We start from the raw sequence: 68,914 nt of genomic DNA, 5'->3' as shown, positions 1-68,914 counted from the left end.
AATTGAGAGTGCATAGGCTATACGCCAAATTCAGCAAGTGTGAGTTCTGGCTGGAGAAAGTAGCTTTCCTTGGTCATATTTTGACCGCAGAAGGAGTGGCGGTAGACCCCGAGAAGGTCGAAGCAGTATCCAACTGGCAGCAACCAACCAATGTCAGTGAGATCAGGAGTTTTCTCGGATTAGCTGGGTATTATCGGAGATTCATTGAGGGATTTTCTAAGATAGCCCGGCCCATGACGGAGCTGCTCAAGAAGGAGAAGAAATTCACCTGGACGGAATCGTGTGAAAGGAGCTTCCAGGAGTTGAAGAGGAAATTGACGACAGCCCCAGTGCTAACCCTGCCGGATATTCATCGGGATTTTGTCATCTATTGTGATGCGTCCCGACAAGGATTGGGTTGTGTATTGATGCAAGATGGGAAAGTCGTTGCATATGCTTCCCGTCAGCTCAGGACCCATGAGCAAAACTACCCGACCCATGATTTGGAACTTGCAGCCGTAGTGCACGCACTTAAGATTTGGAGGCATTATCTGATTAGAAATAAGTGCGAAATTTTTACCGACCATAAAAGTCTGAAGTATATCTTCACCCAGCCAGACTTGAACCTGAGACAAAGAAGATGGCTGGAATTAGTCAAGGATTATAATTTAGAAATTCATTATCACCCAGGCAAAGCAAATGTAGTAGCTGATGCCCTGAGTCGGAAGTCCTACGGGCCCAAGAATGACCATTTACGAGAGGAAATGGCACGACTAAATGTGCATATTGTCCCTCGAGGTTCCAGCCAAGTGCTGAACGTTCAATCCACCCTAGAAGAAAGAATCAGGAAAGCCCAAAGATCGGACAAGGGGCTGATGGAAATTCGGAGGCAGACCGGAGAAAATAAGGCACCAGACTTCAGGGTGGATAATAAGGGAACGCTGTGGTATAAAGATAGAATTTGTGTACCCCAGAAGGGAGATTTCAGGCAAATAATCATGGATGAAGCCCATAACTCGGCATACTCCATCCACCCAGGATCCACCAAAATGTATATGGACTTAAAACAGAAATATTGGTGGAATGGGATGAAGGCAGATATTGCATGATTCGTCGCCCATTGCGATACTTGCCAGAGAATCAAAGCTGAACACCAAAAACCGGCAGGATTGTTACAACCCCTACCCATTCTAGTCTGGAAATGGGATGAAGTAGGAATGGATTTTGTAGTGGGTTTGCCCAGAACTCAGAAAGGACATGATTCCATATGGGTAATAGTGGATCGCCTTACTAAATCAGCTCACTTCATACCCGTACGGACCAACTATGGCGGGGAGAAGTTAGCTAAACTCTATATAGAGAATATAGTGAAATTGCACGGTGTGCCCAGCCGAATCGTTTCAGATAGAGGGACCCAGTTCACCTCAAGATTTTGGAAGAGTTTGCATAAAGCCATGGGCACCAAGCTGGACTTTAGCTCCGCTTATCACCCACAGACAGATGGCCAGACAGAAAGGGTAAATCAGATTATGGAAGATATGTTGAGAGCGTGTGTCCTCACTTATGGCAAGGATTGGGAACAGAGTTTACCCTACGCCGAGTTCTCATACAACAACGGGTATCAAGCAAGCTTGGGCATGTCGCCGTTTGAAGCTCTCTACGGAAGGAAATGCAGAACCCCTCTGATGTGGTCAGAAGTTGGAGAATGTGCATTAGTCGGCCCCGCACTCATAAAGGAAGCAGAGGAAAGAGTCGCCGAGATTCGAGAAAAGCTAAAAGCAGCCCAGTCCCGACAGAAGAGCTATGCGGATAAGAAAAGACGGGAAATAAGTTTCAACCCAGGAGATTTCGCGTATCTCAAGGTATCACCCATTCGAGGAACCCGAAGATTTCAGGTACAAGGAAAGTTGGCCCCTCGGTATATTGGACCATACCGAGTTCTGAAGAAAGTTGGAGCAGTAGCATACCGTCTGGAGCTACCAGAAGAAATGTCGGATATACACCCAGTATTCCATGTCTCGCAGTTGACAAGGTGTTTGAGGATGCCCGAAGTGGAGCATGTGCCGGTTGAAACAATAGATTTGCAGCCAGACCTGCGATATCAGGAAATACCGGTCAAGATTCTAGACACCGTCACCAGGAGGACCAGAAACTCTGAGGTACGAATTTGCAGAGTCCAGTGGAGCAGACACGGAGTAAAAGAAGCTACGTGGGAACGCGAAGATGCTCTGAAGAAGGAATTTCCCCACCTATTTAGGAACCAGTCGAATCTCGAGGACGAGATTCATTTTAAGTGGGGTAGGTTTGTAACATCCAGAAAATTTACTAAAATAAATCATGCGCTAAAAATTTTGTTTCGTCGTTGAGCTCAATCCCCTTCTTGAATCATCTCCCGCCTGATTTCCTGATACCCCCGAGGAATCGAGCCGACATCCAAATCTCTCGCCGTCCCATCCCTGTTTCCCCCCCCCCCGACCCGCGCATCGCGCTCGCGCGCGCCCGGACGCCACGCGTGGCCGACCGCGGCGGCGCTCGGGCCGCTACCAGCCGCTCCCACGCACGCCGCCCGGCCAGCCCGTGCGCCCGCACGCGCGCACGCGCACGCGGCGCTCGGCGCACCAAGCTGCGACTCAAGCCGCTCGCACGCAGCCGTACCGAGCCAACCTCGCACGCTCGTGCCACGCCGCCGATCGTCGTTGACGCGGTACAGCGGCGACGACCCCCGCACAGCGCCACCGGCGACCGCCCGTCGAGTCCCATCCCGCTCGCCGGCCCTGCCTGCACCGCCACCGCCTTAAGTCGCCTATAAAAGGGCGCTCAGCGCCGCCCCTTCGCCCCCACGGCCACCACCGCCACCCCAGCCCTCCTATTCTAGCTTGCAGCGCAGCCGCTTGCCCTTGCCACCGCCGGCCACCGCGGAAGCCCCCTCCCCACTGCTCCACGGCCCGAATCAAGGTAGGGGATGGCACCCCTATGGCCTCCTGATGCTCCTTTCCCTTCCCCCATCCTCTATCGTGGCCCAGAGACACCGGCCAAGCACCGCCGCCGCCCGTTGCCGCCGGCCACCGTGGCTAGGCCACCTCAGGCCACCTCGGTCTGAGCCACGGCCGCGGGTCGAACCCTCCCAGCCCCCTCCTCCTTTTCCCCCTTCCTGAGGCCGCCGCCGAGCTCCAGGGCCGCCGGCCCAAGGCCGCCGGCGCCCAGAGCACCCCTCCCCTGTTCTGGTCGCAAGAAGGGGGAAGAAGAAGGGCGTTTATGCCCAGAACCCCCTCCCCTTCCTTATATTTCCTTAAGAGCCCTTCCACCTTTGGATACTTTTGCAATTAAAACCCCCCCTCTTTGTTATATTCCCAAAACAAACCCCCACCATATAAACTTAATTTCAAATAAAACCCTGACTCCTTTAAATTAACCCAAGTAATTTCTAAAATACAAACCAAGCCCCTGCCTACTTAATCTTAATTACAATTAGGTCCCTGGACCCCTGTTTCGGCCCTAAACACTCCTTTGACCTATCATTTTATGCGCCTAACGACCTCGGACCTACCCAAAATTTTACCACACCTCTCTTAACTCAGTTTTGGCCCTACCATTCAGAGACCATTCAAAAATAATACTCTATGCTCTATATTTCATGTGTTCCCGTTTCGAGCTCGACGACAAATCTTTATTTTCTGTGTTTTGATTGTGTGCCTGTTGTGTGCGCTGTAGACCACGGAGTGAACGAAGGAGAACCCGTTGATGAGCAGTGCTGTGAGCAGGTGAACGAGGACCCGTTCCGCGACCCTGAGCCCGAAGGTCAAGACTTCCCCGAAGGCTTTGAAGACGGCAAGTTCAATCCCATCCTTTGATGCATGTTTCTGTCCTAGTTTTTATAAACACAACCCAATGGCCTGTTTTATAAAGTTGCATATGTTTTACTTGCATGAAAACACGGTTGGATAGCCACCCCTTGATTTGTGATGACCATTCCTTGACCACCTAGATTAATGTCTGATTTTGCTTGGACGTTAATCAATATTAGAACGCTTAGGACTTTACTCTTAATATGATTTATTTGATAAAGAAAATGTGTGCGTGTGGGAAGGGATAAAATGTGGATTTTCGAAAGATGAGTATGGACGAGATGGATGGCATTTCTGTGTGATTTGCCGATTGGTGTGCTTGTGCCTGTGTGGCAGAGCAAGGAGGGAGATATCCATCTTGTCGTGTCTAAGGACCGAGTTGGTGTGTCATCTCACCTAACTCCATTATCGTGCAAACCACTCGACCGTTGAATGGGCAACGGCGTAGCATAAATCCCACTAGTTGGTGTGGTAGCCATCAGGAGAGCTGAGAGCAACGGGTAACTAAGGAAAAGGGATAAGCCCCGAGTGACTTATGCCCGGTTATACCTAAGTGAACGGTCAATGACCCCTTGGTGCATCCCGTGATGGCTAGTCAGGCTTAGCTATGGTGGGTAATGGCTATGTTGGGATCTACACCGACACGACGGTGTTCGAGTTGTGGTATCCTACTTGTGGGTAAAGTTGCACACCTCTGCAGAGTTAAGAATCTATTCGAATAGTCCGTGCCCACGGTATTGGGCGAGTTACGGTGTGGTCACATAACTAGTGTTTCTTTGGGATGGGCTGGTGTGAGTTGTTTTGGAATTATGTCCGGCAGTTGTGCCGTGTGCTACGACGGACGGGGAGTCCGGTAGCAGTTTTAAAACCTGAACTCTGTGTTCTACAAAAACTATTTAAAAAAAAAGGTTTTCTGTTAAATGAACCCCTGCATAAAATATCGTTTTTCTGCAAATTAAACCGTAACCTATTCCTTGAATTACCTATGCATATTATTCTGTTATAACACCCTCCGTGGGTGTGGTTGGACTTGCTGAGTACGTTTGTACTCACCCCACTCTTACTTTTTACAGAAGAAGACCCGGACTTCGTACCAGACGACGCCGAGTAGGGTTATCGTTCTACACCCAACCTTGCCTGTGGAACCGGCCCTGTCGAGATGCCTCCGCTGTCGCAGTACTCTGAGCCCATAGTAGACCCTATGTGGTTCGCGGTCTGGTGTTATGTCGTAGCCTGGTTAATTATTATTATCATCTGTATCGAGTGTCCTCCAAGGTTTGTACGATTTTGAACCATCTGATGTAATAAATGTGGCATCAGCCTCCTGGGACTGGTGCTTTGTATCACAGGGAGAGAGAGAGAGGGGGGGCGGCTCCCCTGCTCTGCCCCGGCCACGCACGGCGGCGCGCCCGCGCGAGCACGGTGGCCATGGGCCGGCCGGCCGGCGGGGTAGCGCGAGCGGGCCCACGCGCAGGGGCCAGCACGCCCGTGGCCCGTGCAGGGGTGCGCGTGGGGGCGGCCCTGGGCGCACGCGGCGGCGGCTGGTGCGGCGGCAGGACGGCAGCAGCTCCCGGCGGCGCGCAATGGCGGCGCTGTTCCGGTAGTGGCGGGGCAAGGCGGCCGTGGGGATGGGCGGCGCAGCACTCAGGGAGGCCAAGCGGTCCCAGGGCGCACGGCGGCGCTGCGGGAGCCCTCGCGGAGGTGGCCCGCGACGGCACAGGCGGCGGCAAGCGGCGGCGCACGGCGGCGGGGCGTGTTCCCGACGACGGTAGCGCACAAACTCAAAGGGAAAGGGGTCGGGGAGATAGAGTAGAGCGCGAGGAAGCTCACCGTGACCTTTAATCGGACGGAGGAATGCCGGGGAGGGGAGCTCGACGGCGAGGCAGAGCTTCGGCGCGGAGCAGCAATGGCGGCCGGTGGCGCAGGCACTGGTTCGGCCTAGGGTTGGCTCGAACGAGTTCGGGAACGGGTGGAGGAGATGGAGGGCGAGGTGGAGCAGCTTGGAACGCGAGGAATCGAGGCACGGCGGCGAGAGGTGGCCGGAATCGGCACCGGCGCGGCGAGCGGCGGGGCTAGGGTTGCTCGGCTCCGCTGTGTACTCCGTGCGACGCGAGGAAGGGAACGAGTAGGCAAAATTGAACTTGGCGAGGTGAACGGCAACGGAGAGCGTTTAAGCGGCGGTCGTGGTCGTCGTCGTGACGCGTGGCAACGCCAACGTCAAGGCCGGCGGTGAACTGAGCAAAACAGGGGAGTCAGTTGACCAAGATTGAGTGATTTTTAGCCGACTTTGACCATCCAAAGCTCCAAATTTTACATTGGAACATGAAATTTGGCCAAAATAGAAGTTGTAGAGAAATAGAAGGTCTACAACTTTTGTTTTGGGCGCAAGTTGATTCGATGCTCGGGTCATGGAGAAAAACGCGCTCGAACTCGGCTAAACCGATGTTTACCGCGCGAACTCGATTAACGCTAATGACCGTGATTAACCCTGATTAGCGATTAAGCACTATATTAACATCAAAACTAACACCGGGGTGTTACAGCCTTCCCCCCTTAAAGGAATCTCGTCCCGAGATTCACGCATGAGGAAAAAATATAAAAGGCGAGAAGGTTCGAAGATGTAGTACCTGGATGAGCGCTTAAAAAGTCCGGATACTTGGATCTCAGAAATTCCTCTTGCTCCCAAGTAGCTTCATCTTCAGAGTGATTACTCCATTGAACTTTGTAAAATCGGTTGGTTGTGCGACGAGTAATTCGATCTTTGCGATCAATAATCTTGATAGGTTGCTCAGGATAAGTGAGATCAGATCCTAACTGAATGGTGTCACTGTCAATAGCTTCAATTGGAACTCTCAGACATTTCTTTAATTGGGACACATGGAAGATGTTATGAATTGCCGATAATTTTGCAGGAAGGTTCAACCGGTAAGCTACAGGACCACATCTCTCCACAATTGGGTATGGACCAATGTAGCGGGGAGCTAACTTTCCTTTTACTCCAAATCTTTGTACGCCTTTCCAAGGTGATACTTTTAAGTATACATGGTCACCGACTTCAAAGACGAGTGGATCTCTCCTTCTGTCAGCATAGCTCTTCTGCCGAGACTGCGCAATTTTCAAATTTTCTTGAATAAGGCGGACTTGTTCTTCAGCTTCTTGAACCATATCGGGTCCAAAGATAGTTCTTTCCCCCGCTTCAGACCAATTCAGAGGCGTACGGCATCGACGACCATATAAGGCTTCAAATGGTGCCATTTTGATGCTTTCTTGATAGCTATTGTTATAAGAAAATTCCGCTAATGGTAAACATTGATCCCATTTCTGTGGATAGGCTAATACACATGCGCGGAGCATATCTTCTAAAATCTAATTAATTCTCTCCGTTTGGCCATCTATTTGAGGATGATAGGCTGAGCTGCGGATCAATCGAGTTCCTAAACAAGTATGCAATTGTTCCCAAAAGCGAGCAACAAACTGGGTTCCTCGATCTGGTATGATAGTCTTTGGCACACCATGTAAACATAGGATGCGATCCATGTACAACTCAGCATATTTCCTTGCCCGATAGATTGTTTTAACTGGAAGAAAATGTGCGGATTTGGTCAGATGGTCTACAATAACCCAGACCGAATCATAACCCTTTTGAGTTCGGGTAAACCGACAATAAAATCTATGCTAATGTCTTCCCATTTCCATTCAGGAATACTCAAGGGTTGCAACATTCCAGCTGGCCTGAGATGACTAGCTTTGACCCTACGACAGATGTCACATTCCGAAACATACTTGGCAATCTCTCTTTTCATCCGAGTCCACAAAAACTGTTGTTTCAGGTCTTGATACATCTTGTTGCTACCAGGATGAATTGATAGTCGAGAGGTATGAGCTTCATCAAGAATTTGCTTTCTGAGCGCAAAATCCTTAGACACCACTAATTGGTTCTTAAACCATAACACATTCTCACTATCTTGGTGGAAACAACTTACTTTCAAATCTCCTTCTGATAATCTCCTCTGAATTTCCTTTATTTCTTTATCTTTCTTTTGTGCTATGATGATTAGATCACGAAGAGTAAGAGTGAGTTCTAGATGGGCCAGTGTGCCATGCGGTACAATGCTCAAGTTCGGCTTTTCCATTTCAAAGCAAAGAGACTCGCTTACTGGTATAGCTGAGATGCAATGACATTGAGCTTTGCGACTTAGCACATCTGCAACTACATTCGCTTTACCAGGATGATAATGCACTTCAAGTTCATAATCCTTGATCAGTTCCAACCATCGCCTTTGGCGCATGCTCAAATCAGGTTGAGTAAAAAGATACTTAAGACTCTTGTGGTCAGTGTAGATGCGACAAGGACTACCCAAGAGATAATGCCGCCATATCTTCAGAGCATGAACTACAGCAGCTAATTCCAAATCATGAGTTGGGTAATTTTCCTCGTGGCGTTTGAGTGACCTAGACGCATATGCAATCACTTGGTTCTCCTGCATCAAGACACAACCAATACCAGTACCAGATGCATCACAGTATATGTCAAATGGTTTTGATGTATCGGGTTGAGCCAGGATAGGTGCGGAAGTTAAAACCTTTTTCAGAGTATGGAAAGCCTCTTCACATTTGTCATTCCAATGAAATTTGACACCTTTCTTGAGTAGCTCAGTTATAGGCTTAGCAATTTTTGAAAACTCTAGGATGAATCGACGATAATACCCAGCTAATCCTAGAAAGCTGCGAATTTCCTTAACTGATATCGGAGCCTCCCAATCCAATACATCTTGAACTTTTCCGGGATCAACGAAAATATCCTCTGCAGATAACTAGATATGACATGGCATAAGAAAGGAACTTCTTTAAGCCAAAATTCACATTTGCTAAATTTTGCATACAGCTTGTGCTCTCGTAGACATTGAAGAACAATATGAAGGTGCTTGGCGTGCTCTTCTTCATTCTTGGAGTATATCAGGATGTCATCAATGAATACCACAATAAACTTGTCCAACTCAGGCATGAAAATCGAATTCATAAGATACATGAAGTAAGCTGGAGCATTAGTCAATCCAAAAGACATGACTAGGTACTCAAATAAACCATAGCGAGTGGAGAAAGCAGTCTTTGGAATGTCCTGAGGTCTGATCTTTATTTGGTGATAACCGGATCGAAGATCTATCTTAGAAAATACCTTAGCTCTGGCTAACTGATCAAAGAGAATGTCAATGCGAGGCAATGGGTATTTATTCTTGATGGTAACCGCATTTAGAGGCCGGTAATCAACACATAACCTCAAACTTTGGTCTTTCTTTTTCACAAATAAAGCTGGGCATCCCCACGGTGATGAGCTTGGACGAATGAAACCCTTATTCAGTAGGTCTTGCAATTGTATCTTCAGTTCTGCCAATTCATTTGGTAGCATCCGATATGGCCTTCTAGAGATAGGTGCTGTACCCGGTTGGAGTTCAATAACAAACTCAACATCCCGATCTGGTGGCAGTCCAGGTAAATCCTCTGGAAAGACATCTGAATAATCGCACACCACATGTATCTCCTCTAAGCTTTTACCCTCCAATTTATTTATGGTTGTATTGTGTGCCTTGTACTTGGTCAAAGATAACACCGTAGAACCATGTGCGCGTGAATTGATATGAACAGCTTGCGCCCGAGTATCCAACACAACTCCATGTGCCTTCATCCAATTCATACCCAATATGATATCAATCCCTTGATGTGGGAGAATGATAAAATTGGTCGGAAAGATTCCCCCAGCCAAGTTGATTGGTACCTTTCTTGCCATTTGGTTTGTGATTATTTGACCACCTGGGGATTGAATTTTATATGAAGTATTCATGCACTCAATTTTCAGTCCGTGCCTATCTGCACAAGCCTTACTAAGAAATGTATGCGAAGCACCAGAGTCGAATAGAACCCTAATTGGATGATCATTGAGGGAAAATATATCCGCCATCACATTTTCCCCTTCTGGCACGTCCTCACAAGTGGTGTAACTCACACAACCATCCTTAATATACGACACCTTCTTTTTCTTATTTGTATTGCTAGAGCCTTTTCTCGGCTTGGGTGGAGTGTAACAGATATTCCCTGAGTGATGGCAACCCTCGGCTAGGTGATGCTTGCACGGATCAGAGTGGGAGTGAAAAACATGTTGCAATACGGTTTTCTTTTGCTCCAACTGTGGAGGAGCCACAAGTTCAGGCATCCCCTGTTGTATTTGATATTGAGTTTGGGAAAAACTAGTGGACCCCAGGCGTAGGCGTTGCACAACATTCCCCGAAGACCCAATAGGTGATTTCTTCCTCTTTTTCGCCTTTTCGTGCTTCAGCATCGCATCTTCCTGGAGGATAGCTTTGCTGACCAAGTCACTGTAGCTGGTAAATGTTCTCGCTGCTAAACGCATGAGTAACTCGGTATTTAACCCTTTCTGGAAACAATCTTACTTCTTTTTATCGGTATCTACGTGATGTGCAGCATATTGTGCAAGATGATTGAAAATGTTGGCATATTCCATCACTGATTTGTCCTCTTGTTTCAGATTTAGAAACTCCTCCACTTTCACTTTTATGAAACCTTCTGGAATATAATGTGCCCTAAAAATCTCTCTAAATTCTGACCAGAGAATCTGTCTCTCTGTTGGTTGCATAGCTAAATAATTGGCCCACCATATCTTTGCCGGGCCTCTTAGCTGTTGCGCGGCAAAGGCAGCCTTGTCCACTTCTGTGCAATTAAGAATGCCAAACTTGTCCTCCATGGTGCGAATCCAAGCATTTGCCTCAAGGGGATCATCGGCCTTGTGAAACAGAGGTGGTTGAGTAGCAAGAAAACCGACGTAGTCAGTTTCTGCTGGTGGTGCTTGTCGACCTCTGCCGGCATTGCTTTGCACCAGTTGCCTCAACAATTCGGTCTGCTCATTGCGGTCGGCGATAAGAGCCGCAATAGCCTGAGTCAAGGAGGGAGACGGTGGTGGCTGTGCTCCTTGACCCTCATTTCCATGGTTAGCAGCGTTGTTATTGCCCATCTGCAAAAGCACCATCCCTTGGTTAGCCATTCCGCTATCGGGACGAATCCATGCAAGTAAAGAATGTGCATAATTAATATGAACACACAGCATGAATCGTTCCCTTCGCGATATGGTTCACCTAGAGAACAAAATGGTTTGCTTCAGTTGAAACCACGTCTAATCGGGTTGAACAGTAGGTTGGTAACTCGGCTAGCTATAACGTTGCAGTCTTAAGGTTGCACAACTATTAACTATGAAGCGACCAACCAACTCGAGTATGCAAGATGCATGCACGTTCTATCATTCTCACCCAAACAATTACCAATTATGGTATACGAAGACGACCAGTGGCACAATTACGTACTCTCCCTATATATACTAGCCGTTCCTACGATCAAGGATTCATAGCATGCTTACGTAGTTAGTGTTCCTGCAAACAAACCAAGACAACAAGAGAGAGATATAAAATATCCATTTCTGGACCCTTCGTGCCAGCACACACGACGGCCCCCATGTGTCCTACGTCACACGGGTAACGCATATGCAGTTTCCCACATATTCACACATACATTACCATCCGCTATAGAGATGGCACCCAAACGTTCGACGCTGAATGGGCAGCGCTGCATACGTTACCGAAGCAACGTATTCACTTCCCGTACAAATCGCCTTACGGGACACCCAAGGGTACATGTGTCCCAAGGTACACGGTTATGACCAACTGCATAACGAGTCTTCACCTCGTAATATTGCCTTACGAGATGGCCGTGATCACAATCACACGGTAAGAAATCCGCACTCCATATCAGGCAGCAGATAGCGAAAGGCTCGTTGGAATTGAGCCTTATCACCTCCTCGTATGCTCAACATACGGGACCCGCGCACGTATGAAACACATGGGCTATTCTAAGGACTATCATAATACTTACCTTGCTTACCTCAGCGTAGGTGCGTCCTTACAGAATAGTAGTTATGCATAAAAGTAAGGTTTAACGAGAAGTAAATGCTGGAAGTGCTGGAATAAAATAGATACTTAGATGCCACCTAACTTATAGAACATAATTAGGGCATACGAACTATCTTCTCTATTCCTTAGCGCATCTAGCGTCAACTTTTCGAAAACCCGAAATTTTTGCAAAACAAAGTTTACTTAACGTAGTTAAGTACGCCAGTAATCACCCCCCTGCAATTAGCTCTGATGCCAGCTGTCACAGAACAGTCCAAATAATACCAATCAAGTGCAATAATTGACACTTAACCTTAAACCGGAATTACTGCACTCAACCAGCGCACTCAGACCGCCTGCTGTAACCAGGATCGATTACACATGAACTCTCGCCAAAAGACGAGCACAGATGATTACTGGCAATAAAAGCGCTCAAAGCCATTTACAACCCGAGTTTAACAGAAGCACCAACTTAAACTACAACAAGCGTTTCAAGCCAGCTTTACAATTCAAACCTCAGAGTTCAAACGTAGCGGAAAGTAATTTAGAGTTGAAAACAAGCTTCAAAATACAGTACGATAACCAACGTCACAGATAAAGACGAGCTTCACACCTTGCCCACTGATGTGAGGTGGACCTTACACTCACGTCACATATAGGCCCCGTCGGACCCTACGTGGCAACCCTTCACATATGCACACCGAATAACCGAACTGCCGTGCGACCCGGGACTGCTAGCCCCACCGATACCATCGAAGGGTCAGCCATGAGTTTGTATACTAGCTCCACTGGTGAAGACAGTATCAAGTCCGGCTACCAGTGCACATATGGTACTGAGCTTACCGGTTTCGACTACCTCCTACTTCCGGCATGTGGTTAGTACTGTTCAATCCTCGATCAATAGTGTCAACAATGGTACGGTCCTCAATCGACACAGGCGGAGACTCACTTTTCATAACTTCCATATCCATAACCAAATCCATCTCCGCCCGGTCTCCATTTTTCCTTTCTTTCTCTCAAGGATTCAATCTCCAACAACTTTTCCATAAGCAACAAGACCTATCTCTCGCGAGTGACAGGAATCACTCGACTTCTACCGGATTTACTTAAGCATAGCAGTACTAGCGATACCTGAACTAGTAGAGACACTGGGTAGCCAATATTATGCATCTATGGTTCCAATCAATTCCTTGAACGTAAATGCACAATACTTTAATAGAACATGGAGTAATTAAAAATAAGGGTCATGCTCCGGGGCTTGCCTTGCCGGTCAGCAGGGTTAGTGGCTTCTTCGGGAGTGTGCTCGACTGCGTCCTCCTGCTGTTCTCCTGCTTGCGGCTCCTGGACCGGCTCGGCGATCAGCTCGCAGGCGACTTCGGTTTCCACGTCTATACGATCAAAAATATGCCATACATGAGACTCGTGAAATGATGCAAGGCAATGCAGTAAACATACAAGAATGCAGGGATAAAACGATAACAACAGCCCTAACTATGGTTCAAAAGGGATGGTTCAGCGCTGGCATGAATTCCTGGTCCAAAAGTCTTTTAGCCTGAAGTGTTTCCTATCAAGCCAAAGATACTAAACTCTCTTCGAAGGATTAAACATAACCCTAGAACATCATGGATCAAAATAACTAGGGGCTTGTTTTGTTGCAAAACACATGCATGCAAGAAAGAATTAATTACAACAATTATAAAAGAAAAGAGCCTATCTAGGAACAAATTAAAAGTAAGCACCTAACTTGCAGATATGATCAAGCCACAAGAATTTATCAGCATAACATGATTTTGATAAAGCATGCCACATAAATTCTCCAACATTTAATGATGACCGAAACTATTTATTTTAACCCTAGCAAAGAAATCAAACAACGATAGATCCACAGACATGCACATAGGCCATGTACCTGGAAATTTTTCAGTGGACCACACGTGCAAAGAGTAGGCTACTATAAAATTTTCAGAATTTTTAGACAAACAGAACAACCGATACAAAATGAATTAGCTTAAATGCAAACCATAAATTTAGCAGGGGCAAAAGTGACATTTCACCTGCATGAGTATTTTTCTTCTAAATATCTTGATTTTACAAACCTAACAAAATTTAGTTTGCATTTTTAGGATTTTTCTGTGATTTATTAAGCAATTATGAATTATCAGCCGAAATCATCAAAAAGAAATAAAACCACCCTTCAATCTCCTGAAGCGCGGGCCCCACTTCACAGGGAGAGAGAGAGGGGGGCGGCTCCCCTGCTCTGCCCCGGCCACGCACGGCGGCACGCCCGCGTGAGCACGGCGGCCATGGGCCGGCCGGCCGGCGGGGTAGCGCGAGCGGGCCCACGCGCAGGGGCCAGCACGCCCGTGGCCCGCGCAGGGGTGCGCGTGGGGGCGGCCCTGGGCACACGGGGCGGCGGCTGGTGCGGCGGCAGGACGGCGGCAGCTCCCAGCGGCGCGCGATGGCGGCGCTGTTCCGGCAGTGGCGGGGCAAGGCGGCCGTGGGGATGGGCGGCGCAGCACTCAGGGAGGCCAAGCGGTCCCAGGGCGCACGGCGGCGGGGCGTGTTCCCGACGATGGTAGCGCACAAACTCAAAGGGGAAGGGGTCGGGGAGATAGAGTAGAGCGCGAGGAAGCTCGCCGTGACCTTTAATCGGACGGAGGAAGGTCGGGGAGGGGAGCTCGACGGCGAGGCAGAGCTTCGGCGCGGAGCAGCAATGGCGGCCGGTGGCGCAGGCGCTGGTTCGGCCTAGGGTTGGCTCGAATGAGCTCGGGAACGGGCGGAGGAGATGGAGGGCGAGGTGGAGCGGCTTGGAACGTGAGGAATCGAACTTGGCGAGCTGAACGGCAACGAAGAGCATTTAAGCGGCGGTCGTGGTCGTCGGCGTGACGCGTGGCAACGCCAACGTCGAGGCCGGCGGTGAACTGAGCAAAACAGAGGAGTCAGTTGACCAAGATTGAGTGATTTTTAGCCGACTTTGACCATCCAAAGCTCCAAATTTTACATTGGAACATGAAATTTGGCCAATATAGAAGTTGTAGAGAAATAGAAGGTCTACAACTTTTGTTTTGGGCGCAAGTTGATTCGAAGCTTGGATCATGGAGAAAAACGCGCTCGAACTCGGCTAAACCTATGTTTACCGCGCGAACTCGATTAATGCTAATGACCGTGATTAACCCTAATTAGCGATTAAGTACGATATTAACGTCAAAACTAACACCGGGGTGTTACACTCCCTCACCAGATCCAGGCGCCGGCGAGCCCTCCTCCCTCTCTCCCTCGCGCCGCCAGTCCCCTGCTCCCTCCGCCGTCTCCCCCTCCCCGAGGCTTTTCTGGAGCGGCAAGGGGCCTCCTCCCTCCCCCAGTGCCGGCCACCGCGCCACGCCTCCGCCCGGTGCCCACAACGACCGCGCCGGCCGTCGCGCGCGCGTCCGCGTGGAGCACGCGACGGGCCGCCCGTCGCGCGGAGCCGGCGACCGCACTGCCGTCCGTGCCCACCCAGCTCCATCCGCCTGCACCCGCTCGTCGCGCGGAGCCCAGGAAGCCCAGCAAGACGGTGGCCTCCATATGCGCAGCGGCGGCGGTGGTGGCGAGCACGAGCCAGACGACGACGGCGAGCAGCGTGTGGCCATGGCACAACGTGGGGGCAGGGCAGGGTACGGGCTGGCGGCGGCCGCGCAGAAGGGGAGGGAGGGAAGATGGAGAGGGAGATGACACGTGGGACCCGCAGCAAGGGCATTTTAGTCTTTTTACCGTTCCCTCTCACCTATCTTGTTAAAAAATATATTTTTTTAATAGAAAGGATGTGCTGCATACAAATTTGTGTTTTCATGGTGTGCTCCAGACTAAATTGAAGAGTAAGATGTGCTGTCCACAAAATCACATTTTGGTGGTGTGATGTAGACAAAAAACCCTACATATTTGCAAGAAAGATGTACCATTGATTGAAAATTTCGCAGTGTACCTACGATGGACCGTCAAAGAGCTTGAAAAACGAACAACAACAATAACAACAACACTGATAATAATAATAATAATAATAATAATAATAATAATAATAATAATAATAATAATAATTTAAAACTGAAATGGAATAGTCGAAACATATGCCGTCGCCCCTCTTCCGAAGCAAGGAGACGGACGGCACATTTTCAACCCTCCAACAGGTAAACCGCATCATTACTCCAAAAAAAAAGGTAAACCGCCCCGGTCTCGCTGCTGGCTCAGCACGATGGCGGCAGGTGTGGGCTGTGGGCATGGCATTCCGACCCGTCTCGGCGAGTCCACACGATGCGCACGAGCGGAGAAGAGGGCTTGGTTGAAGAGCAACGATACCGTCGTCTAGAACAGAAACCGGCCGGCATCGATCGACCTGGCCAGCCTGCGGCAAAACACAGCAGAGCGAGCCGTGCTTCCATTGCTCCATCTAGAAAAAAAGAAAACAAGTGGACAAGTGGCCATGAAAATGACAAGGTCGGCCTGAACGTGTTCGGACCAGGGCGACTCCCTTCGCTCCTACGAACCATCTGGAGGATACCTCTTCAAAGCAGAGCAGCGTCTGCGTCAGCAATTCAGAGTCGCCTTGCAAAGCTCGCATGGGTCGCCGGATCAGCTTTGTTGGAAACTGACGAGGACACTTGACACCGGCGGTGCATGCTCGGCTAGGCTAGCACTAACGGCTAACGCCTACTAGGCAGTAGCTCCGGCGACCACGGCTCCGCGAGCGTCCCGTCAGAAAGGGGGAGAACCACGTCGAAAGTTGCTGTGATCCCTGGAACACGGGGCAGGGGTATCGCGCCCTTCCGCCGCCGCGACACGTCCGCGGTGGCCGGCGACACGTGCGAGGAATGCGAGCGAGGTGAAAATTGTCGGGTGCTGCTTGCTTGCTGTTGCTGGGCGTATCCATGGGCCTCAATGGCCGATGCAAAGCCCAACGAGATCGGAGCAGAGGAACAGCCAAATCAGGCGAAACAGTACCAACTGGAGAAGCCGGCTCAAAAAAAAAAAAAAGTACCAACTGGAGAAGCCGATCAGTATTTCAGTGGTGCCTATAGAATACTACGATGGAGATCCGCTGATCCGCATCCGCCTCATGCCCTCATCCTCATCCACCGTCATCGCCATCCGCCTTGAACTGCAAGGCAAAGGCGCGCTTTCCGGCTCGTACACGGCCAATCAGTCAGCAATCATTCATCCATTCTTCAACCGGGGGCCGCTCGCCCGCTCGGTCGGTCGCCTTTGAGAGAGAAAAAAAAAGAGGTCGCGAAAGCAGGCGCACCGAGCGCGAAAGATGAGGCGCAAAGCGGGGGGAACAGTGGGGGTGACGAACGGACGATGGCTCTAGAGGCGCCCTGCTAGCGATAAGCTAGGCGTGTGTGTGTATCCGCGGGCTGCCTGGGTTCGGTTCGGCCGGCGGCCTCGTTTTCTTAGCCGTGAACATTTCCATTCCATTCCTGCTGTTCAGAAAGATCCTTCTTTTCGAGCCGGCCGACAGCCCACGATCCGAATTTTTTAACGCGAGTGCGAGGGGAATGGGGATTAAGAAAAGCACACATGCTCCGGTCGTCGGTCGTCGCGAAAGGACTAGGATGAATGGATGATGATGCGATGCCCGGCTTCCGGGCTTCGTGCTTGTGTGTGTATTCAGCATACAATCATTTCAAATACGATGGCACCGGCGCGCTTCGATCCTCGCCGTCCATTTAGGGCCGGCTCGAATCGAGTCCACCCCAGATTGTGGACTGTAGACCGAAATCGACGGTGCTTGGGATTGGAAGTTGGATTTCACAATCTAGATGGGCCAGTCCCTTAGTTTATGCACTCGTAGCCAGCCAATAGGAGTAGCTCCTCAGGAATGCGGTTACATGTTTCAAATGTTCCATACAGCTTTCGATTCCTTTCATTCATAGGTAGTGGATAGAGAGGACCGAGTAGCTAGCTAGAGCACCTGCGTGTGCCGACACGTACTCCTATAGCGGTAACACGGGGCACACTTCACACTCGGCTACACTGAATCAATCTAAAGCAGCAGAGGTACGTACGTGGATCCTGTCCGGCGCACCAACCCAGCCACGCACTCGATACGCGTAAGCTCCATCTGAACCTGAAAAAGGCGCGACCGATGCTCCCTCCTTTTCCCCACCACCTTCCTGTCATTCCTGATCCCCGTCGTCGCCTTTCTCCCGTTCGATCCCCACCTCCACCTTTCTGCTGGCCGCGCGTTCGTAACCGACGAGCCATCCGCCTCGATGGTCGACGCCGATAAGTACACTCCCTCCCACGCTACCCGCTAAACCCTCCTAAACCTGCCCGAGGTTGCTTGGCTTCTTCACCGTTCGCCTCACGTAATCGCGCGCGGTCACCTCCGAGCGATCGAGCTCCGGCCGCCGGTAACCCAGCTCCACGCGCCCACGGTTTGCCGCGCGCGGCCTGCCTCGGAGCGAGAGTAATGGGAGCCGCGTCGTCGAGGGAGGGGGACGCGGCCCGGGCGGCGGCGCGCGAGCACACGAAGCGGTGCCGGGAGCGGCGGCGCCTCATGCGGGAGGCCGTGCGGCAGCGGCGCCTCCTCGCGGCCTCGCACGCCGCGTACCTCAGGTCGCTCGGCGTCGTGGCGTCCACGCTCACGCGGTTCGCGGTCGGCGAGCCGCTCCCGGTGTCCGACCACACCCCGCCCGCCGTGCTCGTGCACCGCGCAGTCGTCGCCCCCTCCTCGCCGCCGCCGCTGCTCCGCGCCATCGACCAGCGACAGCGCGAGGTGCAGCACCACCACCAGCAGCAGCAGCAGCAAGAGGGCGGCGGCGTTTTCGTTGACGTCGGCGCGGTGGCGGCGGCGGCGGCGGCCACGCGGACCGAAGGCGTCGGCGAAGTCGGGGCCGAGGAGGAGCTCAGGATGGTGGTCAGGCACCGCAGCCTCGCGGAGGTCGCGGCGGGCCTCGAAGAGTACTTCGTCAAGGCCAGCGTCGCCGGCGACGCGGTGTCGACCCTGCTCGAGGCCACCACCACCGAGTACAAGGGTAAGCCGCCGCGCCACAGCCACTGACTTCCCAATGAGAAGACGTGTGTGGGGAGTGTCAGTGTGTCACCGACTGACTGCTGGCTACCTGAATTCTCCCGCAGGTGGCTCGCACAGCTTCCTGGGCGCGCTCTGCTGCCTGTCGGCGCCAGCGGTCGACCGCATCGACAGCATGAGCGGCCGCCAGAGGCACAGCGCCACCTTGCAGCAGCTCCTGGCATGGGAGAAGAAGCCCTACAAAGATGTCAAGGTAAACAAAAAAATTACTGACCCTCGCCAATAAAAAATGACAGCAACATATCGAACAGATCGCATCCTGCATTGCTGCTGCTAGATGTCACGATGGCAGATTGTCTCTTATTACCGCTGGAACGATGCGATCTTGCAATGCAGGCAAGGGAGCGGCTGAAGATCAGGCACGACACGAGCGCGTCCGCCATCGCCGAGCTCCGCGACACCCACCTCGCGCGCCAGCTCCTGGGGCTCTGCCACGCCACGCTCGACATGTGGAGGGCGATGCGGCAGCACCACGAGGCGCAGGGCCTGATCGCGCAGCAGCTGCGCGGGCTGAGCAGCCGCACGTCCATGGAGCCCACGACGGAGATCCACCACAAGGCGACGCGGGCGCTCGAGGCCGCCATGAACGCCTGGTGCGCCGCCATGGCGGCCGTGGCGAAGCACCAGCGCGACTACGTGCACGCTGTCGGCGGCTGGCTGAAGCTGACGCTGGCGCCGGTCAGCGGCGCGGAGGCCTCCCCCGACCGGTGGGGGAAGGTGCTCGACCGCGTGCACTGCGTGGACGTGCTCAAGTCGATCAAGGGCTTCGCGGCCGCCGCGCGCGCCGTGCACGCGCTCCAGAGCGACGAGCTCCGGGTGGCGCGGCGCGTGCGGCAGCGCATGCGGGAGCTGGACCGCAAGTCCCGGATGCTGCGGCAGGTGGAGAAGAGCTACTACGACTCGTACCTGCCCGGGGGCATGTCGCTGTGGCACTGGGGGAGGCCGATGGGGAGGGAGGACCACCTGCAGGCGCGGGAGGCGCGCAACGAGGTGGCGCAGCGGAGGGACGAGATCGCGGCGTGCCGGAAGATGGTGGAGGACGAGATGCGGAGGCACGCCAAGGCCATCGACGCGACGAGGACGGCCACGGTCACCACCGTGCAGAAGCTGCCCGCCGTGTTCCAGGCCATGGCCGCGTTCTCGGCGTCGCTTGCCAATTCGCTGGAGGCCGTGTGCGGGGCTCCGCGGCAAAACACCCACACACAGCAGTAGCTACATACGTTTATTCTTTTTTGCGTTTTCCATTTTCTGTTTCTTGCATGTATACAAACATGACAAACTATAGAGAGAACCAAATAGGATTTAGAAAGACGAAAGACACTTATTCCGTAAGAGCAACTCCAATAATAGTTTCTACTCATGACCCTTAATTTGTTAAGTAGGGACTCCTTTTACTTTTTAAAGACTTTTAATTTTACACTCCAGCAGTAGCCCTCACTCCCCAACCCCTACTTCTCGATGATTATATAGGCCCCACATATATCATTGTCGTATCATTTTATTGCCCGCACCCCCCACCTGCTTCTATCTCACGACTTCTCTCTTCCTCTGCTCGCCGCGCGCGCCGCACTGCTGCTCTGCTCTCGCTGCCGCTGCTCTCGCCGCCCAGCTCCAGATCCGGTCGCAGCGCTCCATCTCCACTCGCAGGCACAGGCGTCCAAGAGCTGAGCACACCGCGCCGCCGCAGCAGGGCCGCTCGCAGGCAGAGGCCACCTGCAGAGTGCGACTCGCGGGTGGAGGCCATTTTGTCCCCATCCAGAGCTCCATGGCCATGCTCCTTGGCTGAAGCTATCCCGGCGGCCCTCCATAGCAGAATTTCCAAGCGTGAGCACCTAGCAGAAGCTCCAAACACGAGACCACCGACAGCTCCCTGCTCTAGCGATTGAGAAAATGAGAAAAAAAAATTCACCTTGCCGGATCAAACGAAGAATCCCGCACTGCTGGTGACGGCCTGCAGCTTCGGCTTGCCGGGCAGCAGCCCCTGCAGCGCCAAACAGATGCGCGGGTCCTCGTCGTCTTCCTCTGCGCAGTCCTCGTCGCCGCGGAGCTCCTCGCCGGATTCGTCCTCGCTCCAGGCCCGAGCTCCCCACCATGGCGCAAGGAGCAGGGGCGGCACCGCGAGCCTGGTCTGCGGCGGCGACGCGGAGGAGCGGGACGGCGCTGCGAGCCCAGTCGACGGCGGCGGTGCGGAGCAGCTGGAATGGCGCTGTACGTCCGGCCCACGGCGGCGACGTGCAGGAGCAGTGGCAGCGGCGCGCAGGAGCCGAGTAGGGGCCTCCCTAGCGACCCGCGGGAGATGGGGTCGTGGGGAGAGATCTGGGTGCCTCCCTACTCCGATTCTGGTGGAGTGATTTTTTTACTCTTAGTCTCTATTTTAAAAATAGGGATCCAAATAGAATTACTGCTGGAGTTGCTTAAGACATTACCATTTTGCCTGTGTGCCCTTAATTTTTGTACCTGCATACAATCCACGTATGATGTTTTTATTGGTTAGCCAGGGTTGATCTATACCAATTAATCACAGCCACGCAACTGCAGAAAATTGAATATGCACCGTTACTACAATCTGCGGGATAGAAATGCTAGTTTCACTGAATCAATTTGCAAAGCGCCAGAGCGACCGGAACGAGAAAATGCCTGCCAGGGGTAAAAAATAAACCAAGTCTCCATTCGACACAGGCAGGAAAGAAGTGAAATCGTGAACAACAATTTCTATCTCCATGAACAAGGCACGACAGCATATCAACGAAACATCTCATGTCATATGATCGAAAATCTGTGCAACAAGCACAGCTTCTTGCTTTTGGTAACTGTGTTTTCCATTGTTTTTCCCCTATGCAAACCTTCTATTCGCGGCAAGTGCCCAGCACAACTGAAAGGAGAAGGGGTGTCATCTTCTGCCATGCCAGAGACCTTATCCATCACAGTTTACTTCACGGCTTTGAAAGAGCCATGACATTGAAGTTCACTGAATCCGGGTCCTCTGCAATTCTGGCTTTGATGACCTTTGCAGCATCCTGTGAACAGGTTTGAAGCAGAAAATCAGATCACGCCTCTAGTACAGTGGAACAATAAAAGAACTGAAAAAAGACTAAACATATATCAACGTATAAATAAACCACAACCAGTACATATGTTGCATCAGGCTAGCTGAGAAAGATACTTAAAGTTCAATGCAAATACACTTTATCATGCACCCTCAAGCACATCTCCAGACTTGTACTTTTTATTCACAAAAGGGGCAACAGCACCAAACTTTCCAGATTTATGGACTTTTTATTCGGAAAAGGAATAATTGCACCAAACTTTTTGGTAAAGAAACAACCGACATGATAAGTGGCTGAAATCAGCATATTTTAAAAAAGAAAAAAGAAAGACAGAAAATACAGAGCAAACAAAAATCAAAGAAATATTTCACCTGCAACAAGGTTTCTGGTGATGAAGGGCCATGGGATATGGGTTGCGATTTTCGTCCATCAAGCTCATAAAGCTCACCTGATGCAGGCCAGAGCAAAAAAAAAATTATATAAGCAGCTTACCGCCTTCCCCCCTAAAAGGAATGGTAAGGTTTGATAACTGAATTTGTTCTAAGAAAGTCGGGAAAGTTTCTTTAGAGAAAAATTTCAGTCTCCCAAGTAGTTTCTTCCTCAGTATGATGATTCCATTGGATTTTGTACATTTTAACTTTCTCCCTTCTAGTACTTCTTTCCTTGGTGTCAAGAACTTTGATTGGATACTCCGCATAAGATAGATCGGATTCAATCTCGATATCTTGTGGTTTAAGTATCTCAGTGGGTACCTTGATGCACTTCCTGAGTTGTGATACATGAAAGACATCATGAATGGCGGCCAACTGAGAAGGAAGACGAAGTCGGTAAGCAACGGGTCCACAAGTTTCGATGATTTCAAATGGTCCGATGTATCGGGGTGCTAATTTCCCTTTGATGCCGAAGCGTTGAACACCTCTAGTAGGAGATACTCGCAAATATACGAAATCCCCTACCTTAAACTATAAAGGATCTCTTCTTTTGTCTGCATAACTTTTCTGTCTTGATTGGCCTACCTTAAGATTAGTCTGGATAATTTTGACTCTCTTCTGCCTCAGTAACTAGATCTGGCCCAAATACTTTACGCTCTCCAGCTTGTGACCAACTCAAAGGAGTTTGACACCTTCGACCGTATAACGCTTCAAATGGTGCCATTTGTAAGCTGGATTGATAACTGTTATTATATGAGAACTCTGCCAGTGCTAGGCATTTATCCCAGTTCTTGCCATATTGAATAGCACATGCTCTCAACATGTCTGTTTGTGGATGATAGGCTGAACTACGAATCAATTTAGTTCCAATGGATTCTTGCAATTGTTCCCAGAAACGTGCAATAAACTGAGCCCCACGATCAGAAATGATCGTCTTTGGAACTCCATGCAAACGGACAATTTGGTCAAGATAGATCTCTGCATACCTCTTGGCAGAATAAGTTGTATTCACTGGAATAAAATGAGCTGTCTTAATGAGTCTATCAACGATTACCCAAATAGAATCATGCTTCTGAGAAGTGTTGGGTAAGCCAACAACAAAATCCATACTGATGTCCTCCCATTTACAGAATGGAATGGGTAAAGGTTGAAGAGTACCAGCTACTTTCAAGTGACTAGCTTTAACTCTTTGACAGATATCACACTCAGAAACATATCTGGCGATCTCTCTTTTCATTCGAGTCCACCAGAAATTTTGTTTAACATCTTGGTACATCTTTGTACTACCCGGATGAATCGAAAACTTCGATAGATGTGCTTCGTCAAGGATTTGCTTTCTAAGCTAATGATTCTTGGGTACAACAAGTCGAGATTCAAACCATAAAACTCCTCTATGATCCACACGGAAACACTTGTATTTTGCTCCTCCTTGGGATAATTTTTCCTTGATAATTTTGATACCTTCATCATGTAATTGTGCCATGATGATGCTATCATGAAGTGTAGGCTCAATAGCTATATGGTTCAGACTCCCTTGAGGTACCATTTCTAGATTTAGTTTCATCATTTCTTGGCATAGAGTTTCGTTGAATGACTCTACAAATAGACAATGGCATTGTGACTTGCGGCTGAGTGCATCCGCAACCACATTAGCCTTTCCTGGATGATAATACACTTCTAGATCATAATCCTTTATTAACTCTAGCCAGCGTCTCTGCCTCATGTTGAGATCGGCTTGGGTGAAGATATACTTGAGACTCTTATGGTCAGTGTAAATATTATAGTGAGTTCCCATAAGATGATGTCTCCAGAGCTTGAGAGCGTGTATAACAGTTGCTAATTCCAGATCATGTGTTGGATAGTTCTTCTCTTGATTCCGGAGAGCTCTTGATGCATAATCAATAACTCGATTGTCTTGCATAAGTACACAACCAAGTCCCGTACCAGAAGCATCACAATAGACATCAAAAGGTTTGGTACTGTCCGGTGTAGCCAGCAGTGGAGCAGTAGTCAATCGTGTTTTGAGAGTTTGAAAGGCCACTTCACATTTATCATTCCAAACAAATTTCACTCCCTTCTTTAATAACTCCGTCATAAGCTTGGCGATTCTGGAGAAATCAGGAATGAATCGACGATAGTATCCAGCTAAACCAAGAGAACTGCGAATTTGATGAACTGAAATAGGAGATTCCCAATCCATCACTTGTACTTTAGTTGGATCAACTGATATACCATCACTGGAGATAGTATGGCTTAAAAATTTCACACTATACAGCCAAAATTCACACTTGGAGAATTTGGCATAAAGATGATGATCTCGTAATCGCTGAAGAACGATATGTAAATGCTGCTCGTGCACTTTTTCATTCTTGGAGTAGATCAAAATATCGTCAATGAATATCACGACGAATTTATCCAGCTCCGGCAAGAAGACTGAATTCATCAAGTACATAAAATACGCCGGGGCATTGGTAAGACCAAAAGACATAACTAGATACTCATAGAGTCCATATTTGGTCGAGAAAGCTGCTTTTGGAATATCACAAGGCTTGATTTTTATTTGATGGTAGCCAGAACGAAGATCAATCTTAGAGAAAACCTTAGCTCCAGCTAACTGATCAAACAGAATATCAATGCGGGGAAGAGGATACTTGTTTTTAATAGTGACCGCATTGAGTGGTCAATAATCAACACATAACCTCAAATTGTTGTCCTTCTTCTTCACAAACAGGGTTGGACATCCCCATGGTGAAGCACTTAGATGAATAAAACTTTTGTCAAGAAGGTCTTGAAGTTGGATTTTCAATTCTGGCAACTCATTTGGAGGCATTCGGTACGACCTCTTAGAAATAGAGGCGGTACCGGATTGAAGCTCAATAACGAACTCGATATCTCTATCAGGGGGCATTCCAGGCAAATCATCTGGAAATACATCCACATACTCACACACAACAGGAATATCTTCAATCTTAACTTCTTTTATAGCATAGGCACAAGAGTTGAAGCACAAGAGTATGGCGGCTCCTTGATACGGTGAATCTATCTCGATAGCTCGGGAAGAGATATCTAACAATACTTTATGTTTAGTCATCCAATCCATGCCCAAAATAACATCCATGCCTTCTAAATTCAACAAGATCAAATCTGTCTTTATCAAATTGCTACCCAGCTTAATTGTCACATGTCTAAAAATTTGATTGGAAGCTATCTTCACACCAGGAGTTGCTATCATGAAAGATCCCTTAGTATAACAAAAAATCAAATCATATTCTTGCTCCAAATTTGGCACTTATAAAACTATGAGTTGCACCAGAATCAAATAATATGACTGCGGGTTTATTGTGAATAGAGAAAGTACCCGTCATGACTGGTGCTCCTTCGGGAAGCTCTGCAAGAGTAGTGAAGTTAACTCGTCCCTGCCGAACTTGCACCATTTGCCTTTTGCCCTTGCCCTTGTTCTGGTTGGAGTTCTGCCCTGGATCAGACCTCTTGGGTTGTGGGCAATTTCTGGCGAAATGATCAGTACTGCCGCAGTTAAAGCACTGATTGTTGCCATTCCCATGATTGAATTGTGGGGTATTTGGCCTTGGGCCAAACCGCTGCGGCTGCTGAATGACTGGAGGTCTGAATCCTCCCTGTTGCTGAGGCGGTCTAAAAACAAACCTGCCCATTGGGGCATTTCTCTGTGGATGTCTGGGTGGAGTGTTCTACACCAGACGATACCTCGGTGGCTGAGCACTCGAGGGTCTTGTTGGTGCCTTTCGCTTCTTTTCGGCGCGATGTACTGTAATACAGTATTCTTGAGTAATGACCATATTGACCAGCTCATTATAAGTATTGGGCTGAACCAGGTTCAGACGTTCCTTGAGCTTGGTATTAAGGCCACGACAAAAATGGTCACGCTTCTTGGCATCAGTATTTGCATGATGGCCCGCATACTGGCACAGGTGATTGAAGACCTGTGCATACTACAGAACAGTACGGGTTTCTTGATTCAAAGCCAAGAACTCATTCAACTTCCTTTCAATCAATCCCTCACAAAAAGTAGTGATAGCTTTGAGAGCTGCTGTCTCAAAAGCGTCCACAAGACGATACCCAATCACATCAATCTCAATAGGCGGCCACTCCAAGGTAGGGTGCTGAGGAATGGTCATGGTAACTCTGCTCTTCTAAACTCTCAAAGCTGAGATTGAGGTGATTGGGTATCGTCTTGTGGATGCTTTTGAGACAGCAGCTCTCAAAGCTATCACTACTTTTTGTGAGCACCATCCCGAGGAAGTAGCTGCGTATCCTATTGGTCTGTTTCCGGCAGTCAATGCTGGCAACGCAGAGTGGCTTTTCAGGACCACCCACTTCGGGCATTTAGTTGGAGATGTAGTGGAGGAGACTATTCAGGCTGTGACCAGGTATATGAATGCTCAGTCCCACTATCAGATTCTTCAGCAACGACACATGGAGCAGGTGATAGACTTGGCCCAGACTTTCCAGCGAGGTCTTCGTTTGAGAGTACTCAGATTCAGGGGCTTCAGGAGGCTGTTGCTGGGAGAGATCACGTCATTGCACAGTTTGAGCTTCAGGTTCTGGAGCATGATGCTGAGATAGTGCAGCGTAATACAATGATTGGTTTTCTTCAGGGGCAGGTGCATGAGTTCCAAGCATATCTGGATGATGCTATGTCCCATATTGGTATGCTCATGAGCAGCCAATACCCCCAGTTGTTCCAGCCGAGCCTGCAGCAGCAGAAGACCCAGAGGAGGTTGAGGGAGTTTCTGATTTAGATTCAGAGCACGCGCTTGCCAAGCCTAACCCTCAACCGGACGACTCTTCCTCCGGCAGTGTTTCCTCTGTGGGCAACCTCGACGACTTCTAGGCACCTTAGGCTTGTCCTAGATAGCTTGTGTTTTTCCTGTTGTAGCATATGTACATAGGGAAGACAATGTTGTAAAATAGCCCTAGGAAGGAATACCACTTGTAGTATATGTGGTAAGGAAGCTTGATGCTAGGTATGTACTATAAAGACTACCTCGGTTGTAATATGAATAATAGTTATTCGTTTGAAAATCTTGATCTTCTACTTGCCAAATTCTTATCTCTTCATCGGTGCATTTCTAAGCTGTATGATGCATATCGAAATGAAAGAGTATGAAGCCATCTAACAGCTGACCAATTTTGAGTTATGTGGGTTGAACATATATGTGTTATGCATATTGTGTTACACCACATCTAGTTAAATTCTGCTGATTTTGTTTTGATATCCAATGTATGATCATTGCACGTACCATTGATTTTGGGAGCAGAAAAAATGTATCTAATGGATGTCTTCCATAATTACAGATGGTTGGTCATACTCGTGGATCGCCTGAAGGCTTCGGCCGTGAGACTGGTAGTGGATCTCAGCAGCCACCGCCACCACCGCCGTATCTGGCCGAATTAATGGCCATGCAAACTGAATTGCTTCGCCAGCTGGTCCAAGGGCAGCAAAATCAGCCACGCCAGCAGCATGGAGGACGGGATGCACAACCCGCGGGTTACCAGGAATTCTTTGGTACCCAACCTCCACTTTTCAGCCGAACGGATGAACCTTTGGACGCCGATGCTTGGCTCCGTACGATTGAATCCAAGTTTGCCTTGCTAGCAATACCTTGTGCTGATGCAAACAAGGCACAGTTTGCCGCCCAACAGTTTCGTGGCACCGCTCGTATATGGCGGGATCACTATTGTGCTATGCAGCCTGTGGGACATATTATCTCTTGGGAGGAATTCCGGAATGCTTTTCGGACACATCATATTCCTGAGGGATTGATTGAAAGAAAGTTGAATGAGTTCTTGGCTTTGAATCAAGGAACCCGTACTGTTCTGCAGTATGCACAGGTCTTCAATCACCTGTGCCAGTATGCGGGCCATCATGCAGATACTGATGCCAAGAAGCGTGACCGTTTTCGTCGTGGCCTTAATACCAAGCTCAAGGAACGTCTGAACCTGGTTCAGCCCAATACTTATAATGATCTGGTTAATATGGCAATTACTCAAGAAGACTGTATTACAGCACATCGCGCCGAAAAGAAGCGAAAGACACCAACAGGACCCTCGAGTGCTCAGCCACCGAGGTATCGTCTGGTGCAGAACACTCCACCCAGACCTCCACAGAGAAATGCCCCAACGGGCAGGTTTGTTTTTAGACCGCCTCAGCAACAGGGAGGATTCAGACCTCCAGTCATTCAGCAGCCACAGCAGTTTGGCCCAAGGCCAAATGCCCCACAGTTTAATCGTGGGAATGGCAACAATCGGTGCTTTAACTGCGGCAATACTGATCATTTCGCCAGAAATTGCCCACAATCCAAGAGATCTGATCCAGGGCAGAACTCCAACCAGAACAACAACAAGGGCAAGGGCAAAAGTCAAATGATGCAAGTTCGGCAGGGACGAGTTAACTTCACTACTCTTGCAGAGCTTCCCGAAGGAGCACCAGTCATGACAGGTACTTTCTCTATTCACAATAAACCCGCAGTCATATTATTTGATTCTGGTGCAACTCATAGTTTTATAAGTGCCAAATTTGGAGCAAGAATATGATTGGATTTTTGTCATACTAAGGGATCTTTCATGATAGCAACCCCTGGTGGGAAGATAGCTTCTAATCAAATTATTAGACATGTGCCAATTAAGCTGGGTAGCAATTTGATAAAGACAGATTTGATCTTGTTGAATTTAGAAGGCATGGATGAGGCATATGTGTGCTGCTGGCAATAAGATGAAGCATTTAACTAGGGACCATAGTGACACCACCTACCATCAACACAGGAGAAGCATACAAAATGTTCATTCACATCAGCATTGGCCTGCACAGGAAAGCAAGAAAATTGTAAGATGACAAGAGTAGAAGAAAATTTAGGGTGTAATAAAGGACCACTATTATCAAGTGAACATTTATTTATCCATCTTCCCAAATGGCCAAATCCCAACAGTACAACAAGCTTTAGTATTATTGAACATTCGTTCAAGAAGAATATTATTACAGTGCCCTTTTGTTAAAGACTACTTACAAATCCCAGGTTACCAGCTCTTATAGGAAATGGAAGCACACATAAGGTAAAAAGTGTGGCTCTTATAGAATGGCATACTGTCTGATTCAGAGCTAACAATATATTTTTTTTTTCAACGAACCAACAGGGGGCAAGATGCCCACCTGAACTTGATTTCAATCGGGGGCTGTCAAGACAGCCAAAGTTTACAAGTGGCCACTTGTTTTTCAGAGCTAACAATATCAGTCATGATATCAATGCAAAAGTAAACCCGGTTGTGAGCTCCAAAGAATAATGTTTAACAATGCATTGCAATAATCATATCAGAATAAACTGCTTGGGTGTGCTTACGTCAGTGTCACCAGCAGATGCAGCAACAGAATGAGCACCCTCCATCTCATCGTCCTCCTCAAGAAAGGCTGCACGCTGATGATAGGAAATATTTCACACATGAGAACAACACAAGACTTGATTATGAAGTGTACAGGAAATTAAGTTCTGTATGCTAATATTAACCTGGACTGGATCCATGTCAGCTGTTTTCTTATAGAACTTATCAAAATAGGACCCCTCAACTGCAGATAAGACAAAGCACCCATTAAGACATGCTACAAGTCAAACTGAATTCCAACTCAAACTACTCTACGAAAGCATGTGTTAACATACAGAAAAAAGTGGTGAGCACAATTGACAATTGAGACAGGTCTCAGGTTGTCAAAACGTGCTTTAAGAAAACATGAACAACGCTTACCCCATATTATGTGTTAGAAAGTCTGATCAGGATATGAACTTTCCTTGTCCTAGTTATCATGGAAACAACAGGCAAAATAATATCATAAAATAGTATCACGATAATTTTCTCCTACTTATGCTAATTGACCTCTCAAGCACATCATAAAACAGTAACTTCTGGTGGATAGTCCTGAACCGAATGTCTACTGGTTACTGTAAGGGTAACTAACTGAAGCAGAACAATATCACTCAAATGGCCGTTTCCTGGATATTAGGTTATCTCTATCTGCAAACTTTTTATCCATTATTAAAGGCAATTTTTAGGCTTTCATGTTATGTCCTAGAGATATTGTGACTCAAAACAGCAGGCTGTAGACTCTGGAGTCTAGACAGTACACAAGTAGCTAATAAATCCAAACTTCTAAAATTACCTAGCTTGATTTGCGATGTGGCGTTCCCTATTGCATGAATAACACCAACTGTTCCACATGCATTACCAACAGTCTGCTTCGTAAAGTATACCTTCTTGCTTAGATCCTGCATCATGAAGTTCTGGGATTAAAAAAAAATACAAAGAAGCCAACATCCACCTCAACAATATTGTCAAGGTAAAAACAGTGTCAAGTAACTCAACATTTGTCCAAATTGGAAGTCAGTAAACCAAGATTTGATGTCCATTAGGAAATTATGCATGAGATAAGTGAAAAAAAAGAAGAAAAGGTATCAACGACTAGAATATCACAAGCTTGTTTATTATAAAACTGAAGTGAGCCAGACAAGAATACATCAATATTTTATTTTAAGAATGAAATTGCTTGTTTATTATAAAACTGAAGTGAACAAATATGAAACAAAGGCTGTATATCATATATAACACAAACATGATTCATAGACTGTCTGACATTATATTTGCCCAATAAAAGCTGTGACGCGCCACAGAACAAAACACAGTGCATGCCATTTCTGGTTTAAGAGAAATGTTCCATGACCATGGTCAAGTAAATTAATCGCAGAAAATGTATCTTATTAGCTTTTTTTTTTTTGCAATTCTGCATCCACTCCACAGGAGGTTTATTTTTTTGGAGCCAACTTGAATATATCATTTAGTAATATCCTAGATAGTTCCGTTCTTGATCTTGAAGGCTTATTGATCAACGACCCAAAAACAGTACTATACTTGATTCAAGAAGTGGACTGTGCTGCAGTAACATCAGAATATAGTGTGGATAGAGCAATACTGAGTCAAAACAAATTCGTGCACAACTCCTTATCTTAACACGACACGTATAGCGTCTTTGGTTTGAGGAATGAGGTGACACATCACCTTCTCACTCATCAAATTTTGTTTTCTTTGAGAAATGGAATGCATTGATCCATTAGACCATCACTACCTCATTCCTCAAAAGCACATGGTTAACTTAATAATCCGGGATGGGTCCATCCCATCAAAATTCATGGGATGACTCCATGATGGACCACTGCATCCTATATGGGCTGACTCCTCAAACCAAACAACCTATCAGTTACTGTGTTTTCCAATTACAGGCATCTACCACCTATAAACTGAAAAGATGTGCAGATGTGATCACAACATGATATCATGGTCTATGGCAAAAGCTCATACATCAATTCAAGGACCAAGGGACTATCTGAAACCACAAGAAATTTTCACCAGCAAAATTCAAATTGCACTCCTGACAAAATATTATATTGATTGGCACAATAGCCTCCCACTTAGGAAAACTTGTGTACAGTTTCAGACCAAAATTTATATTCCCTACTTTAGCACACCCATCTATACAACAGAACAACGCCAACGTAGCATTGTGTCTAACACATTGAATGCAGGGGACAGCAAAAACAGAACAGGAGGATGTAACCGTACCTTGCCCTCTGCGGTCGACGCACCAGAAGCGCCTGATTCTTCCTTCTCCTCGTCCAGCTCATCGAATGGCAACGGACCCATCAATGCCCCTTGGGATCACACAACCAAAAGCAAAATCGGAGCGGACCACCTAGCGGGGCCTTACCAGGGAGGTGAGCGGGTAGAGGAAGAGGACGGCAAGCACGGGCTGGGGCACCATGGCGAGCAGCTCGTCGTCGAGGCCGTAGACGTCGCAGAACTGCGCGTCCCCCTCGGGGACCCCCAATCCCCACATGAACTGCACGCGCCGCCCCCCGTGGCATCAGTCAGCGAGAGCGGCCCGAAACAACGGGAGGAAACGAAACCCTAGCTAGCACCGGCTGCGGAGGCGGGAAGCGCGACGCTCACCTGGTTCATGACGTCCGGGTTGGCCTCCAGCGGGATCCACCGCTTCCCCATCTTCACGGCGCGCGGCAGGGGAAAGACTGGAACTGGAAGAGCAAAGCGGGTGGCGAGAGAACGGGAAGGTTGGAGAGGCGAGGCCGCGAGGCAGCGGGGAATCGAATCAAGACGTGTGGGGGGCTGCCGTGTTGGTTGTGGGGCGGCGGCGTACGCTGTGGCTGCACGCCCCCTGTGCGGAACACCAAACATAGGCAGGCCAGCAGCCGTGGGCTATTGTTTGTTGGTTGGGCCGTAGATGCAGTCGTGTTGGTTAGGTTTGTTTTGGAGCATTGGACCCAAATCCAGTTCCCTCCGGGATACGTAGGAGAAATGGACTGCATTCCATATCACTATCAGTTCCGAATAATTTAGTCAGATATCCATCTGTAATGCTGCAGCCAAATTCATTTCGAGTATCAGTGTTCAGAATGCGTGCCTGATGCTGCCTGATGCTTAAGCTACTTCACCGACTCCATCATCCTGCTGGCTCGTCTTGGGCCACTTGGGCGCGCCAACATGTGGACGTCCACACTATAGTTGGCCATTTGGCCTGATGCCGATGGGGGCCCGAGGCCCGGCCCAATTTAGTCCGGCCCGAGCACAGCCCGGGCCCAGTGATTATTGGGCTCCGGGTGGCACGGGCACGATAGTCGGGCCGTGTCTCGGCCTCAATGCCGGCCGGCTGGACACGTCCAAGCACGACCCGAAATAAGCAGCCCGATCGGCCCGATGGGTAGTACGATAGGCCCATTTAAATATCAGCCCACTCCATTATCAAACCCTATTAAAGTACTTTCGGGCTGTCGGGCTGTCGAGCCTAATGGACCGGCCCGGCACGATTAAAGTACTTTCGGGCCGTGCCTGGGCCGGCAGTTCAGCCCATGGGTAGGCACGGTATGACTCGTTTATTAATCCGTGCCTAAAAGGGTCGTGTCTAAACGGGCTCGTGCCGGGCCGCCCATTTGGCCATTTTAGTCCACACACTGGAAGGGGATGTTCAAGGCACTCACTGGGATGCCATTCGCTCGTTGCTGCCCGCCTACCGCCAGATCACCCATGTCACGGTCCGCAACGGGGCCACCACAGCGTTCTGGGAAGACAAATGGCCCGGGAGCGCCCCTCTGTACTCAACCTTCCCCACGCTGTATAGCCATGTTATGAATCATGGTGCAAGCATCCATGATGTCGCTGCCGCAGGCTTGGATTGCTTCCTTTTTTTCGCGAACGTGTCTGAGCACGTATTTCATTAAAAAGGAAGCAATACGACCGATACAAACCTTAATAGACAGAGGCTATTAAGGCGAATACAAACCACCACCAAGCAAGTGGTAGGTGACCCTAACGAGAACAGCAAGAAAAACAGAGAGGAAACACACGAACCCACGAACCAAGATACAACCTAGCAACTAAACCTGCTAAATAAACACCATCGCCAAGGAAGCTAAGGGTCTCCAAACTCGAAGGTGGCAAAACATCCACCCGACCGACGAACCAAGGTGGCAAAGCATCCGCCCGAAGCAATCAACAACCAGCACGACAACGGCGGCAAAGCATCCGCCAACGAAGAGGGGCGGCAAAGCATCCGCCAGACGACATCCTGTGCAACCTGGACGAGGTGGATGAAAAAGGCGAAGGCAGGCACAGAAGCAGGAGCTCTCCGAGGAGAGCTGACGACCACCGCTAGGACCAGACGAATTGGAGCAAAGTTCGGCAACGATTCCGTCGACTTCTAGCAGAGTTTCTAAAATGACGCCTCCAAAAAGGGAGCGACGCAACAGACGCTGCCGTCGTCCGACTGACATGGTCAAGGCTTTCGCCCGGAAAGCACACACGAGAGGAGGGAAGTGGGATAAAATGATGCCTTCAAGAAGGTAACGGTGGCCGAGGGCGTCGCCGTCATCGGTCCGCGAGCAGACCCAGGCTTTCGCCTTCACCCAACTTTCTTCCCAGAGCCAGAGAAACCGTCGGAGTGCCAGAACCTTCGACCCACTTCTTCCTAGAGATGGAGAAGCAACCGGAGTGCCAGGAGCCAGGGAGGCAGAGGCGCACCGCACCAGACCGCCCCAGCCCGGCAAGGTGACCCCGACGCAGCACCTCCCGAAGGCCCGGACCGAGAGAGGTCCGGCTCGAGGCCGTAGCAGTGGCTACCAGCGCCGTGAACCCTGGCGAGGGGGGCGGTGGCTGCCAGCAGCAGCGCCCAGCGACGGGAGGCCGGCCGGTCACCAGAGGGAGACCCCATGCTAGGAGGGGCGATCCCCAGCAAACCATGACGAGGGCGCCCGGATCCGGCCCAGGGCAGCCTAGATCCGGCGAAGGGGGCGCCGGATCTGGCCCCCGGTGGCCGGCGGCGACGCACGACCTAGGTTCGCGAGGACGGGGAACAAGGGGAGGAGAGGGAGGGAGGGAAGAAGCTTGGCCGACTTCGGCACAGCTCTCGGCCGCCGCCGCCCGCCCGGCCGCCGGCAGCGGCGGCGGCCACCGGAGGCAGGCGGAGGGAGGGAGGGTTGGGGGCGCAGGAGTCGCCCCCCGAGCCGCCAGGGAGGGCGGCCAGACCCGCTCCGAACTGGCATCGGTCCAGCGCATTCTGAATGCCTAGATGTCGATCCCTGGCGTCGACAAGCGCTGCAGCGCACTGGAGGCTGCTGGTCACCGACTGATCACAATCTACAAACTTGCGACCTCCTCAACTGATACTTGTTCCCACTACAGCTTCGTTTGGCAGAATCATGCCCCTCCAAAGATCAAGTTCTTCGCCTGGCTTCTCGTCCAGGAGCGCATCCAATGCAAGAGTAACCTGAAGAAGAAGAACATCGTGGATTCGGATACATGTGAGCTCTGCAATCGGTCCCCGGAGACAGCGGATCACCTGATCTCTGGCTGCTCCTTTGCCTAGAGCTTTTGGCGACACATCGGCTGGAAACCGTCCCTCACCCCCCTGGTTGTCGACCTCTGGAAGGTGCAGGCTCAGGCGCGCCCCCCCCCCCCCCCCCCCCCCAAAAAATCCCTACACACAATGACTCTCCTCTGCTGCTGGGAGCTCTGGCTTCACCGCCATGATGTGGTCTTCCGCGCGCGCCAAACCTCCACCACCTGCTCTCTTCCTGCCACGACACTGCTGAACTTTGGCGCTGGCGATTGCCTACCTCGCTGCGCAGCGACATTGATTACTGGAGGAACATCTTTGTCATGTAATCATCCTCCCCTATCTCGCTTTGGCTTAGCTTTCCGCAGCCGTGTGCTGTTGCTTGTAACTGCTCCTGTAACCGCGCTCTGCGCATCATTTCCATCACCGGTCATCCGGCATCTGTGGAAATAAAATTCAGGTGGGGACTCATCGTCGTCCCCCCCCCGGGTATTTTCCCTCAAAAAATTCATTTCGAGATAGACAGCATGACAGATGATGAGATGTGTCTTTTGTTTTTTTCTCTGAAATTTACAGAGACGTGAATGTGGACGCATCATGCTCATGCCACTACTATTTGAGATGAAATGTTAGTTTGACTTTATTTCTATGGATCTAAGATCATCTGCACGACCAAATCCCTACTTTCCGGTGTATACAGGTTTTCTTTTCTCCGCAAACGCAGCTAGGCCTTCAAGACGATCCTGAGTGTGCAGGACTTGCTCGTAGCATTCTTCTTCAACAGCCAATGCCGAGGTCATGTCTACCTCCGCCCCTCCATTGATGGCCTTCTTGGCCATTTTTATCGCTAACGGGCCCTGAAACAAAAGACTAAAAGCTTAGAACTTCAAGAAGGATGGGGCAATGATCTACCAGGAATTTGTTCAAAGAAACTACTCATAACAAGTAGATAACTGAATACTGTATTGCTGGGAATTCTCAGATGTCAAAAATGATCTTGTTGTCACATGAAGCACATAATTATTCCAGTGGCACCTTACTTTCTGATTTATTTCCCGCGCAAGCTCAAGAGCTTTTTGATAAGCTTCACCAGCAGGAACACAGTAGTTCACTACTCCTGCCATGTAAATACACATATCAAAGCTTGATTTTTCTAAAAAGCAAGAATGATTAAATCCTATTCTTAGAAACAAGAACTCATGGCATAGGATGAAAAGTCAAAGCGGTTGGATTTACCCATAGATACAGCTTCCGCTGCATCGAATCTACGACCAGTGAATATTAGCTCCTTCGCTCTGGACCTTCCAACAATTCTAGGAAGGCGCTGTGTTCCCCCAGCTCTACATTTGAAACAAATAGATGCTAACAGATGAATCATAAAATTCATTTACAACGGGACCTCCAAAAGAGCTCTGAAAGTTAATTCGATAAATTCTCCCCATGCGGCCATGCAATTGCAATGTTTTTAGTACAATGAGCAACACAACAGCCTTTTCCTTTTAATAAAAAATTTACATTCAAGGTTGCAATGTTTCAACTTTTTTAGGCGAAGGAAATTTTCAGCTTTGAATTCTTGACAAGAAGAGGTTTGGCTAGCTAGTACTGCTAGTTAAAATTCAATTCACCAGGCTAGAACAACTCCAGCACCATATAAAACAAATATCAACAAAATATAAAGATTTGCTTACAACGGTAAAGTGCCATTTACCCAGGAATAATAGCGAGGCTGGTCTCTGGCAAGCTGAATTTTGCGTCCTTCCCTGGTAAGATTTTGGAAAAAGGAAATGCATTCATATGTGCTTGAAAGAAAGAAAGAAAGAAAGAAAGAAAGAAAGAAAGAAAGCTTTGTTTCCTTAATAAAGATGAAATTTGATCGCTGCTGAGAAAAAGCATTACCACATATACGAAGATCGCATGAAAGAGCCAATTCTAAACCGCCGCCAAAAGCAGCTCCTTCGACAACAGCAATTGTAGGAATTGACAGTGCCTGCTTATATATTTTGCAAGTTGTAACATTCTAATCATACTAGAAAAGAATTAAAATCTATGTGAAGGATACATATACTAATTTTCTAAAACTGAGATCGACGGTATATAGAAGAACTACAATTGTTATGCAACAAACCTCAATGGATGAAAATGTAGATCTTAAGGAATTAACAAAGTCCCGAATTTCAGCAGGCCCCATTAACCTCCTTTCCTGTCAACATTAAGGAGAGGCGGTAAAACCATTGCTTTCCTCATTTTTTCACAAGGGATGCATGCTTTCAGTTCTGTAATTATGCTGGTCAAATATATGCAAGTCAAGCAAAATTGCTTCCTGAAGCAAACCTGTAAATGGTGCGCGAAGAGTCAAAGACAGTTACATTACTTGTAATGTACAGTTCTGTAATTGTAGAGTTTATAGCGCCAATCATCCTACTGAAGTATAAGTATGACCCTCCCCAGCTCTTGACTCTGTTTTTGCCCCTAAGTTTATCACTAACAGATATTCTTTTGAAAACGAACTCCTATAAATGCTCCCACTACTCAACCAGCCAAAATTTTCCCCTAGGATCACAACTCAGCTTCTAGGAACATTGAACCGTTCCTCAAATTTGTTTTTATCAGTATGGCAAAATAAAGCAGCTCTCCGACAAATAAACATTCAAAATGTGACACTATGGGCCTACGGCTAAATAGAAGGCGCACCGCGCATGTGCTATAGCAACTTAACAAACAGTAAGCAATTGCTGCCACCGAAAGATACTCCGTACCAGAACAGATCACAAAACGAAGAGTCCTGACCTATGATGCGCCGATACTCCGCTCACCTAGCGTATCCCGTATCCGATACGTATCGGATACGGATATGGCTGGGATACGTCTCGGATATGTATCCGGCGATTTTTATTATTTTCAGATACTTCTGTGCATAGGATACGCGTATCGATACGTATGGGCCACTTTGGATACGGCCCAACATAATTTCTGGCCCATTTAGCCCACAAACACATATAACCCTAACTCCCTAACCCTCCCACTCTCCTAGTATCCCACGACTCCACGAGCAGCAGCCGCCGGGGGGGGGGGGGGGGGTGCCCTGCTGCTCCCGCATCCGCCAGCGCCACCTGCGACGCTGCCCGACGCCGCGGACGCAGGCGACCCCGCGCGACGCCGCCGACGCGCCGGCCGCTTGTCCTGCTCCCGCACGGCCTCTCCTCCGCCGTCCCTGTTCCCCCACGATTCCACGAGCAGCAGCCGCCAGGGGGGGTGCCATGCTCCCGCATCCGCCAGCGCGACCTGCGACGCCGCCCGACGCCGCGGACGCCGGCGACCCCGCGCGACGCCGCCGACGCGCCGGCCGCCTGTCCTGACTATTGGGTAAGTCCTTCTTCTCCCTTCCCTTCTATGCAGTATGCACCCTCTGAATCTCTGATCTAATAGTGATAGGTTTTTCCTTTGGCTTTGCATTCTCCCAGTAGCACTAGCACGGTAGCACCTACTCTAGAAGATGGCTGGACGTGATGAACATGCTCCGATTCAAATTGATGCGCAGCAAATGAAAAAGAATCCATTGTGGAATCATGTTGTGCTATTAGAGAGGGCAGGGACTGGAGGAAATGCTAGATGGCGTTGCAAGTATTGCGGGGAAGAATATGGTGGAAGCTATTCTAGAGTAAAGAGTCACTTGCTTCGGGTTCAAGGAGGTGGTATCAAGATATGTGCCAAGGTCACAAAGTCTGTCTTATCTCAGCTGAACAGTGAGGTTGCAAAGGCTAAAGATGAGGCAAGTAAATCAAAGGACAGAGATGTTCCGTTGTCCACAGGGAGCACACAAAATATGACAGGCAGCAGCAGCACTGGTTATCCAGTGAAGAAGCGGTTGAGGTGTTCAGCAATTGAGAAGGCATTTGACATGGACACTCGCAATACCATGGATGCTTTGATTGCAAGGCTATTCTACTCTTGTGGACTTTCTTTCAATATTGCAAGAAGTCCATATTATCGGGAAGCCTTCAAATTTGCAGCAAATCACAATCTTAGTGGTTATGTACCTCTTAGTTACAACAAGTTGAGAACAACTTTGCTTAAGCAAGAAAGGACTCATGTTGAGACTTTGCTGAGTAGGACAAAGAGTGTATGGCAGGAAAAGGGAGTTACCATATGCTCAGATGGATGGACTGATGCACAAAGAAGGCCACTAATCAATTTCATTGCTGTTTCTGAGACTTCACCAATCTTCTTGCGAGCATTAAATGCCCAAGGTGAAGAGAAGACAAAGGAGTACATTGCTGACAAGTTAGTGGCTGTAGTTGAAGAAGTTGGAGCCAAAAATGTGGTCCAAATCATAACAGACAATGCTGCAAATTACAAAGGTGCGGGTTTAATTGTCCAGCAGAAATATGACAATATTTTCTGGACTCCTTGTGTTGTTCACACTCTGAATCTTGCTCTGAAAAATATATGTGCTGCTAAGGTACCTAGAAATGATGAAGAATCTGTTGTCTTTGATGAATTGAATTGGATCCAATTAATAGCTCAAGGTGCTATTATGATTAAGAATTATATAATGAACCATGGCATGAGGCTGTCCATGTTTAATGAGTTTAGTAAGTTGAAACTTATAGCTGTAGCTGAAACAAGATTTGCCTCAGTTGTGGTCATGTTGAAAAGATTTCTGATGGTCAAGAGGGCACTCCAAACCATGGTAATTAGTGATGCATGGGAGAGTTACAGGGATGACAATTCAGGTCTAGCAAGGCATGTGAGGGAAAACATTCTTTGCAACCAGTGGTGGGAGAATGTGTCATACATTGTTGATTTTACTGAGCCCATTTATGAAATGCTACGTTTAGCTGACACAGATAAGCCTTACCTTCACTTGGTTTATGAGATGTGGGATACAATGATAGAGAATGTGAAGAATGTGATATACAATAAAGAAAAAAGGAACAGGATGAGGAATCTTCTTTCTTCACAGTTGTCTATGACATATTGATTGGTCGTTGGACAAAAAGCAACACACCACTTCATTGTCTTGCACACTCACTTAACCCAAGATATTATACTTCTCTAATCAATATCTGCACCTTCACTATATACCTCGTCATGAACTGAATTTTGAATCAATATTGCAGATACTATCATGAGAATTGGCTCAATGAACGTGCCGGACGTAAACCCCCACACAAGGATCTTGAAATATCACAAATGAGAATGAAGTGTTTCAAGAAGTTTTCCCCATCACTGAAGACCTAAATCAGGTGAAGGTTGAGTATTCTAAGTTTGCCACATCTTCAGAAGAACTCAATGATTTTAATGCCATTTATGATAGATGGGTGTTGGATCCAGTTAAATGGTGGATAAACCATGGACAGTCTGTTCCTCTATTGCAAAAAATAGCTCTTAAACTACTCAATCAGCCGGCCTCCTCCTCCTGTTGTGAAAGAAATTGGAGCACTTATAGCTTCATGCATAGCATGAAAAGGAACAAGCTAACTCCTGAGCGAGCCGAAGATCTAGTTTTTGTCCATAGCAATCTAAGGCTTTTATCAAGAAAGGTAGAAGATTACAAGACCGGTCCATCAGCAATGTGGGATGTAGGAGGGGATGCATTTGAATCATTGACCGGTGTTGGAATTCTAGAAGTGGTTGATTTATCTATTGAAGAACCTGTGTTGGAGAGAGTGTCTTTTGAAGATGCAGGAATAGGAGATGGATATGAGATTATGACGGTCGACGACGACGAGGATGCGGATTGAAGATCTATCTAGTCTAGAGGATGCAATTTGCTGTTATGTTATTTGCTACTATTGTGTTTGCTTGTTTGGAACTATGATTTCAGTTATTTATGACTTATGAGACTATTATGTTTGCTTGTTTGGAACTAAGTTTTAAAATTATTTATAAGACTGCAAGTTGCTGTATGTTTTTATTTCTATTAAAAAATTTGTATCCGTATCCGCGTATTGGTGTTTTTCTTGAAATAGCGTATCCGTGTATTCGATACATATCGTATCCGATACACATACCCGTATCCGTAAATCTTAGGTCCTGACAGTAATAACAAGCAAATGGGTGTGTTTAGATCCGCGAAAAAACGGTAGAAAAGGTCACATCGGACACTATAGCACACTGTAGTATTTTTCGTTTGTTTGTGATAAATATTGTCCTACCATGACCTAACTAGGCTCAAAAGATTCGTCTCGCAACGTACATCAAAACTATGCAATTAGTTTTTTTATTTACCTACATTTAGTACTCCGTGCATGGATCATTTACTATATTTAATATTTCAAGGTGATTTTGATGTGATTTTGATGTGATGGAAAGTTTGAAAAATTTGGAGGAATTTGGGGATCTAAACACACCCAAACTCACCTGCAGAATACAGACGATGCCACTGGTACCTTGAGATCGGCGCCCGCGCAGAAAACCTTGGGCACGGAGCTGGCCACCAAGACGACTTTGGCCGTGGCGTCGGTCTCCACCTCCTCGATGGCGCTCCGCAGCCCCTGGAGCATCCCCGCCCCTATGGCGTTCTTGGCCGCCGGCCGCTCCAGCCTCAGCTCCACGATCCCTGTAGCCCACTAACCAGAGCTGGGAAACACGATCCCCACAAGTAAACCCATCCCCACAAGTAAACCCAAAAATTTCTCGGAATGGGGGTCAGCACACACAGACATGGACCATCGTCGGGCGCCGAGAGCTTCTGGATGCGGACGGGCCCCGGCGGAGCGAGGATTTGGAGGGCGCGAACGAAGAAGGCGCTGTGGGAGGATGTCACGGCCCACGGGCCAACGGGGTGCGCGGGTTACTGTAGCACTGCGGTATAGCGCTGCGGTATAGTACCTGCTTCAGTTCCAGACCGGAAACGGAAAGCTGCGGTATAGTACCTGCTTGCAGTTCCAGACCGGAAACGGAAAGAGAGTTGAACCAACTTAAATACCCGATTTCTGGGAAGCTAGTAACTTCGATTCAAATTTTTGGCGCGAAGCGATGACGAAAACACAATAGAGTTATTTTGCAGGTGTGGTTTACTCAACGTGTAGAGTAGATCTTAGCCGTTATCCCGGGCCGGGTCATTACAGGGGTATCAGAGCCATACTCTCGCGGTTTCACGCCACGTACGGGCAGAAGTGCGTGGCAGAAACACAGATGCCACGTACGGGCAGAAGTGCGCGTAACATGAGCACGTTGTGTGCGCGAAACACAGATGCCACGGATGGACACACATGGGCTGCTGGCAGTGAACCCACGGACGTGGCACATGGGATCGTTAGCACTAGACGTATGAGACGTGGCCCAAGAGAGGAGATCCTGCTCCTTTGTCCCGTATGGGAACGGGGGAGATTGTCACGGCCCACGGGCCGACTGGGCCGCGCGAGCTATTGTAGCGCCCAGCTTAAATAGCCGGTCCTTGGGAAGCTAGTAACTCCGGTTCGAACTTTTTGCACGAAGCGAGGACGAAAGCGCAAGAATTATTTAGCAGGTGTGATTCACTCAACGTGTATAATAAATCTTAGCCGTTATCCCGGACCGGATGTTGAGGAGGCCACGGAGGCGGGGAGACCGCCGGCGCGCTGCAGCCGCCCAGGTGGCCGGAGACTGCGAGGATCCGCCGGAGGACGAGCATGCTGGATGGAGCGGCGGGCGAGACTGGGAGACTGATGACTGGGTGATGACGAGGTGTCGGGAGATGGGCAGAGAGAGAGCATGGTTGGATAATGGATATGGATCACACGGCGCGTATCGAATAGTGTAGGCTGCGTTTAGTTTTCAAACATTTTTTTACAGTACTAGCTATCACATCAAATATTAAATATAGTTTTAAAAAATAATTAATTATATAGTCTAACTGATTCATACGAGATGAATCTAATGATATTAGTTAATTTATGATTAGATATTAATTGTCAAATAACAACGAAACATGCTACAGTACCAAACTCAAACTTTTTCACCAAATAAACACCCTCGTAATCTTCTTTTCAAAAAAAAGTAATCGGACAGGAGGTCGTCGACTCGGAACGTGCTGTATTAGACTATCCGCACTCATGGTACTCTAAATTTATCTTTTAAAAAAATATTCTAACTAGGTCATCAATATTCTCTACTCTATACTTAGTTTTCCCACAACCGTCATGTTCTATATCTCATACTCTGTACCAACTATTTTATATTTTATTCAACCATCTTTAACTATTAACTATCATCTCCTCTCTCTCCTCACTTTCTTTTTTTTCGTTTTATTTCTCCCTGACCCAGCGGGCCCAACTTGTCAGTTGGAGGGTGCTGCTTGTTCCCAGGCCACGCATGCACGCCATGGCCAGGTCCTTGGCCAGCACCGGCGCTGTGGCGGCGCTGCCAATTCTCGCTGGCGCTCGGCTGGCTGGCGGCTCGGCGGGGCGGCCCGCGGCCAACGGCCCCGGAGGAGGCCAGCGCACCTGGCGGCCCAGCGCAGGGTGGCGCACGGCGCTCCCGCGGCAGCACAGGCGGGTCGGAGCGGCGGCATGGCGGCGTTCCGGCGAGTACACCGGCGAACGTGCAGATGTAAAGCGAGCATGAGCATCGGGGAGCCATGGGGCTTCGCTTTTTTTACCTAGCTCGAGCGGATGAAGGCCGAGGTGAGCCGGCGACGTGGAGGTGGATCTTGGGCGTCAATGGTGGTCGGCGGCCAGGGAATCTCTGATTCCCGGCGAGGCAGGGGTCGGGGCTTGGGTCTGAGCGGTGGTGGAGGGAGTTAGGATAGTGGGAGAGCTTCCGGTGCGGGGGATTTGGAATCCATGGAGGATTGGTGGACAAATTTGGTTGGCGGGTGCTGGCGACCTGGAAGCAGAGCAGAGCGGGCGCAGCGGCGGCGGGCGCGGAAAGCAGCGCGCGCGGGGCGGGACGTGCGTGGCGAGCGGGCGGCCGTGCGCGGCGGCGGCGGCGGGCCGGCGCGTGGCAGCGGCAGCAGCGCGAGCGCGGGGCGGGGCGGACGCGGCGAGTGAGCGGGGGCGGCGGGCCGGCGCGCGGGGGCGGCGGTAGCGCGCGGCGGCGGGCGCACGGCATGCGGCGGGCGGTGGAACAGCTACACGGGGGGCGGCGGCGGGCGCGGCGAGCAGCGCGCGGGGCGGGGCGTGCGCGGCGTGGCGCGGCGAGCGGACGGCGGCACGGCGCGGCGAGCAAACGAGCGTGCGGCGGCGCGGAGGGCGTGGAGGCCGAGCCATGGCAGCGGCGGGCGGGACTCCAGCGAGGCGGGCGGGACGGCAGCGCGACGGGCGGCGGTGCTACGGGCTGCGGCGCGGCGGGCGGGCGGGCCCCACGCCACGTGGTGATTTGCAGGAGGAACAGAACACCGCCAGATTTGGCGAATGGACGACCTTACGGAATGGTTGCGTAGGCTTTGCAATACCCCGATGCAGAGCTTTTTTACGATACAGCTTCCTGCAGGTCGGGGAAGCGTACCCCGCTGCGGGTAGCCTTACGGGCTACGGTGAGCTGCTCCTGCTCGACTGCTGTAAGCAGGAGGTTTTCTAATCTTCAGTCGCGGTCGCAGATGAGAAAACGCGGCGCCGCGCGGTCGTCGTTTGGCATGCGGTATAGATCGTCGGGTCCGGACGATCCATGGCCATCAGGCCATGAGCCATGACTCGAGCACAAGCAGTCAAGCAAGCGGGCATGCCATTCCATAACGACGGACTTGTCGATGCCCGGCCCAGGCAAGGCAAATGTGTCGATGAAGGCCAGCACGCCGCGGAGCCCGCGGCCGGGTGATGTGACGGTGCGGATTTACTAAACCTAGTGCTACATACCCATAGGAAATCGACGGCTGGAAGATGCAACAGACTTTAAGATTGGTGCCACTAAACACAACGGGTTTCAGTAACAACAGGCAAATCACAGTCATGGTGCTTCGCCCCCGCTCCGACCTGGCCCAGCCGCCTCCACCGCCGCCAGAACCCTAAAGCCGCCCTCCTGCCACCCCACCGCCTGGCCGGCATGCCTCCCCCGAGCGCCTTCTCTTTTAAATCCGCTGGAGTTGGGGAAGAGGTGGCCTGAAGATGCACTAGTACAAATGTGCTTTTCTATGACGTATTGATAGTGACGTTTCTGCAATTCGTCATTGAACATTATTTTTAATGACGAAATTTATTACTTCGTCACAGATGATGAGTGACGCAGCCAACCCGCTTGAAAATAATGACGAAATGAAGACGAGCGTCATAGAAGGCACAAATGATTCATCATAGATGCATCATGCCACTACTGAACGTGGGGAGACAATGACGAACAAAAATGGGCGTCACAAAACAACAACCTATTCATCACAAAACAATAAAGGCCATGGTACAGCAGCGATTTAGTCCCACATGTAAGTGTGGTTGAGACCGTGGGTCCCACATGCAGATCATGGTACTATGTCCACGTGGCGACACGGACCCCACCACCTGGGTCACATGACGCAGTGGCCCACCGCCACGTGGCACGGACCCCACCACCCCAGACCGGTCCCACTGCGCGGTGGGTCCATGACCACGTGGCGACGTGGACCCCACCACCTCAGCCCGGTCCCACTGCCAGGTGGCGTTCTACAGCAACCGTGGTCCCACCTGACAGAACCGGCGGGTCCCATCTTGTCCACATGGCAACGTGGGTCCCACTTGACAGAACCGGCGGTTCCCGGGTCCACGCGGGCCCTCTACTCTGGCACGGTCCCACGACCAGGTGGCACTCCACGTCAACGTCGGTCCCTACGATCCCGGTCCCACTCAACTGAGTATAACACACGCGGCCCTGCACTACGTCCGAGCGGCCTCGCGCGGCCCAGCAACAACAGCCTCGCGCGGCCCAGAGATTAATCGGCAAAAAACCTGCGTTTCCCAGGATTCGAACCGCGTACCGGACGGAAGCCAAGAGAAAGCGTTACCACTGCGCCATCGAACGTTCTTGTGAAAGGAAACTTATATTTTTTATTTGTTTAATTAGCGAATGGTTTCCATATGTTCTTCCACTGCGCCATCGAACCCTATAGACACAAATCGAATCTTGCGGGTCGAGTCGGGCACACAGCTGCGGCGTCCACGGCGCACGGCGGCGGATCCGCGGCGTTGTCCCCGGTGCACGGGCGTTGTCCCCAGCGAACGGCGGCGGGACCACGGTAGTGCCGCCGGCGCACGGCGGAGGGAGCACAGCGGCATCCCCGGTGGGCACACAGTGGCGGCAGCGCGGCAGTGTCCCCGCGGCGGCTTCCCCGATTGACGGCGGCGGCAAGGTGACTTCTTTGACCAAATATCTCAAGCTTTTTCCTTTTCTCGTTGTGCTGGTAGTGTATGCTGTTACTGTGCTGTTTCAAGATTCTAGGGTTCGGTAGATTGGACTAGTGTCACTTCTGGTAATGATGTGCATTCATCCAGTAAGGATTTAGGGGCCCAAATGATATGACCAGCTACTATTTTTTCAGTATGTTAATTAGTAAATCATTTTCTGTTAAGTTGTATTTGAGGTTCCGTTATAGTATTTTGCCTCTGATTTTGCACATGTATGCTAAAACAGATGGATCGAAGTTGGATTCATGGGAGACGTTTCACACCTGCCTACATGGACGGAGTAGAACAGTTCATGGAATTTGTTAGAGGGCAGTTCCCTGCAGACAGCGAGATACATTGTCCCTGCCGCAAATGTCTTAATTAAGCTTTACGGCCTCAGCATGAAGTGAATGACCATATACACATCTTTGGAATGTCACTTTTGTACACTCGTTGGGTTCATCATGGAGAGTCTCCAGATGGCCAGGTTGCTGAGTTCAGAGAGGAGGAGGTCCAGCATGATGAATATGATGATGGTGGAGGGATACATTTGGGTGAGGATGACCAAGATCATGACCAAGCTGATGACCAAGATGATGATCACGGAGTCACAAAGATGATATCAGATTTGTACACAGCAGTAGAGGAAGATGGAGAGACTCCAAGTTTTTCCAAAGTTCTTGCCGATGCCAAGCGGTCACTTTGCCCGGGATCAGCGCATTCTAGATCCTCCTTTGTAGTGAGACTTCTCTATATGAAGTCTCGCTATCGACTTGGCAATAACTTTTTTACTGCATTGTTGAAGTTATTGTCCGATGCATTCCCTCAGTGTCAGTTTCCAAAGTCGTATGATGAGGCGAAGAAGTATCTTCGTGAATTGGGCATTGCATATGAATCAATCCATGTGTGCAAGAACAATTGTGTTTTGTTTCGTAAGTCTGAGGTGTTTGACACGGATTATGCCAACCTAGAAGCATGCCCAGTTTGTGATGAATCTAGATGGGAAGGTGGTGAGAGTGGCACGCGGGTTTCTCATAAGGTCTTGAGGCACTTTCCACTTATATCAAGATTGAAGAGGATGTTTGCCATGAAACAAACTGCTGAGGAGGCCCAGTGGCACAAGGTGGATAGGAAGCCAGTCGCCAATGAAATGAGCCATCCAGCTGATGGGGAGGCATGGAAGGACTTTGATAGGAAGTATCAATCTTTTGCAGCGGATGCAAGGAACTTGAGGCTTTCCCTAGCTACAGATGGTTTCAACCCTTTTGGCAACATGAGCACTCAATATAGCATGTGGCCAGTGCTTGTGACACCTCTGAACCTACCACCATGGGAATGTGTCAATTCAGCCAACTGTTTTATGTCTTTGCTCATCCCGGGTCCATCATCTCCTGGAAAAGATTTTGACTTGTTTCTCGAGCCTCTAATTGAAGAATTGCTTGCTCTTTGAAAAGGAGTGTCCACTTATGATGCTGTTAGCGGTAAAAAGTTTGATCTTCGTGCCGCTGTGTTGTGGTGCATACATGATTATCCAGCCTTGAGCACCTTGTCGGGGCAAACCACAAAAGGTTATTATGCATGTATCCACTGTGACAAAAATCCTTTGTCACGGGCACTGAGGGGTAAGATTGCTTACATTGGTCATCGTCGTTTTCTTCCAAAGGATCATGAGTGGCGGAAAAGCTTGGCTTTTGATGGCCGCCGTGAAACCAGGGATGCGCCGGGCAAATTCAGTAGTAAAGAGGTTCAAGCGGAACTAGAGAAGGTGAAAGATGTGAGGCCAAGAAAGCATCCCGCACCAGCACCCAGGAAAAGGAAGCGTGGGGAGAAAAGCAGCCCCAAAATTTGGAGTCGCAAAGTTGGGTTGTGGAAGCTACCATATTGGAAGGACTTGTTGCTGCCACACAATCTCAATGTTATGCACATAGAGAAGAACATTTGTGATGCCCTCCTTGGCATATTACTCAAAATTGAGGGCAAGAACAAGGACACCAAAAATGCAAGGTTGGATTTGTATGATATGGGCATTAGACACGAATTTCACTTGCGAGAGGATGGCGATGGGTGTAGGATGCCAGAGGCTTTCTATGTATTGAACAAGAAAAACAGAACTAGATTCTGCAAGTTCCTCAAAGGTGTGAAGTTTCCACATGGTTATGCCGCCAACCTAGGCAGATTCATAAGTGCAGATGGTACCAAGTTGTAGGGGCGGCTGAAAACTCATTGTTGCCATGTACTACTGCAAAAGATCATGCCTGCTGGATTAAGAGGATTGGTGAGGAAAGATGTGTATGAAGCAATTGCGGAGCTTGGGGACTTTTTCAGAGAATTGTGTAGTAGAAATCTGAAGATAGATGTTGTGAAAGGACTAAAGGAGAAAATCCCAGTTATCCTTTGCAAGCTTGAGAAAATTTTCCCTCCAGCCTTTTTTGATGTCATGGTGCACCTAGCTGTGCATCTACCTGATGAGGCATTGCTTAGAGGTCCTGTTCAGTATGGATGGATGTACCCAATAGAGAGGAGATTGGGTACTTTGAAGAATTTTGTGAGTAACAGGGCAAGGCCTGAAGGATCAATTGCGGAGGCCTATGGCGCAAGTGACACCTTGACATTTTGTTCGAAGTATATGGCGGATGTCGACACCAAATTCAACAATAATGATGCCATCAATGTAGATGAACCGTTAGATAGTGACCCTGAAATTTCTAAGCATGGTGTCAAACTCGTAGGAGCCGACAGGAGGACATACATAGATGATAAGATGTATTTCAGACTAGTTTGGTATGTTCTAAACAATTGTACAGAAGCTGAGCCATATGTGGAGTAAGTATCGTTTTTATTTATTTGCAAAATTGTTTTATCCTGAATTGCAAGTGAAGCTTTGCTGATGGTTATGCTTTTCCGGACAGCATCTACAGGGCAGAGTTATTGCAAGAAGGGCCACATGATGTTGAAAAAAGGCTTGAAAATGGTTTTCCTAACTGGTTTAGGAGCCATGTAAGTGTCCTGCAGTACTAGTATTCTTTGTTTCAGCGTCTCACTGCTAGTATTCTTTGTTTCAGCATCAATTTCAGCATCTCACTCCTTGTATTCTTTGTTTGAACCCAGATCGCCAAGAAGCGCACAGATCGTCCAGAAGAGGTTACTGATGGATTGTATGCTTTGTCTTGTTTTCCTGATCTTCGAGTGGGGTTTTGGTCTGCTTGCATTGTCAATGGAGTCAGTTATAACACAGTGCACCGTGAGAAATACTTGCAGACTTAGAACAGTGGTGTAATGACTCCAGGTACTTATGGTGATGCTGAAATTGATTTTTATGGTGTCCTTAATGAGATTATTGAGCTGCAGTATAACGACACTACACCAGCCACTCGGTCTGTGGTTATCTTTGGATGTGATTGGTACAATCAAGTAGTAGGCAAGACAACAGGCATCAGAGATGATTGACATTTCAAATCCATTAACATTCAGTCATTGTGGTACAAGTCTGACCCTTACATTTTGGCAACTCAATCCAAAAAGGTATTCTACATGGAAGACACGGCTTTGGGAAAGAATTGGCGAGTTGTGCAGAAATTTGAGCATAGGGACGTGTATAATGTGCCTGAAAAAAGTGACCTTGTTTACCATGAAGACTGCTGTTCTCATACAGTGCAGCAAGGTGAGGTTGATGGCGAAGTGCAGCAAGGTGATGGTGATGAGGTTGAGGTCAATAATCAGGATGGCGAATATACTAGAATTGATGGTTGTTTACATGAACTTATAAGAAACAAGAAGCGAGCCAACATTTCTGTAGATGCAGAGGAGGAGGAAGATGACAGTGTGATGGAATATTTTAGTGATAATGGCAATGAAAACGCTGAAGATGAAGATGAGGAGGTAGATGGAGATGATCCCTGAAATTGCTAGAACCAACAAAAGGTGAGGAACACTTCACCGCTGTGTTAGGCAGTCAACCACTTATTTGTTAGAAGCTGATATGTAGAACATCATCTTCAATTTTCTATAATGATTTCAGTTTTGAGAGACGAGCAAGCCATAAGCCAAGTATTTGAAGCACAGAGCAAGCCATAAGCCAAGTACTTATGACATGCTGAAAAAATGCATTTGTTCTTTGACTTCAAAAACCTTATCTGTAGCTTGTTTCACAATTACATCTTTTATTTACCAGTGCATTCTTGTTGTCCTAAGGGTATTGGTGTGTTAGATAATATTGTAACATATGCTTTGTATGGAAACAAACCAACCGAAATCATGGAGTCCTGATGTATAGAATTGTGTAGAAAGTTCCTGGGTTGTAAAGATAGGAAAGTCCAGATATGGTTGTTGTACAAATAGAAAGGTATAATACCGGCATCTCCTTGATTTCGGTTGGTGATTTGTACGCCATGCAGAGGGCTCTTCTCTGTATATATTAACAAAGCTACGCGGCCTCTGAAGAGGTGAGAACGCTTCCTAAACATACCTGGTTGCTTTCATGGTATCAAAGCCAACTCCCACAAAAATACATCTAGCGTCGCCTGAGTCTTGCCCGTCGTCATGGCGAGCTCCTCGGCGCTCAACGTTGCGTCTCCATTGTTCGGTCAGGTCATCACCGAAAAATTGAACAAGACCAACTTCCCTCTATGGAGGGCGCAGGTCCTGCCCATACTGCGAGGAGCGCAGTTGCAGGGCTATCTCGACGGCACCGACACTCCTCCACCTGCAGAACTTGAAGCCAAGGATGGAGAGAAGGTCAAGAAGGTGCCCAACCCCGATCATGCTGCCTGGAAAGCCATGGAGCAGCAAGTGCTTGGGTTCCTGATGACGTCGCTGTCACGGGAGGTGATGGCCCAAGTGGCCACACTCGAAACACCGCAAGAGGTGTATGGAGAACTTGTGCGGATGTACGCATCTGCCTCACGTGCGAGGACCGTCAACACGAGGATCGCACTTGCAACGACCCGCAAAGGTAACATGTCTGTTACGGAGTATGTTGCAAAAATAAAGTCCCTGGCAGATGATATGGCCTCGGCTGGAAAGAAAGTTGATGATGAAGAGCTGGTTTCTTATCTCCTGGCCGGCCTTGATGAGGAGTTCAATCCAGTCGTGACGGCGGTGGGGGCGCGCACCGAGTCTATCTCAGTGGGTGAATTGGTCTCTCAGCTGTTGAGCTTTGAGCACAGATTGGATCTACTGCATGGCGGATCGCAAGGATCTGCCAACATGGCCAAACGCGGCCGTGGAGGCGGCAATAACCGCGGTCGTGGCAATCAGCAAGGCCGTGGTGGTGGCCGTGGCCGCTCCGGCGGTCGTGGCCGTGGCTTAGCTACACCAGGAGGACGTGGCACAGGCCGCGGGTACTTCAACAACAACAGCTACAGCGACGACAAACCACAGTGCCAAATCTGCGACAAGACTGGTCACACCGCCCTGGAATGCTGGTACAGGCTCGATGAGGAGTCTTATCCCAATCAGAGGAGTGCATCGGCTGCGACACACTCATATGGAGTGGACACAAACTGGTATACGGATACCGGCTCCACCGACCACATCACTGGAGAGCTCGAGAAGCTCTCCATGAAGGAGAAGTACAAGGGAAAAGATCAAATCCGTGCAGCAAACGGTGCAGGTATGAATATCAGTCACATTGGTCATGCTATTATTAGTACCCCTAATTCCAATTTGAAACTTAATCGTGTTCTTCATGTTCCTGCTGCTGATAAAAATCTTATATCTGTGCACCGTCTTACTTCTGATAATCATGCATACCTTGAATTTTATCCAAATCATTTTCTTGTTAAGGATCAAGCTACCAAGAGGACGTTGTTTGAAGGGCGGTGTAGAAACGGTCTCTACCCCATACCGAGTGCGCATCTGAAAGAAGCTCTTGGTGCCACCAGATCATCTCCTGACTTGTGGCACTATCGTCTTGGTCATCCCTCATCTGAGATAGTTAAGAAAGTCGTTAGTAGCAATAATTTGCCCTTTTTAGTTGAGTCAAATAAAGGCTCTGTCTGTGATGCATGTCAACAGGCAAAGAGCCATCAGCTTCCGTATCCTGTGTCCACTAGTGCTTCATCCAAGCCACTAGAACTCATTTTTTCTGATGTATGGGGTCCTGCCACAGATTCGGTAGGCAGAAATAAATACTATGTTTCTTTCATCGATGATTATAGTAAGTTCACCTGGGTCTATTTGCTTCGTTTTAAATCTGAAGTTTTTCAGAAATTTCATGACTTCCAAAATATGGTTGAACGAATGTTTGACAGCAAAATTATTGCTGTACAGACAGATTGGGGTGGAGAGTACCAAAAACTGAGCTCCTTCTTCACAAAAATTGGAGTAGCACACCTAGTATCGTGTCCTCACGCACACCAACAAAACGGCCCAGCTGAACGAAAACACAAGCACATTGTTGAGGTTGGTCTAGCCTTGCTTGCACATGCATCTATGCCTTTAAAATTCTGGGATGAAGTTTTTGCCACGGCAGCATATCTTATTAATCGAACCCCATCCAAAGTCATTGACTTCATGACACCCTACGAGCGTCTCTTTCATAAGAAACCCGACTATAAGTTCCTTCGAGTATTTGGCTGTGCATGCTGGCCCAACCTTCGTCCTTATAACACTCATAAACTTGCTTTTCGTTCCAAGCGATGCGTCTTCTTGGGCTATAGTTCATCTCATAAAGGCTACAAATGCCTTGATGTTAGTACAGGACGAGTCTACATATCAAGAGATGTCATATTTGATGAAGGAGTTTTTCCTTTCCGTGAGTTCCATCCCAATGCCGGCGCTCGTTTACGGGCTGAAGTCAATCTCCTTCCTCACTTGTTTCCTTCCAGTCCCACCATGAATCATCCGGGGGATACTAATGTAGCTGATTCATTGTTGCCTGATATTCAAAATACCCAAAATTCTGCACCTAATGATACTTTTTTGGAAGAAAACAGTGGTGCTTGTGCGCAGGAAATCTTGGAGCCAAGATCAAGCACGATCCCAGCTGAAAACAGTGGTGCTTGTGCGCAGCAAAACTTGGAGCCAAGATCAAGCACGATCCCAGGTGCCGGCAGCGCATCATTGCGCAATGATGGCGGCCCGTCGACTTCGTCCGATGGTGGGTCGACAGCGGACATGGGTCAGGAACCCACTGGCCCATCGTCAACCGAGATGGATTCACATCAGGATGTCCCTGGCACTGGGTCTTCTGTATCAGATAATGCTGCAGCAACAAATCTTCCACGCCGGACCAACCGGATCAGAAAACCAAAAGCATACACAGATGGCACTATAAGGTATGGCTATGGATGCTTAGCGGTCGGTAATGAACCACATGATTTATCTAAAGCTCTTGGTAATAAAAATTGGAAACATGCTATGGATGAGGAATTTAGTGCCTTGCAAGATAACAAAACATGGCATTTAGTACCAGCACAGGAAGGAAAAAATCTTATCGATTGCAAATGGGTATACAAAATTAAAAGAAAGGCAGATGGCAGCATAGACAGATATAAGGCTAGATTGGTAGCAAAGGGATTTAAACAGAGATATGGGATAGATTATGAGGATACTTTTAGCCCCGTTGTCAAAGCTGCTACTATCAGAGTGGTGCTTTCTATAGCAGTGTCTAGAGGCTGGTGTCTTAGGCAGCTAGATGTAAAGAACGCATTTCTTCATGGTGTTCTTGAGGAGGATGTCTACATGAGACAACCACCAGGTTATGAAGATAGTAAATTCCCACATCATGTATGCAAGTTGGATAAAGCAATATATGGTCTGAAACAGGCCCCCAGAGCTTTGTACTCAAGGTTGAGTGATAAACTGCAGCAACTTGGTTTCTGCCCCTCTAAGGCCGACACTTCATTGTTCATATTTAATAAAGGCAATGTTAGCATCTTCTTGTTGGTTTATGTAGATGACATTATAGTAGTCAGCTCTTCCTCAGAAGCAGTGTCAGCATTGCTGAAGGATCTCAAGACAGATTTCGCCCTAAAGGATTTAGGTACATTACATTACTTCCTTGGCATAGAGGTGAATAAGGTACGTGATGGTATTCATTTATCACAAAGTAAATATGCTTCAGATATTCTTAAACGGGTTGGCATGACTCAATGCAAACCCATGACTACACCTCTATCGGTTGCTGAAAAATTAAGCATTAAGGAAGGTGAACCTCTTGGACCTGAAGATGCTACACGATATAGAAGTGTAGTTGGGGCATTACAGTACTTGACCTTAACTCGGCCAGATATTTCTTTCGCAATTAACAGAGTCTGTCAGTTTCTGCATTGTCCTACTACAGCTCACTGGTCTGCAGTCAAAAGGATTCTTAGATATGTAAAACTCACGTGTGATATTGGCATGAGCATAAACAAGTGCCGATCTATGCTTGTGAGTGCCTTCTCTGACGCAGACTGGGCAGGAGACATTGATGATAGAAGATCAACAGGAGGATTTGCAATTTTCATTGGCAGTAATCTTGTATCATGGAGTGCAAGAAAACAAGCCACTGTGTCAAGGTCAAGTACAGAAGCTGAATATAAAGCTCTAGCCAATGCAACAGCAGAAGTTATCTGGGTGCAATCACTTCTTAAGGAACTAAAAGTTCCAACGCCACCTGCAGCAAGGTTATGGTGTGATAATTTAGGGGCCACTTATCTCACAGCGAATCCTGTGTTTCATGCTCGTACAAAACATATTGAAATTGATTTTCATTTTGTGAGAGAACGTGTGGCTCGGAAACTTCTGCAGGTTCGGTTTATATCAACACATGATCAAGTTGCTGATGGATTCACCAAGGCTCTTACAAGAGACAAACTGCATAATTTCAGACGCAATCTTAACTTAGTAAAGTTATGATTGAGGGGGGCTGTTAGATAATATTGTAACATATGCTTTGTATGGAAACAAACCAACCGAAATCATGGAGTCCTGATGTATAGAATTGTGTAGAAAGTTCCTGGGTTGTAAAGATAGGAAAGTCCAGATATGGTTGTTGTACAAATAGAAAGGTATAATACCGGCATCTCCTTGATTTCGGTTGGTGATTTGTACGCCATGCAGAGGGCTCTTCTCTGTATATATTAACAAAGCTACGCGGCCTCTGAAGAGGTGAGAACGCTTCCTAAACATACCTGGTTGCTTTCATGGTGAACCTGTGGACCTTGCAAACGACAATGGGAATGCACCTGAAGAATACCTGTGTTACTTGTGCAGATAAAGTAGCAGAGGAAGTCAATGCGTCTTCCACAAGGTCAGTTTTTGCATAAAAAATATGCTTACTTATTAAATCACTTTTGCTGCAGTTGCACAATCAGTTATAAGCTTAGCTTGTGGAACTGAGTGTCACCAGCAACATTAGTTATAGGCTTGTTGATTAAGTAGTGCTTAGCAGTATGTTATTTACCTGCATTCTGATGTCCTGAAATTATTTTTTAGAAGCTGAATTTGTACTTCCATTCTGAATGGATGTTTCTTATGCCTCAGATTTAGAAAGGATGCTTCTGACCACAGTGATGTTAAAGCCCCCACTGCCGAACCAAATATAGATATCAACTCAGCTTCAGGTATTCAAGGATATTTCTTACTGATATAAATCTTGATTTTAGTGTATCTTTTGCTCCATTTATTTATTTTTGGTTAAGTCGGTTTGGTATTGTCTGAGCTCTAGGCTCCCATCAATTTTTATCTGTTATGCTAATGAACTGATATAGCTAGAGAAGTTGTTGAGTTTCAGCGATTTTATTCTTGTTGCTAGATTAGACCAAGCTTTAATGCTTGTTTTGTGCTGTTGCATGGTAATAGTTTTTCTACAGAAACTAATTGATAGTTTTTTGCCCCTATCTCTCCTCGAAATCTCTACTTCTTGTCTATTATAAACTAACATGTACTATTATAAACTCACTGGTTTTATGCAAGCTTTTCCAGAACCCATACTGAAGGATGCAGGTGCCCCAATCCAGACCCGAATGAATGGGTCGAGCAAGAAAACATCTGTGAATGGGTAACCACAACATTTGCAGATTCTCTTTTACTTCTTGCCTTTTTCATTGGAACTTGCATTTATGTAACTGACATCCTTTGGTAATGCAGTCTTTTGGATCAATCAAACACCAACTCTGGGTTAGAATCTTCAGGAAATGACAATCCCAGCTGCACTAACTCGAGCAGTGCTGTGCTACCCACCAGTAATGACTTAACTGAGCCTGCAGCCAGTGCTGTAGATGTTGATTCTGCTGAGAATGGCACTGGAATAAATCCTGAAAAACCTGTTAAGGGAGCCTCGAGACAGAACGTTAGGCGAGGAGGACGAAAAAGGGTGGTGCGAGGCCCTAAAGGAAGAGGGAAGTAGAAGAATTGCTAGACGATATTGTTGTACACTAATATTATGCACTGCTTAATTGCTTAGGTTGGTAGAGTGAGTTCTAACGCTGTCATTGTCGTGTTGCATTTTTTTTAACTGTGGCCTTCATGTCCTGATTTTTCTTTGGACAGTTTCGTGTCCTGGTTGCTTGAGCTGGCGAGTGGTAACTGTGTCTGAGAAAACATTTTACCACGGACATGATTGATGTGAACCCGAGACAGCAAAAATGAGAAAATCAGTTCTTTTGGACAGTTTTATCTTTACTGAGAATCCCTGATGGCTGGTTCCATGTGATTAGTAGTATAATAATGCATTTTTCTGTTTGATTTACTTGTCCATCAATCTTGTGAGGATGGTGGTGAATACTGAATAGTGATCATGATGAATTTGCCATACTGTCTTTGTCACAGCAGATTTTGCAGACGGTGCAGACACGAATTCATGCCTACTAACAGCATAAGCCAAGTTGCCTTTATTTGGTAATAATTAACCATGCCCCAAACCTGCATGCCACAAAACGACAAGACTATCCAACATCAATAACTATGAGAATCTAACGGTCACTGATTGGCACTGTCTTCTTAAGAAAAAAAACTGATTATACCAATTTTTGGGGACTAAGTAATTTCAAACGAAAAAGTGATGAATAGCAAGATTGTATAACTCATCGAGACCGACAAACTTTATTTGGGTCATTTGTTCATTTGAATTAGTTTCGACGGGTTGACTTTTGAATTTTTGAATGTTACATATTCAAACAAAATTTTGGGGGACTAAGTAATTTCAAATGAAAAAGTCATGAATAACAAGATTGTATAACTCATCGAGACTTTATTTGGGTCATTTGTTCATTTGAATTAGTTTCGACGGGTTGACTTTTGAATTTTTGAATGTTACATATTCAAACAAAATTTTGGGGGACTAAGTAATTTCAAATGAAAAAGTCATGAATAACAAGATTGCATAACTCATCGAGACCGACAAACTTTATTTGGGTCATTTGTTCATTTGAATTAGTTTCGACGGGTTGACTTTTGAATTTTTGAATGTTACATATTCAAACAAAATTTTGGGGGACTAAGTAATTTCAAATGAAAAAGTCATGAATAACAAGATTGTATAACTCATCGAGACCGACAAACTTTATTTGGGTCATTTGTTCATCCGACGAAGTGATACTAAAGTTGTTCACAAATACTACACATCACCCTCATAGTGTAAGGGGCTATGTTAGGGGTTTGTCAGATTTGTACTGCATATTGTAACGACTTTCTCAAATAAAAAAATGATCTAAATAAAGTTTGTAGCGCTTGTTGAGTTACAAAAGTTTGGTATTCATTCCTTTTTGATTTGACATCATTTAGTGTTAAAAAACTTGAATCTACTTGTCATTTTTTGAAATTCAAATTTCAATTTGTTCAAACAAAGTCGGATGGAGAATTAACCAAAATAAAGTTTGTACATCTTGACTAGTTCTGCAAGTTTGGTTTTATTGACTTTTCCATTTGAATTCATTTACTCACTCAAATTGTTGTTACAAATTGTCAAATTTTGAATTTCAAAATTTGAATCATTAAAAAAGACTCAGACGGAGAAATGCCAAATATGAAAGTTGTAGATTTTGATGAGTTATACAATTGTCTAGTTGATGACTTTTTAATTTGAAATCGTTTAGTATTTGAAAATGCTGTTTGAAGCTATCTAGCTCTAATTTCAAAATTGGGGCCACTTGCCAGTGAGCCATCTCCCTCTCGGCGGCAAGCCAAATATCCTCCCACCCTCTCCCGCTGCTAACCTCCCGCTCTAATTTCACTTTTTTTTATCTCTCCCGCTCTAATTTCATTCCAGGGGCCACCTGCCAGTCGCGCGACGCCCTCATTTCATCCCTCTCCAACCGGCTCTAGATAAATCCTATCTCCCTCATTTCGTCCCTCTCTCTCCCTCATTTCGTCCCTCTCTCTCCCTCTCTCCCTCTAAACCCTAGCCGCCGCCGCGGCTGTCTCTTCGTCAACGCCCACCTGTAAGGATCGATGGACCAAGAGGGGGGGTGAATTGGGCCTTTTTCAAATTCTAAAGCAAGGTAAAGCAACCTTAACCTATGCAATACTAGTAGGGCACCAATTCACCAACCGGATAACTAAACTACCTACACAAGCTAAGAGAGATAAAAACAAAGTAAAGCCTAGCAAGGTAGAGCTAAGTTATGATCTCTAAGTCAAGCTCATGAGTAAATTGCATGAAAGAAAATGCTTGAATAAAGAGAGTGGACAAGAGACGACCGGATTTTTTCCCGTGGTGTCGATGTGTTGGCACACACCCCTAGTCCACGTTGTGACACTCACTAAGAGTCTTGTCACCTCCCATGTCACCGAGACTTGGGCGCTCACTAAGAGTCTCCGTTCACCATCCCGGCGTGGTGGAGCTCAAGCCACGTACAATCTTCTTCTCCGGGCTCCCACAATCCTTGGCAAGCTCCGCGAGAAACACCCCGATCACCAAGATCGCCTAGGTGATGCCAATCACCAAGAGTAACAAGCTAAGGCCTTCACTTGAGCAAGAACCGATCACCAAGAACGGATGCACACTAGCCTTTCTCTACTCAAGTCCTTAATCTTGCTTCTTGATTGATTGAAAGCACAAGTATGTGAATGATGAAGCTCAAGGTGGCTCTTGACTATGGTATGAGTGTTTGGATGTTGCCTGGTGTCAAGAGTGGGCGAAATGACCCATTGGAGGGGTATATATAGGCAGCTCACACAAATAGAGCCGTTGGAGAAAAGCTGCCAGAAAACTGCGTAGCGCCGGTTAATCCGACGTACCCCCCATTGTCATCGTCGGTTTAACCGGTGAATGTAAACTGCCTCTTCTGAAAACTAGCCGTTACAACTGGGGCAGATTAACCGACGTAGCATCGGTTTAACCGGTGAGTGTAGTTGTCCACTGAACCACTGAAAAACCAAGTCTCTGGACAACTGCACCGACGTTAACTCAAACCTATCGTCGGTTTAACCGGTGAGTACAACTTTTGAATTCCTCTGAAAAAGCCATCTCACTGGTCAATTGCACCGACGTCTTGATTCAAACAGCGTCGGTTAATCCGGTGAATAGAACTTGAATTGCCCTGGAAAAACCAACTCTGGACTAATGCACCGACGTTAAATTCAAACACGTCGGTTTAACCGGTGTATTGAATTTGTCCAGACTCTGCTGACTTTGTTTAACCGACGTATAGAAAATTGAGAGCGTCGGTTAAACCGGTGTATAGACTTTTTCTGATTTTGTCTTTTCTGATTTGAGTCTTGAATGAAATCCAAATATTCTTGAGATATAGTTTGAGAACCACTTATTTGAACTTCTAGAAACCTGAGTGACCATAGTGTGCATCCATTTTCAAATGATCGTGTCCATGCTCAAGTTACTTAGCCTTAACCCCTCTTAATAGTGCGATCACTACAAAACTATAAAACCTATACTAACCTAAGTGTCCTTCTCAACCTTGTGACACTTAGGACTAGAAAGATCCTTAGCCTTGACATATATAAGTTGAAAACCGAGATCGCCTTTTAGAATAACCGAAATTTAGGGGCCTCTTTTGACATATGACCAAATGAGCGATAATGATCTATTAAGCTGCACAAACTCATTAGTCACAATAATGGTTGTCATTAATCACCGAAACATACCTTGAGGGCCTAGATGCTTACACCACCGCGCCGGCCGGATCCGCACTCGACGACGCCCGACGCGCCGGCCGGGTCCGCACCTTGCCGACGCGCGACGCCCCGGCCGGTCCGCACCTCGACGACGACGACACACGACGCCCACCGGAAGCGGCTCTGCTTCATTGCCGTAGCCGACCTGGTCTGCTACCTCACCTCGCCACCGGAAGCGGCTCTGCTTCCTCGCCTTCGCCGACCTGGTCTGCTACCTCACCTCGCCACCGGAACCTTGCGGATCTACTACGCCGACGCCGACGCCGACCGGATCCCGTTAGCTCTTCGACGAAGTATGGTAAAGACTAGACGCGGTGCAGTAGCAGGTAAGCCAAATACCTACACCCTCGAAGATGGTTCCAGTTCTTAGGGTTTGGAGCTCGAGTTGGATTAGGGTTCGGAGCTCGAGCTGGACGAGAATTAGTTGGATTAGGATTTGGATCTCGAGCGGGATTAGGATTTGGACCAATTCGTGAATGATGTTTCAGGATTAGGGTTCGGATTTGTGAAGGATGTTTCTGTATCTGTACCTCCGAAATTATACTACTACTGCCGTGATGAAATGAATCAAATTAATCTAGATATAATTAGCAGGTGGTAGGTTAACTTCTTCATTACCAGATCTACTGCTGTGTTTATATATGATTATCTACTGTTGTGTTTATATATGATTATCTACTGCTGTGTTTAGATATGATTATCTACTGCTGTGTTAAATCATTATACATGTGTTAAATTGATTACAGTTCATGTGTATTGCTCAGATCACACCAGGTGCTATTTTTTCATTGTATGCTTCCTGCCTTACACCAGGTGCTGTGTAGAATATATGATTCTTGATATACATTGTTGTTAAGGATTTAGAACCATACTTGGTTTGTGTCACCAACCAGCATTAGGCAATTAGAATTGAGGTAGTCAATATGTTATGAATAATTAGAATTTCTATGAATGCAACATCCTCACCTGTCGTATTATGTGTTTACGCATGTAAGAAACTGCAAAAACTGATTACGAGAGGCAGCGGGACAAGAACATAGCAGAGAATAATGCAAGATTTGAAGCACTTGGCCTCAACAAATTTTCAGCAACTGTAAATTCATTTGCAAATGCATCTGCAAGTTCAACGGGAATAAGGGAAGGGGAACAGGGTAGTCGTCCTGGAGATACATATGATTCGGATTATCTCCCTGAAACTGCGGAGCAGGTTCAGGGAGACACCGATGATGATACGTCATTAGACGAGGAGCTAGTCGACGAGCCTGTTCCTCTAATGATTATTGAGGTACCTGGGGATGTGATGAACACTTGCATTTCTTACTTCTGGCAGCAGTTCATTATTTGACTTGTTTTTCTAATTCATTCATGTGCTAACAAGATCTTTTTCTCCCCTACTATAGCCTCCTAAACGTTTTCGAAAGAAAATCAGTGCAAGGCGCCGAAAAGGAACTGTAGAAATGCCACCTAGAGGTGCAAGAAAGAGTAAGCGAGTGAGGTCTCAACCTCCAGATGAGAGACCTGCTGAAGCTGAAGATGTAGCTGTTCAAGGAGGAACCCAGGGTAAGAGAATCAGGCCAAGTCCTTCCAATGAGAGGCCTCCAGGTGTGGCAACAAGGTCCTCCTCCACAAGGCAACAGCCAACTCAACCAAGTCATGAAGATCAGCAAGGGCGCCAACAGCCAACACAACCAAGTGATGAAGATCAGCAAGGGTTAACTCCAATGTCAGAAGATCACGGTGTTGACTGGTCCTACCATGGGGCTTATGAGAATGATGGTTTTGGTGGTGAAGGAGAGCAGGCTGAGGGAGAAGAAGAGGTGCACCCTGAAGAAACGACACAAGCAGGAGCTGAAGGCAAGTGGCATTTGATAACACTGCCTCTTTTTTACTGTTGCTGCTATGTCACATGTTGTTGATGCTGCTATGTTACTGCTGCTACCTCTTTTGTTGTTGCTGCTGCTATATTACATGTTACATGTTGCTGATGGCTCTTTTTTGTGAATGATGATGTTTGTGGAAGGGAAATGGAGATAATAATGTAGATGGTTTACGTCCTGGGCATAGACTAGTTGCATTAGATGTTTGATTAGATAACTGTATCTGTGCAACAATTAATTCTCTGTGAGATCTGAATTTCTGTGAAAGTTCACTTTAAGCTAATCTGTATCTGTACCTCCAAAATGATACTACTACTGCTATGTTGAATTAAATCAAATTAAGATCTGTGTTACAAGATCATGATTACATTGTTGATACATATGATTAGCAGGTGTTGTATTAACTTGTGCATTACAAAATCTGTGTTAACTACTGTTGTTTATCATTTATGTGTCACATGTTGTTGCTGCTGCTATGTTACATCTTGTCATTTTATTAGTACTAACATTCTCAATTGGTTGGTCTTTTGTAGAGCCTGCCCCAAGAAAGGCTAGGACACGAACAAAAGGGATATTGCTTGACAAGATGACACGATCAATGAAGAGCAAGTTGCCTATAACTGTTGCAGATGGATTCAAAAGACCCCATGACCCGGTTCAAGCGGCGAAATTTGCTTCCGAAGCTGGTGTCGTTGTTAGAGATCATGTTCCTGTCTTCACCCATTGGAAACATTACAAGGAAAAGGAGAGTAAACCCATTTTTGATAACTTCATAGGAAAACTAGGAGTAAGTTCCTTTATACTCAGTACATGTTGCATTTGACTATAACAATGTTCATCTTTTGCTGCTAATGACAGATCTCTCTCAAAATGTTTCAGTTAAGGCTGCGTGTGGACACCAGAGAAAAGGCGATTGAGGAGGCTTGCTACAGTGTGTTCCAATCTGCTATAAGACAGAAGCGCTACAGGCTGAAGAAAAAATACTTCACTGGGATTCCAATTGATCAGATCAGAAGAACATCACCTGTCTCCTACATGACTGATGAAATGTGGAACAAACTGGTTGAAAAGTGGATGAATCCCAAAAACTTGGTATGTTATCTTAGTGCAATTCTTTAGTTCTCATGTACATGTTCTTGCAGCTATGTTGGATGAATTATAAATTTATTCTTTCATATGTGACATGTTGTAGCAAACAGCAGAGAAGAACACGCAAAACCGTGGCGAAGTCAAGTTCCACCAGACAACGGGTTCTCGCTGCTATGTTGCACAACTGCATGAATATGTATGAGGAGGGTCACTTTTTTTACTGCTGCTGCTATGTTAGATGTTGCTGCTGCTGTTATGTTATTACTGCTTCATTTTCTTTCGTGTGTCACACATGTTGCTGCTGCTGCTATGTTACATGTTGTTGCTGCTGCTATGTTACTGCTGCTACTATTTCGTTCTTGTGTCACTTGCTACTGCTGGTGCTATGTTACTTCTTAACTCCACTACCTCTGTGCTACTCATTTTAACTACTCCGTGCATTCCATGCCGAACAGACACAAAAGAAAATGGCTGCAGCACGTGCAAATCAAGAAGTATTGGAGAACTTGAAGACCCCGCTGATGGGGACCAAGAAGATGCCTCTGATGAAGAACTTGATGTAGTGGAGGTCTTCAAAGAATGCCATACCAGCCGCAAGAAAGGACTGAGTGAAACTGCAAAAGAAGTAGTAGTAAGTACAATATGACTATATACTAATAAGGCAACTTGGCTTATGCTGTTAGTAGGCATGAATTCTTCATCTTCCACTGTTAACACATAAATTTGCAGCAGGCCAGTGTAGTTGAGGCTCTGCCATGCTTGTAGATTGCATTTTCTGACTGTTTGCAAGAACACAGGGGAGAAATATCTCATAGTGCTGCATTTGGTAAATCTGTGAGTCTTTTTAGGCTAGCACAGTCGTTTGCTAGGCAAATGGACTATTTTATGGTTGTAGCATAATCTGATTTGGTGTTAGTATTTCCCTCAGTTCTGTATGCCATTGCTCCTGCTGCTACATTACTTATGATTTGTTGGCATTGGTGCATTTTAACTATTCGTTCCTGCATTGAATAGCAGCCAGCTAATTGACATTTGGTTTTGGATTATGTCAGGCTGACATGGAAGCCCTTAAGGCCATGCCTCCTGCCGAAGGCAATGCAGTAGTCTCAAGTGCAGAGGTCGTCTCCAAGGTGCTCCCCAAGAATAGCAGCAACATCTTCCTGAAGAACATTGGTGTGCAGCCCATAAGGCCGACAAAAGCACCCACAGCCAAAGAAAGGGCGCTCGAGGCACAACTATCAGCTGAAAGACAAGGTTCTGCACTTCTCCAAGAGGAAGTGATTGTGCTGAAGCAAAAATCTCAGAGCACGGACGAAGCGCTTGAGAAGACCCGAAGAGAGTTGGAAGAATACAAGCGGCAAGTGGAAGAGAACAAGAAGGCGACGGAGGAAACCAATGCGCTGATGCGCCGGTTTTTTATGATCAACAGTGGTGCCAATAGTGGTCCTTCAGTTTGATGAGCTGCAGTCTGGTGGGTTGGATTTTGTCTGGTGAACTTCTCTGGTGATGGGTGTATGGTGAACTTGTGTCTGGTGGGTGCTGGGTCACGTTCGGTGGGTTCTGGGTGAAGCACTTGGTGCTGGTTAAACACTTTGATGCCTGTGTGAACTCTGTGATGAATAGTGTTTGAACTCTATGATGAATAGTGTCTGTGATGAACCAGACATGATCAGCTGTTATTCTGTGCTATATTTTGGTGTCTGTTATTTTGTACATCTTTATGAATTGCCTCTGTGTGGTGCGTGTCGCAACAGGAAGCGTCCACGTGGAGCAACCAGAAGCTACCACGTGGAGCGAACAGAAAGCGACACGTGGCACGACCAGAATACAACACGTGGTGCAAAAAGAACAGGACAAGTGGCTAGACCAGAATAGAACACGTGGCTCGACCTGGAGTAGACACATGGCACCACCGGAACACGATTCGTGGCACGACCAGAAGACGACATGTGGTGCCGCTGGAAGCAGACACGTGGCATCTCGGGAAGGCGACACGTGGCTCTGCCAGCATGGCAGCTCGTTACGTCAGCTGCCAGCGTGGCGGTGCCACGTGGCAGCTTGCCACGTCAGGCCGTCAGCGTGGCGTGTGCCACGTGGCAGCGTCTTCCATGACGAAATTAATGACGCTTTGCATTAGTCATAGAACGAAAGCAGTTCCATGACGAATAACCTGTCCGTCACTGGAAAAAACAGTTCTATGACGAATTTGGTCGATTCGTCACGAAAAATCAAATGTGACGCTCCCACAATGACGATTTCAAATTCGTCATTAATTCGTCACAAAACACTTTCTGTGATGAAAACGGTGTTATCCATGACGAAAACTGTTTGCCATAGAAAAGAGGTTCTGTACTAGTGATGCGGCCGCTGGAGTTGGGGAAGACGCGGCCGCTCCCGCTCCGCAGCCGCGGACACCTCCGCTCATCGACGCCCGCCGCCACCTCAACCCCCTGCCACGAGCGGTGGCTCCGCTCACCGCCGCCTCGACCTCCGCCTGTGAGCGGTGGCTCCGGCCGTTGCTTCGACACCCGCCACCGCCATCCCCGCTCTAACTGTAATAGAGCAATTAGCTAACCCTAATCTGTGGTGCGTCAAGATTCGAAAATCCAATCCAACGGCGATTCGAATGGGTGGGTACGAGGCGCTAGGTTGAGTAGAATGTTTACGGGTGACGAGACACCATCAGCGGCTGTAGGGGGGCCTGGCGAAATAACCCTCTGGCTCGGCATATTGCCCAGGTCGTGAGACGAGCTAACCCTCCGGGGGTAGTGAAGCGTCCCCTCAGACTTTAATGTGATACAAATATCAGTCCCAGGAGGCTGATACACATTTATTACATCAGATGGTACATCACCGTACAATCCTCCGAGGAGGTGGACACTCGAGACAGACAATAAAAAGAAGTAAAAAGGCTACGGTGATACACCAAAGCACGACCCACATGGGATCCAGCTCGGGCTCAGAGTATCGCGCCAGCGAAAGCATCCTGAACAGGGCCAACACCACAGGCAGACTTGGGTGCGGACGCAACCTCTACTCGACGTCTTCAACCATGAAGTCCGGATCTTCCTCTGAAGCAACAACATATATCGGGGTGAGTACAAACATACTCAGCAAGTTCAACCTCACCCACGGATGGGGTATAAACAGAGCATATGCACATGATTAATCAAGGATAAGGCTATCGGTTAATTTGCTGTAAAGCTAATTTTTATGCACGTGTTTATTTGAAAGAATAGGATTTTCAAAGCAATTATCTTGACACGTAGGGTTAATCCACACAAGATCTAAGTTTTAAATTGCTACCAGACTCTTCATCCGCCGTAGCACACGGCACAGCTGCCGGACACTTTTCCAAAACAACACACGCCATCCCAACCATTCCCAGAAGAAACACTAGTTATGTGGCCAAACCGTAACCCGCTTAATACCATGAGCACGGCTATTCGAATAGTTTTTAACTCTGCAGAGGTGTACACTTTACCCACAGGCGGGGTACCACAGCACGATCACCTTAGTGTCGGTGCAGATCCCATCGAAGCCATTACTCACCTTAGCTAGACCTGAGTAGTTAACACGGGATCCACCAAGGGGTCATTGACCTACCAACGAGGCCCAACCGGGGTATAATTCACAAAGATCTTATCCCATCTCCTTGATCACCCGCTGCTCACCAGCTCTCCTAATGACTAACAGACTAACTAGTGGGATTTATGCTAAGCCGTTGCCACACACAACGGTCGAGTGGTTGTACGATAAGTTGAGTTAGGTGAGATGACACATCAACTCGGTCCTTAATGGTGACAAGATGGATATCTCCCAACCTTGCTCAACCACACAGGTACAAGCACACCTTCTGGCAATTCACACAGAAATGCCATCCATCTCATCGAGACACGTCTTTCATTTATTTTCAACAAATCCACCTTTTTCCCTTCCCACACACTCACACATTTTCTTTTATAAATAATCACGTTTGATGTGTAGTAGAACGAATATAAGGCCCTGAGCAATTCTAGCAGTGACTAACATCCACACAGAACGAATCATATGTAGACATCAATCTAGGTGGTCAAGGAATGGTTATAACAAATCAAGGGGTGGCTATCCAACCATGTTTTAGCAGTAAAAGCATATGCAGTTTTATAAAACAGGCCAGTAGGTTGTGTTTATAAAATTGGGACAAAATATGCATCAAAGGATGAGATTGAACTTGCTGTTCGCAAAGCCTTCCGGGAAGTCCTGATCGAGGTACTGTCCTTCGGGTTCGGGGTTGCGGTACTGGTCCTCGGACCCTTGCTCGCGGTACTACTCGTCGACGGGTTCTCCCTCGTTCACACCGTGATCTACGGCACACACAAACAAACACATAATAAATAAAAAGAAATAAGGGTTTTATCGTTGAGCTCGAATCGGAAGAAATTAAGATATGGAGATGGGTGTAATATTTTTGGGTGGTTCTCTAATGGCATGGCCGAAATTATGTTAGAAATGGCGTGGTAAAGTTTCGGGGCAAACAGAGGATTTTTGGCGCATGAAATAATGAGTCGAAGGAGTGGTTAGGGGTTAAACGGGGGTTCAAGGGCTTCTTTGTAATTATTTTTGAGATGGCGAGGGCTTGATTGGAATTTTAGAAAATATCCGGGCTACTCTGAAGATGGGCAGGGGTTTATTTAGAATTAAATCTATACGGGGAAGGGTTATTTCCTAAATAGGGAAAATAGGGAGGGCTTCTTTGGAAATATTCTCGGGGCGAAGGTCTTCAATATAATTTTGGAAAATGTTTGGGTTATTCTGGAAATTAGGCAGGGACCTAATCCTAAATGTTTTATATAGTAAAGGGATCATTTCTTAGATGAGGAAAATAGTAAGGGCTTCCATGGAAAAATGACTTAGAGAGGTTGAGGATTTCTTAGAAGAAAAGAAAGAAGGGCAGGGGGTTTTGGGCAAAACCACCCCCTCCTTCTTCTACCTCGGGACAGAACAGAGCAGGGGCCAGGGGGCGGCCTATGGCGGGGTGCGACGGCGAGGTGACGGGCGGCGCAGAGAAGGACGGCAAGTGGGGGGCGGCGGCCTATGGCGGGGTGCCACGCGTGGCCGGCCCTGCTCGCGGCTCGTCCTTGCCGCTGCTGTTCAGTCGAGCGCGAGCGACGAGGCGGGCAAGGGGGCACGGCGCGCGTAGGGGGGATGGGACGGGGCGAGCCGAGGGCGGTGCGGCTGCAAGCGGGGGAGGCGGCGTCCAGGGGAGCTCGGCGCACAGAGAACGCCGGCATGCGTGCGCGATGCGAGCTCCGCTGGGGCTCGGTAGTGCGCGAGCGTCGAGGTGAGTAGGAGGGGTGGTGGCGCATAGCGGCGGTGAAGCGGCGGCGCAGGCA

The 68,914-nt window shown here is 47.8% G+C and overlaps 7 protein-coding genes, 1 long non-coding RNA gene and 1 other non-coding gene across 15 annotated transcripts; 7 read left to right on the top strand and 2 right to left on the bottom strand.

Moving 5' to 3' along the window:
• The first annotated feature begins 14,234 nt into the window (after positions 1-14,234).
• LOC120653672 (skin secretory protein xP2-like) lies at positions 14,235-15,487 on the top strand. The gene is made up of 2 exons (XM_039931362.1): positions 14,235-14,351; positions 14,960-15,487. The coding sequence occupies exons 1-2, from the start codon at positions 14,235-14,237 to the stop codon at positions 15,485-15,487; spliced, it is 645 nt and encodes a 214-aa protein (XP_039787296.1).
• Positions 15,488-17,930: 2,443 nt separating this feature from the next.
• On the top strand, positions 17,931-20,202 carry LOC120656671 (protein ROLLING AND ERECT LEAF 2-like). The gene is made up of 3 exons (XM_039934842.1): positions 17,931-18,786; positions 18,890-19,035; positions 19,179-20,202. The coding sequence occupies exons 1-3, from the start codon at positions 18,222-18,224 to the stop codon at positions 20,052-20,054; spliced, it is 1,587 nt and encodes a 528-aa protein (XP_039790776.1). The 5' UTR covers positions 17,931-18,221; the 3' UTR covers positions 20,055-20,202.
• A 1,264-nt stretch (positions 20,203-21,466) lies between these two features.
• On the bottom strand, positions 21,467-32,543 carry LOC120656673 (ubiquitin carboxyl-terminal hydrolase 3-like). 4 transcript variants are annotated; one of them, XM_039934847.1, is made up of 9 exons: positions 32,347-32,543; positions 32,105-32,236; positions 31,960-32,016; positions 30,506-30,611; positions 29,859-29,917; positions 29,694-29,768; positions 29,111-29,159; positions 22,261-22,337; positions 21,467-21,859 (listed from the first exon to the last, which is right to left on the bottom strand). In XM_039934847.1, the coding sequence occupies exons 1-9, from the start codon at positions 32,395-32,397 to the stop codon at positions 21,776-21,778; spliced, it is 690 nt and encodes a 229-aa protein (XP_039790781.1). In that variant the 5' UTR covers positions 32,398-32,543; the 3' UTR covers positions 21,467-21,775. The 4 variants fall into 4 exon arrangements, with proteins under 4 accessions (XP_039790781.1, XP_039790779.1, XP_039790778.1 ...); XM_039934845.1 differs by having other exon boundaries at positions 31,960-32,001; positions 32,347-32,541; XM_039934844.1 differs by having other exon boundaries at positions 31,960-32,013; positions 32,347-32,539.
• Positions 32,544-35,749: 3,206 nt separating this feature from the next.
• On the bottom strand, positions 35,750-42,877 carry LOC120656670 (probable enoyl-CoA hydratase 2, mitochondrial). 3 transcript variants are annotated; one of them, XM_039934841.1, is made up of 9 exons: positions 42,784-42,877; positions 41,915-41,994; positions 41,635-41,804; positions 37,368-37,442; positions 37,139-37,229; positions 36,951-37,002; positions 36,479-36,582; positions 36,283-36,359; positions 35,750-36,099 (listed from the first exon to the last, which is right to left on the bottom strand). In XM_039934841.1, exons 1-9 carry the CDS (start codon positions 42,858-42,860, stop codon positions 35,923-35,925), a joined length of 903 nt encoding a protein of 300 aa, XP_039790775.1. In that variant the 5' UTR covers positions 42,861-42,877; the 3' UTR covers positions 35,750-35,922. The 3 variants fall into 3 exon arrangements, with proteins under 3 accessions (XP_039790775.1, XP_039790774.1, XP_039790773.1); XM_039934840.1 differs by lacking the exon at positions 42,784-42,877 and having other exon boundaries at positions 41,915-42,002; XM_039934839.1 differs by lacking the exon at positions 42,784-42,877 and having other exon boundaries at positions 41,635-41,824; positions 41,915-41,982.
• Positions 42,878-48,665: 5,788 nt separating this feature from the next.
• Positions 48,666-50,217, top strand: LOC120656669. The gene is made up of 3 exons (XM_039934838.1): positions 48,666-49,338; positions 49,425-49,512; positions 49,624-50,217. Exons 1-3 carry the CDS (start codon positions 48,767-48,769, stop codon positions 49,777-49,779), a joined length of 816 nt encoding a protein of 271 aa, XP_039790772.1. The 5' UTR covers positions 48,666-48,766; the 3' UTR covers positions 49,780-50,217.
• A 1,320-nt stretch (positions 50,218-51,537) lies between these two features.
• Positions 51,538-51,676, top strand: LOC120657867. Its single transcript, XR_005668400.1, has one exon. It is a non-coding gene; the product is annotated as a small nucleolar RNA Z247 (small nucleolar RNA).
• Positions 51,677-55,652: 3,976 nt separating this feature from the next.
• Positions 55,653-57,091, top strand: LOC120656668. Of its 2 annotated transcripts, none has more exons than XM_039934837.1 (4): positions 55,653-55,750; positions 55,984-56,063; positions 56,425-56,500; positions 56,590-57,091. In XM_039934837.1, the coding sequence occupies exons 1-4, from the start codon at positions 55,674-55,676 to the stop codon at positions 56,846-56,848; spliced, it is 492 nt and encodes a 163-aa protein (XP_039790771.1). In that variant the 5' UTR covers positions 55,653-55,673; the 3' UTR covers positions 56,849-57,091. The 2 variants fall into 2 exon arrangements, with proteins under 2 accessions (XP_039790771.1, XP_039790770.1); XM_039934836.1 differs by having other exon boundaries at positions 56,416-56,500.
• A 5,681-nt stretch (positions 57,092-62,772) lies between these two features.
• Positions 62,773-64,034, top strand: LOC120654177. Its single transcript, XR_005667013.1, has 3 exons — positions 62,773-63,542; positions 63,643-63,735; positions 63,995-64,034. It is a non-coding gene; the product is annotated as an uncharacterized LOC120654177 (long non-coding RNA).
• Positions 64,035-64,039: 5 nt separating this feature from the next.
• On the top strand, positions 64,040-65,142 carry LOC120654176. The gene is made up of 2 exons (XM_039931720.1): positions 64,040-64,170; positions 64,592-65,142. The coding sequence occupies exon 2, from the start codon at positions 64,598-64,600 to the stop codon at positions 64,994-64,996; it is 399 nt and encodes a 132-aa protein (XP_039787654.1). The 5' UTR covers positions 64,040-64,170; positions 64,592-64,597; the 3' UTR covers positions 64,997-65,142.
• Positions 65,143-68,914: the final 3,772 nt, after the last annotated feature.

This window comes from Panicum virgatum, chromosome 1N (assembly GCF_016808335.1).
Source record: "Panicum virgatum strain AP13 chromosome 1N, P.virgatum_v5, whole genome shotgun sequence".
NCBI lineage: Eukaryota > Viridiplantae > Streptophyta > Magnoliopsida > Poales > Poaceae > Panicum > Panicum virgatum.
The sequence above is the reverse complement of the archived record's forward strand: the minus strand, read 5'-3'. Positions and strand labels throughout refer to the sequence as shown.

Coding starts and splice junctions, on each gene's coding strand:
- LOC120656668 (XM_039934836.1), top strand. CDS start 55,674: ATGGGAATGCACCTGAAGAATACCTGTGTTACTTGTGCAGATAAAGTA. Junction 55,751..55,983: donor GTCAATGCGTCTTCCACAAG/GTCAGTTTTTGC, acceptor CTTATGCCTCAG/ATTTAGAAAGGATGCTTCTG. Junction 56,501..56,589: donor AAGAAAACATCTGTGAATGG/GTAACCACAACA, acceptor TTGGTAATGCAG/TCTTTTGGATCAATCAAACA.
- LOC120656671 (XM_039934842.1), top strand. CDS start 18,222: ATGGGAGCCGCGTCGTCGAGGGAGGGGGACGCGGCCCGGGCGGCGGCG. Junction 18,787..18,889: donor CACCACCACCGAGTACAAGG/GTAAGCCGCCGC, acceptor ATTCTCCCGCAG/GTGGCTCGCACAGCTTCCTG. Junction 19,036..19,178: donor AGCCCTACAAAGATGTCAAG/GTAAACAAAAAA, acceptor CTTGCAATGCAG/GCAAGGGAGCGGCTGAAGAT.
- LOC120656673 (XM_039934847.1), bottom strand. CDS start 32,397: ATGGGGAAGCGGTGGATCCCGCTGGAGGCCAACCCGGACGTCATGAAC. Junction 22,338..29,110: donor ATGCTTCTCCTGTGTTGATG/GTAGGTGGTGTC, acceptor GGCCTGCATCAG/GTGAGCTTTATGAGCTTGAT. Junction 21,860..22,260: donor CACCAGAAACCTTGTTGCAG/GTGAAATATTTC, acceptor ACCTGTTCACAG/GATGCTGCAAAGGTCATCAA.
- LOC120654176 (XM_039931720.1), top strand. CDS start 64,598: ATGGAAGCCCTTAAGGCCATGCCTCCTGCCGAAGGCAATGCAGTAGTC.
- LOC120653672 (XM_039931362.1), top strand. CDS start 14,235: ATGGCGGCGCTGTTCCGGCAGTGGCGGGGCAAGGCGGCCGTGGGGATG. Junction 14,352..14,959: donor GGGGCGTGTTCCCGACGATG/GTAGCGCACAAA, acceptor AACCCTAATTAG/CGATTAAGTACGATATTAAC.
- LOC120656670 (XM_039934841.1), bottom strand. CDS start 42,860: ATGCTCGTCCTCCGGCGGATCCTCGCAGTCTCCGGCCACCTGGGCGGC. Junction 41,805..41,914: donor GCTCTCGGCGCCCGACGATG/GTCCATGTCTGT, acceptor AGTGGGCTACAG/GGATCGTGGAGCTGAGGCTG. Junction 37,230..37,367: donor CTACATTTTCATCCATTGAG/GTTTGTTGCATA, acceptor ATATATAAGCAG/GCACTGTCAATTCCTACAAT.
- LOC120656669 (XM_039934838.1), top strand. CDS start 48,767: ATGCCTGCTGGATTAAGAGGATTGGTGAGGAAAGATGTGTATGAAGCA. Junction 49,339..49,424: donor GAAGCTGAGCCATATGTGGA/GTAAGTATCGTT, acceptor TTTTCCGGACAG/CATCTACAGGGCAGAGTTAT. Junction 49,513..49,623: donor CTAACTGGTTTAGGAGCCAT/GTAAGTGTCCTG, acceptor GTTTGAACCCAG/ATCGCCAAGAAGCGCACAGA.